Genomic DNA, 61,854 nt, shown 5'->3' with positions numbered 1-61,854 from the left:
ATTAAGTCGTTCCTTTAATTCGGATTATTTGGCTAAGGTGAGCAATTTCAAACTATGCCATTCACCACATCTCGTATTGTTCAGTTTAATTGTCAGAAGACTCATCGGAAAAATTTTAGAGTGCTCCAACATAAACCCTGTGGTGTCCTGTATCAGAAAACGTAAAGGAGCATGGCAGTAAGTCAGAAAACCCCGATAATTGTCTAAACAAATGCGTAGTGCGTTTTCATCGACACGATGTGAATGAGCGGATTCTGGAATTCGACGGACACCGACATTTGGTCACATTTTTCATATCTTTGGAGGTGGGAAACATTACAAATCTCTTTTTTGCTGTTTTCCGGATAATAAATCTAAACAATGCAGAGCTACGAATGGAACCACCAGCCCGTTTGCGGTATTTCTCTTCCGCTTGCCTGTAGAGCAAAACGTCCGTTGCTCCTCTTCTGAAGATTACATGGTTGCGATATAACACCGGTCAGATATTTCATGCCTTTAAATCCATTTGATCAACATCAAAACGGTTATTGAACCGAACCGTGACATTCTGTCCACCTAATAAGACAACGGTTGATAGCAATTCAGTGGACACGTATATCAAGGTTATAAACTATAGGACAACTTGCCAAAAGTGAACCACCTGCATGAAAAAACGCGTCCCGAAGATAACAGTGCGGAAAATTTTCAACCCTGTGCACTCTTCCCACACCGCTTTGTTCCACTCTTTTGACAGTTAAATCACGTCGTATTTTTAATTACACCGATACCTCCCCCGTTAAGCTAACATATACACTTCTGAAAGTGGTTAACCTCTAGGACAAATACTTCTAGAAATAAGAACAGTGAGCTTGGCTAGCAAAGTTCTGTTACTCACAACGCTCAAAAGAGTGGATTTGCCTGGAGCCGACCTGTTTGTTCGATTTGGTTCTTGAAAACATATGCAGTCATGGCTTAGACGCTGGCAATTTCAAGCGTTGTTATTTTATTCAAAATGTGTGGAGTGGTCCCAATTTGAGTGAAATGTTTGCCTACTTCCGTGCCTCCAGAAACAATCTATGATGTTAACTCAGATGAGATCTATGCGGGCAGAGAAACGAACAGTAAAGTTACTGTTGTCTCTTGATTAGTCCGTGTACCATTTAAAAACGGTCAACTGACCCGCTCCCCCGAGGTTAACTATACATCATCACCACCGAAACTCCACTTCACTTGTGCTTTCATTGCTTTTGCATTGTCACCTTCATCAATTTTGCCGGTTTTGTCAGAATACTCATCGAAAACACTTTTGCGCAAACCAAATCTTACATTTCGTTTGTTTTTCTCTATTTACTCTTGGTAAGCTCATTTAATTTCACCTTACCTGAGTACAACGATCAACGTCTTTGCACGTTTCGAACAGTTTTCCTCCCTTGTTGATCTGCATGCATGAAACTACTTCATAGTTCATTAGTGTTCGTCGAAGCCCGATCCACTCCCAACCGTATCTTCGTGATTAGCGTCCAGTTTGAAATTTTCTGAGATAGGTCTGATGGTTGTTTCCGTTTCAGATGTCTGGTTCCTGATGCGCGCCTTCTGTTCGGCGACAGCCAGACAGCTGTCGAAACAGACGGAGATAATGGATTCCGTTAGCCTGGGGGCTAACTAACATTTGCGATTCCCGAGAGAGTTGTCCTCTGCCGGCAGCAGACAACTTAAATCAGAAGTCAGCAGACTCGTTTCCACTATCGCAAACATTGAAGTGGATATTTGAGTGTTGGCTTCGTCGTGCAGCAACCCTTTGCTGAATGCAGTTCACAGCTACTAATGAATGCGTATTATGCAAATGTCTGATCCAGTTACCGTGCCCATGAGACCAAATTTTAAAATTTAAACGGGGAAAACCGACAACTCACACTACTACGTAAGAATGAACAGTATGTGTTCGTCATTTTATTTTACTCGGTGAGGAACACAAGGAATAGCCTGCTTTACCGAAAGCAAAAGAGGAGATAACGTCAGGCATGCAAATCTGGCTATATTTGCTCCATGAGGTTCACTTACTAACACTTGCTATCAAGGGAATCTTTGGGATTTCGTTCAGGCCATTATGGTTGATAAGGTTATAACTTATGACTGGTTGGTTTCTAAAACCGTTATTTACTTTGTACGGCATTTTTTCAACTATCCGCTCGCGTTCCAGCTCTGATTTAAATCGCGCATTAAAGTTTTCCACACGACTTCTCCAACTGGATGGCTTCTTCACAGATTCGGAACATAGAAGAGTTTCACAAACTTTGTTTCACCCTTTAGATTTGATTCTGTCCTTTCACTTTTGATGGCCGTCACTTCAGAATGTTGGCGGTGACCAAGGAACCTAGCTAGCTGGAGAGATTTTGCAGTTACTGCGTCGCAATCAGTGCGTTGTTACTGGAGAACGTCAGTGCTTTTGGCTATTCTCGTGCACGCAAATTATGTCAAACCATGCTTCGGTCGAAGCACCAGCGCAAATATATCAGCAACTTATTAACATTCATAGGGAAAATACAGTCAACATCACGACAGGTACTGGTGAAACTGTACAGAACCTTGCCGACCGATGGATGGCTATATCGTCTAAGTTAATTTTATATCTAACGCACAGACTATTCCTTGCGGCAACAACAAGAACGAGATCACTGCAAGCAGACATCATAACCATGGAAAAGCTAGGTAGGAAAGTGCCTGTCCTAGATAGATCATGACCACAGATGAGGACAAAAATGTCCCACAGTATTCGATAAAAATTAACCGCTTTCGCTAGGGAATTCCTTTAACCATTCACACGAGAAAAAGCTCCCACACAAATTTACTCGCCCATGTGCTGTTTACGCTTACTGTTTTCACAAAAAGAAAAACCCTGCAACCGAATAAACAGAAATCTATACGGTTTGTTGACGAGATCAACCCAGAAAATCCATCTTGGATGGGTAATTGTTTAGACGAAATTCCTATTAGCTTGAATATTTGGCAGTACTCAAGTTTGAACTGGGTATGTAATAACCGGCTAGCCCCTTGCTATAAATTAGAGTATTTTCCCTAAAGAAGTTCATCTTTTCCTTTTTTATCTAGCCGGTAAATAGATACAAACATTCAAAAAGCCCTCTCAACTCTGGATCATTTCTTTTCAACTACTCAAAGTTTATCCTTTATTATTATTGATAAGGCACACCAAAGCTGTGCCGTTTTCAGTAATTCTACAATGAGTTGAGAAAATATTTGTTTACGTTATTCTCTCTCAACAGACAGGTTCTCGTTCCCAAGGCATGTTTTACTGCTATAAAAAGCTCTATTTTCCCGGTAGCACTTGCTAAATTTTGAAGAATAATCAGAGGTAACCAACGGCCCTCAAATTGGCGCTTTTCTCCTACAATTTTTGTCCATATTTCCGTATTCGGAAATTTTCGGGTCGGTCCAAAGAAAACATCGGAAATTCTTGGTTTAATTTTGAAAACTTACCAACCAGAAGTGGCGAATTTATCTTTAACCACAAACTCCATACAGATGCAGAATGTCTTACACAAGCATCCCCAAGTAAGATCACTGTCTATAAACGTACCATTTTTCAAGCTCATATTATAGTCTCACACCGGTTGCGTGCTTATATGGTCCTCCGAATGCAAGTTTTGATCACAAGAGAGAAGAAAAATCACTTTGTACTCCCTGCTGTGACTGTCAGTCATGACAAAATGCATGTTTGCTCCGGTGCTCTTGTGTTGAAGTGCCTCTCCAAAAACGTGCATCCATAACGTCTACCTACTAAACATATGTGTTCCACATTCCGTACGGTTTCAAAATGCCAAGCAGTGTGTACGGGATAGGGACCATGTGCTTCTGTCCCTCTTTAGAATTTATGGTAGAAAGGTTTGCTTTTTATGTTGGCTGGATTCCAACGGTAGGACTGTTAAATTTTTAAGAAATTTACGTACTTCATGTTCAGAATTACAAAAATTATTCATTTTTAGTCTCATGCAATTAAAAAAGCAGTAAGCTGTCGAATTCGAACCAGTTTATTTGGAATGCAGTGATTTGTATTTAGAAATGTGAAACTAGCTAAGGCAGATCGCAATCTACAGAATGGCAGAAAGTCGTTCTGGTTGTTGGAAAAATTTTGCTAGTTTGCACACACACCTATATCAGTTTATCTTTCCATCCACGCCTGAATAGCATTTCTCTTCAAGCATGTTTCGAATAGTGAAGGTGATCCATAATTTGTTCGCCCACCAGAGCACAACACAACTAAAAAACCACACACGATTTCCTCAAAACAGCGTTCCCCATCAATAGGAAGTGATTGAATTGTAACAACCAGGTGACCTGTTTCACAGAAAATCAAAAATAATGTTTTGAAAAATAATAACACAAATAATCAGTCGAATATGCTATAAAAAAGAGGATAACGTGCACTTGGTGTTACTGACACGTCGAACGAGGTGTCAATACCGTTTTTGGTCATTGTACATTAAAACCTTACTTATTGCGCCACCTGTTTGCGTTTTCGAGGCGTCATTAACTTCATTTTTGAATCACAGACTTTTCCTAACTTCATAGACTGAAAATGTCAGTATACTCCATGAATTATCAATCTGAAGGAAATCAGAACTAAGGGTTGACCACTCATTTGCAAACTGATTTGGTGCAGCACATTCAGTTGCTTTAGAACATCACCAACGAGAGATTCAGCTGGGTTCCGGATGAGTCTCCCGAAAAAAAAAATTAGTTTGCAAATGAGTGTGTATTCGCTAATTTCGTGCAATTTAGTTTCTAGTAAAACGTAGGGTTGACGAAAATCCGGGGACTGCGCCTACCTGATGAGCCCCAAAAAGGGCGAAACCGGTCGTGGGCTGTCGACGGCTTTTCAGCAACCTTATGAGCGGTACATTAAAAAGATATGAAGGTCAACCAGTTCAATACCACGAAACGGTACAGAAATGGGCTTCTGATAACTCAAGAGGGGTGAAGTATTGCACCTTATTTCACAATTACCTTAGCTTCCTACCTACTAATGGCAGTGGGTTAAATTAACCAGTCGACACTAGTTTTTTACCCATATCTTATGCCAAACTCTTGACTCACTTAAATCGTTTTTCACCCATAACAATCTCATGCGTTGTTTGAATATTTAGGAGTCTGACGGGTCATTATTTCTATACAGAGATTTGTAGTTGACTCTACGTGCGACTGAGTACTCAATACAAAAGACTTACTTTCACCAGCATGTCAGACATCCTACCACTCCACGCGGCGCACACAATAGACCCTTCCCGACATTTAACCGTGTCCCGCTCAAGTTTGAGCTCTTGTACTTCGATTCAAAGTCTACTCAGCTACGGAAATAGCCGAGACGGAATGACAAGTATGCTAGGATGCTGCTACGCATATCCCGAAAACAATACACGGATTATTGTCCTTAACTGTCTGGAGTAAATGGCAGGACAGGAAAAAGAAAGCGCAGAGTTTTGAGAAAATCAGATAGTATGTTGCTGGCTTCTGGCTTGCTTTATGAAGGCATGATAATGGTTAAAACATACTGCTTATTTCACCAGACTGGAACCTCATGAAGTAAGCTGATATCGCAATCACACCGATGGAAAAACGCCGATAAATGAAAAGTGAGTTCCTGATCGATCGGAAATGCAGATGAAAAAGCGGAAGTCACAATTTTGTCCACCAGTTTTTTCCATGTGAGCCTCGTGCCTGAGGCTGAAAATGTCCTTTAAACCTCAGTTGAAAGGACAGTACCATTGGCATGGTAACCACTTTTCATGTCCTTTGTTTAAAAACAAGTTAGCAAACGTTTGTTTTATCAGCTATTGACGACAGTCCATTTAATTCCATCCAGTTAGAAGAGTCTTGCATGCAAAGTCTTGACGTTTTGTCACGCAATCTAGTTTCGTAACCTAGGAGTACGGGTGTTTGAATTAATGAAGGGGCATTCGCTGGTGACAGATACACTACTACATGACCGCATTTCACTCATTAAGTTCTCGCCTTACAGTGTCAACGTGACAACCTTTTTGCATGCTTTGCATGCATTCGGAAAAAATGATGGTTCTCGATATACATGATCCTGAAGTTTTGTAGGGACATTATTGGAAAAAATGATGGTTCTCGAACAAACTATTCATAGGTGTGCAAGAGAGCGTTCGCTTTGATGTGACCCTATTTGATTCTTTACATTAAACTTTATTTTAAACGCTTTATGATTTGTATAAGGGTTTACCTATTTCACCAACAACCACTTCCTTAATTTGTTCCAGGTTTCCTAGTATGGCCCCATTTTCATTACTCTCAGATTATCCATGGAGAACGAAGACATCTGGGTTGAGATTAGGTACATTGCGCTCACTACCAACTTCAGACTCTATCGGTCCGACTACAAAGAGAAATTTGAGAGAAATTTGAGTATCCACAACGAGTCGGAAGTGATTTTTCTTATGTGGAGGCAAACCGATCCAATTGGACATCATATATCCTCAAGAAATAATTGGAGGCATGCCACTTAAGACAAATAGCTAGAAGCGTCAGTATCTACTTACCAGTAATAGGAGGGAATTTTCCATTGCATGTCTAAAAATCCAGATCACTCAATCAGAGGTGTCCCGTAGGAACTGTGCAGGCCCATCTGACCATAGTATAGCATGTCACTATTTTTTATTCTTAGCTTAAGTCACAGTGATTCAAGAGTCGTTGCGAATAACGGGTTCCATACTTACTTTATCGTGCTGCAGGCTATAGTGGGGCCACACGTGTGGCTGTTCTATGAATTTATTTGATCAAAAAGTTGGGGCTAACAGCTTTTTAAAATACTGCATAAATAAAACAATAGTATGCTAATTTACATTCACCAATGATAAGCCTCTCGTTGTTAGACCTTTTGGTCACACCACTAAAGACCTCAGACAACATGACACAGGTGTCTCCGACTGATAACTGTGGTCCACATTTACTTTGATAATTCCAAATGTAAGTGACATTCAACCACATTCGGTATGACAAACATCAACCATATCAAATTTCTACATCGACTACTCAGTGAGATGTGTCCACATATCCATAATAAGTAACCAGGTAAACAACGTAAGAAAACCCGCCTCTCAAAACAGAAAATGTATGTAAGTAAACTGCAATTTTGTGGGTGATTCCAGTGCCCCGAAAAACCCAAACTTGTACCGCGGAATTCAACTCACAAGCAAGCAAATGGTGAAATCTCCTGTGTAGAGTGGATAATTTTCTTTCTAAAAGAAAGTCGACGGGACTTGACAGTTTAACTAACGCTTGTCAGACTTTAGAAACCTGTCAACACTCACTTCGAGGAAGACTGGGGTCGGAATTGTTGGCCACAGCCGGTGTTGTGTGAAAAATTTCGTATGAATTTGACAATTGATGAATGCATCAACGCATGTTGTAAACTCGCGTAAACCCCTTATTTCTGTGATTTTAAAAAGTAGTTCTTTTTCACCTAAGAAGTAAAACAGAATTCTTCTACGAATACCACAGCTATCTGGGTTGAATGTTTGTCCTAAGATATAGGCAACTAGTCCTCAAAAAACATGAACTAGACGGCGAAAAACCAGGTCACCAAAACACCGAACGTGCTACATAAATTTGAATCCAAAATGACGTCTGTTAACTTCGCTCCTTTTTAAGGGGATGAAAACATAGCTGGTGACAATTTTACCGCATGTGGTACATGTAAAATAGCATCGAAAACAATCAATAAATTCCACAGAATGACCCTGACTGCACTGACGAAAAGCTGAAACCACACAGATGTACTTGCTTGAAAAAGGTATTTTGCACTTTGGACAGGGTAATTTCATGCAATTAAGAATGAAATACAACTGAAACCTTAAACCGAAGCAAATCCATTTGTAAATTAGACTATAGTGCGCAGCGAAACTTGTTTGGCACAGCAAGAAGCGGGAAACTCACCTGGGTTGGTATGCTTATTCGAAGAGTCTTAGTTTCACCGCAGTAGTAACTTTCGGGACAACTAATGGTTCAGCCAAGCAGTAGCTTTTAATCATTGGATCGTCTGTTTATCAATGCTGAACGAGAAATTTCCACATACAGAGGGCTGCAAGTGGCAGCATACTTGATCCATAAGTTGTGTGCTGAGTCCCAAATCCTGTAGTCCATGCGTTTCTATGTATTGTAGATGCCAAAACGGAATATAATGTCAACTACTTCGGGCACCCAAGCTATTGACTCCACCATGGCAGCGAATGTAAATTGGACTGGCACTACTCACAGTAGATGTTCTCAATGAAGCGCGAAAATTTAAGTGAAAATCTTTTTCAGTAGCAAGTTGAAGACAGAGCCCCAAAATGGAATCACTAAAACATACAACGGCAAATCTAGCTCACAAATAATATTTATTCTCATGAAGAGGGCTAAAATGTTTTAAGAGATTTCAGCTATCATAAAATGAATTCGTCAGGTTGTTTAACTGTGAATTCGTACGAAGCGTTCCGACATTACATTCAAGCCAACTCCCCATGACCATGTAGAATTCGATATGCAACGTTTCTGTAATATAGAGCTGGTAACTAAAATTACTGTGTTGACTGAATGAACTTTTAAGTGTATCTGAAATTTTTACATAGTCGATATGTTTATATGAGAAAGACTAGTCAGCCGTGGGCCCGAGTTATTCATTTGTGTGAGTTTAGCAAACAGACAGCTGAGAATGCTCGGTTGTCTGGGAAGCTGGTGGTAACGGAAGGAAGTATTCTTACCGAACTCCGATCGGTAAACTGAATCCGCATTGATAACAGCGATAAAGTGAATCATCCGATAAAAATACCAAAGACGGAAAGTACTTTCGAATCACCTGCAACTCTGAGAACGCTAGGAAACGCAAATCCATCTTATTTTGTTCACTCTTTGTAAATTGGTGGATTGCAACATAAATACAGGCAAACAACTCAATTTCGATGAGCTCAATCGATTTTCTCAAAAAATCTCGATTGACGGTGATTCAAGTTAATTGACTTAACCACTTGTTTCCCATGATTTATTGATCTCTCCATCTGTGACATCCCATTTTCGAATACTACAGGAAATCAGTCAACTCTCCGACCGGTGCTTTGTAATTCGGAACAATTTTCTAAGCATCAAATTTTGCTTGTACGTGGCCTTTTGAACGGAATACCTGTGTTGCGACCAGCAATTCAAGTGGTCGCACATCGGGGCTTGGGCTCGGACGGACAGGCTTTCCACGAAATCACTTTATCAGGTGAGCAGTATTTGTTGGTGTACAAATATCTATTGGACAAATCAAACCTATTATAGCTGTTTCATATGGAGTAGATGGGTTATTCCCCGCGTCAGATTTTCTAGAGTCAGCTTTTCTGCATGACTCTTACACCTCTTAATATAAAGATATAGTTGCGAATAAGTTTTGAGTAATAAATAGCTATGTAGTTAATTCACAAGCACTCTGAATCAATAAGTCCAAACTATTTAGACACAGGTTGTTAGCAGTGTCATAAGCGGCGCAATATTTCTGAACCAGCCGGCAAGTTACTAAGCGGTGTCGAGAGCCTGGTCTTCTATCAAACGTTGGCATACAAGAGGTGTTTTTGTTATCAAAATAGTTTGCTGACACAAAGTTACCCAACAACAGTTCGTTTTGTGACTCGCTTAACTGACAACCACAGATTGCGTTAGTATCCGGGCCTAATATTTCGTGGATTACAGTGACCTCTACCAGTTTGACTGCAGCCTCCATCATTTGAAACAGTTGACAGAGCACACTTAATTCTACTTGTTATATTGGTAGTTTTCAATCATCCTTACCTGTCCATCAGTTCATTCTGCCCAAACTGGATGCAGAATACAGAAACAGATCTCGACTAAGCCATTTACAGTCCCCAGTTCTTCAGCCATCTTTGGCAAGCTGTCTTGAGAAAATCTGGAATTTCAATCAAATTTGTTCGCAAGAAATGATTGCTATCGATTGAGGTAATCGATGCTGAGGTATGATGAGCAGTCGATCAGTAGGACAACTGAGCGCTTATAGTTTCTCTTTTAAAACGAATGCTTCCTCAGCTCAGGAGAATAAGTTGTAAGCTTGGTTAATTTTTAGGGCAGGCGCACAACCAATCGGGTTGATCTTCAACAAACAGATTTTAACAATGTTAGATGCTAGTCCGTAGTTTTCGTTCTTTGAGGGAAGGAATTATCACCAATTTATATCGACTTTTGGCCTTGCTCTTCCTGTCAGAATCCATTCGGCTAAATTGTCCCTTTGAGTGTTTTCACAAATTTACTTGATGATGATGATGACGTTGATGACTGTTAGGGGTTTAACTGTGTAAGCGCATTTTTCTCAGTGATTGGGGAGAGTAAGTAGATTCTAGTTGGCTTACACTTTGTCTTCCTAAATCTAGAGCAGTGGTCCCTAACAGGAGCCACTTTAAGCAAAGCAATGTCACCCATATAAGGTCTATGGAGGACACAGGCACGCAGCGCTCTAGTAATGAAAATTGAAGCCCAGGGTGGCATTAATGACACATTATTCAACTGGTGCTTCTCTGTCACATCTCAACCGTAGACGCAATTTGAGCAACTGCGGCTGCTACATGCAAGTGGCTGCTTTGTTGGCTAGATCAAAAAACTCAAAGTGATGGTCGCTGTTAGCGTTGGTGCGCAAAACCTTGTGACACACCTATGCATAATTGGAATAGCTAACGGACGAAAACTCTGGGAACCACTGGTCGCCTGTGAACTTGGAGCAGTTAGGTAGTCTATCCAAAAAGCGCTTATCTAAAAAGTGGTGTAATTTATTTGACCTAGATTTGGGTCCAGCCCCAAGTGTTGATGCCCTTGCATCATCGTGTTCATCTTCACAGTATATAACACTCATGTAATTTTCAGCCACTCCAGACAATCGAGGGGCATACAGTCGGGCTATTAACTCTATGCACTGTCCGTTTCTGTGATCTGCCTTGCTCCTCTTTTCACCCTATTCCATCTCTATTTACTTATCCCTTTTGGTTGGTATCTTTCACTGAAAACACATGCCCTAGTAATAGAATCTCATTGTGAAAATTTCTCATGTGAAGGGCTTTCAAATAAAGCCAAAGAATTCAATCACTTTGTTAATTTTTGCATTGCAAGGTGTGTAAGAAGGCAAGTCAGTCGAACCTTCTGAAATTATTTTCAAAAACATAGCGTCACCTACAGAAATCGTCGCAAAATTGTGTAGAACGTCAACTTAATGCTCCTCTATATGATTGTTTACCCCGATAACGGAAGCAGAGAAGCGCCTGGCACGAGAGCTTTTGTTGGAATGCATAAACATCCAGCCCGAAGTCTGATGGCGCTGTTCTTGGCTGAGTTCTCCATTCCATGCTGGAGTGAGCTTAGCATAAAACTTATATCTGAAAAGTGAACTGAGAATCCTTTCGGTAGCTAAATGGGTTGATCTTGCGGTTAGGGTTTAGCAGTAAATGACCGGTTATTTGCTCAATAGTTAATCAATAGTTAATTAGTTAATGTAGAATGGACGTCTGAAGCAGTAAACATGTAGGCGAATTCCGATACATAAAGTTGTCCTGTGCGTAAAAAGTGCAGCTCTTCTGAGGGTTGCCGCCGTTACAACTTAACTCCTCAGTTTAGCAAAAAGTTAGATGTTTTCCTTTCAATTCATAGCTTACGGAACTCATTCTGCCACGATAATGGCTTTGGTGTTGTCCCTTCATGCGTTCCGGGTGTGGCATGATTTAATCAGTGAGATTGCTTTTATCGTTATCTGCCGTACTCCGCCAGGGAGGTTGGAGCCGGTCTAACACAATAAAAAGACAAAGGATTTTCTCGGTTTGTCGTAGTGAGTGATTTGATGGAGGATTCTTCATCGCAACATTTTAAAGGAAAATATTTATGGATTTAGAAAGGATTCTTACCAGGATTGCTGGTATCCATGGTCATCAGAGTGTGATTTCGTCCTGAAAATAATGCCTGTCTATGCTCCCTAGCTGAAGACCACACCTCAATTAATTGGTCTCATTACCGTCATGGTCAAATGCGCTAGTGTTCAGCTAATAAACGGAGAAAGAAGGATTCAACTTTCCATGGAGATTTCCAAGATAAGTATTATTGATTATTCCCAGTTGGCAGTCCTGAACAGAAGGCTGAATCACTGACCAAAGCTGTACAACATAGAAGCAAGGAAGAAGTCAACCTCTGGCCATTATTAAGGCATCTTGAGCATGGCAACAGTTGTCCAATACTTGATATTACCGAACTAATCAATGACAAAAGTTTATCAAACCGAAGAGTCTCTTTCGTGGTTGCGCGAGGCCATGTATTAGAGTGTTATGCTTGCCAAATGTACAAGTGTCCAGTGTCGCTTCGCTTTTCGGAACAGATGTGTTCCAGTGATGGCAGAAAGTTTCAGTTTGAAAATTGAAACTCGAAATCTGTTCGCGTACGACGTCGGAGATCGAACGAAAAACAGGAGTCATGAACGACGTTAACTATCGACGGCTTCAGTAGTGCGCACAAACATAACTGCAGTTTCAGGTTGCGTTGGCGACAAATCTACTGTGGGTCTGGACAATATACCAGGTTTTGTAATTTGAATAGGTCAGATGAAATCCAGGCATCATTTGACTTCGAAGCGAGACAGCATCAAAACTGTTACCTAGATCTATTTATGAGTTCCTGGTGATTGTAGTGTTTAGTGTAGAAGTGACATTGCTAGTTAATCAATATGGGCTCCTATTAAACTAGAATGCAAAAAAACTGTACTTTCAAGCCAAATCAACTGGATGACTTTCACTATATGTTCTGAACGTCGGCAGCGTCGTATGTTTATCCGATTTTGCTGGATTCCCATCGAAAGCAAAAGTTATTCATCCCTTCACTCCAACTAAACTCTTCCAGTAGCGTATGCCAAAGTTGTCTGTAAATACGGTCTCGTTGTTTCATTCGGTACTTCCAAACAGCATTTATCATTTATGGCTGAGCGCTGTCTGACATTGACAAACGACGATACTCGACAAAACAACTTTATGACTAGCCAGGGGAGATGTTACCCGAACAACTCTGCTACAGGGTACCAGTCGTGGCGACAAAATCCGTGTCAGCGAGAAGGGCGCGTGGTCACTTGTCACAACCCGAATGCGACCAGCACCATCGGCTGTAAGATAAATGCCCTGAGAATAGAATTCTTCCGTTGATTCACAATGTTCATAAAATAGCAAAAAAACATTGACTCTAATCTCAAGACAACCATTCCTACTTTACTAATCTACGGGTTAGCCTAATCTATTCACTTTCTAAAGTTACTTAGAATCTCCATAAAGGTTCTTGCAGTGTTCAACAAGGATGTAACCGGCACATGTTGCTCTCAGGCATAGTTTGAGTTGTCTGAATCTCCTTTAAACTTCAGAAATAGTCTGCCTGTGTTAACCTCATCCAGAACATTGAACACTGTCCATTTTTTGGCATCTTTCCGGCCTAAAACTCTCGTCTAATACTTGGATCTCCGCCTACACTCAATCAAACAGCAGGTTATAGCAAACTTAAATTATATATGCAGCCCACTGCCCAAAATTCTTGGCCTGATACCTTGAACACAAACAAGCTCTGGTCTTGACTTCACTTCTGCACCAAAACAACCGAAAATAATGCTGTAATTCATTGAAGATTGGCACCGTTAGAAATGATTTGTAAAAATCAAACAGCACTTCTCTGAAAAGCCGAATTTGTCGGGTTGAAGTAATACGCATTTATTTAGGGTAGTTCATTTAATAACGACTACGTAACGGCGATTTGTCAACATTAACTTCGGCCAAACCTTCCTTTCGGGATAAAAATAAACGTGGAAGATCTAAACCACGAACTCGATTTAGATGCTTTTTTAATTTTTCTTACAGATTCAGTAATTAGCTTGATGGTTATTTATCAGTTGATTAACTCTATTTATCTCGTGTAATTAGGTTTCTCGTGTTTATTATAGGCGCACACGCTCCACACTTCATCAGATACACTTCTTCAATACGTACACACGGGTGTCACGACCTTTTTCTACAGAATGCGTACTGTGACATAGCTTGAAAAAACGTGTGTACACAGTAGTTGGTTCTTGCTCTGCGGTGGCCGGGATGGTGGGCAAGTGACATCTTAGCATCGAGTACAAAAGTGGCTAACCGAGATAGCTGAGAAAAGTATTTTAAAGTCTTACAGTCTTATTAGGGCACAAACTCAACCTGCGAAGCAGCTCATTTTTAGGTCTAAACAAGCGCCAAGCAGCCGCACACCCGGGTCTTGATTTTTCGGTGCTGCAGAAGGCCAATCAACAAGAAGCCGTACCGAAAAGGCATGCTACTGGTACTATAAATAATTCAGACAAACCGAAATTCATTCAGCTTATCCACTGACCGCAAGAATTTTTCTAAATTTCTGTAGCATACTGGATTGTGTTCTGACATTATGTTAATTAAAATTTCAAAGGTTTGTTTCTATATTCTGGCAAGTAAGCAAGAGCCATGAGCGCGCGATTTCGAAAGCTAAAGGCGGAAAAAAATTCAAAGATCTAGATCCCCCGTGCAAAGAGGCCTTCCGGTTGAAATGATCCAGCTTTGATGAATATTCCATCATGAGCCCAAGGAAATTGACCTTACAAGTGCTGGTGAAAAACAAAGAGGTCAGTTTCATCCACAGAGTTTCGTAGCTACAATACTCCAAAGAAATGGTCAGCTAGCTACCCGGTTGAATTGAATGGAAGTACACTTAGAAGCTGCTCAGAAAAATTGACGTCTTTACTACCTATGTAGCCCACGCACCCGATTCATCAACTGTGGCCAGTTGGTTTAGAGCGTGGGTGTACTATGGAAAGTTAAGAAAATTTACAACACTTATGGAACTTCATAGTGGAAACCATTAGTTTTAGGTGTGTGGAGAATGTTATAATATGTAACTAAGTACTATAATAATTCGTTTGAGAAAGTCCACTTTCTAGAAGCTAGGTACGAGGTCCAGTTTCTGAAAACAGCAAGAATTTCTAGGTCCAAGAAGAGACGAATTGGAAATTTCCCCTGGCAACAACGGTTATCACATTCTTCATTTCATTACCTTGTAGTGCATGTCCCGAGGCTACCTTTTCTGCGCGAAAACATTGTTCTGTGGGATCTATTTGAGTACAGTAGTCACACAACTGTTTTATAGATGAGTGCTCAGCAATCACTTACACTCCACTCGCACTATTTTTCATGAGTAATTTTAAAAACCCACAGCCTAGAACTTGAATGAGAACACAGTACTGCTGTCCTGGAATTTCGGAACATTCTTGGGCTGACAGACAATGAGTCGATGTGGACATCCTACACTGTAAACAGAAACAGAAAAAAGCAAAAGTGGGAAACCCTAGACCCGCAATCTTAAATCCCGCTGAATCCACGAAACCACCTTCAGCTCACAACAGTCGGCCTAACAGAACGCTAGATTCGTCGGCTCCGATTGTTATTTATGCAGTTGACATGCTCGATCATCGAGTTAGCCATCAATTCTGTAACTGCTCACTAGAACTGACTGATGAATATATGCCGATGCTGATGACAACCAGATTGTATGTTCTCTCATCTAACAAAATGAGGCTCTCGACTGGACTGGACTTTCATCCAAAAAGAAGCTGTGAATTCATTTTGACGATTGCATCATCGACCTGGGAACTCGCACCACCTAAAAACCGGTGTTGCAATTAGGAACGGAAGAATAGCAAACGACCCTTCTGTAGCAACTTGGTCGACTGACAGTTTCAGCAATTTATTCCTAATCATCAGGGCTTAAACTACTGAACCAGTACACTGGGTGGGAAAGAACACTCAGCTCACAATTTTATCAAGTGTGGAGGTAGACCTCAACTAAACTAGACTGTCAATGTTTTGTTTCTCAGACAAAAAACTTGACCTATCCTGATGTGTTGCTCACTGCATGCATACGTTACCATGGCAACAGCCATGGCTGTCCAAAACTTTACAGAGAATGTTGTGCGGAATTCAAAAGACGGCCCAGTGCTGGCGAACAAGTGTTTCTCTGGTATACTCAGAAGTGGCATGTCCCTCCAAATCCAGTCTATATGCCCAAATGGTGATTCACCCTACCGATAATTAAACTTGTGAAGAAGAAAACCGAACGGCTGGTATACTGGTAGCTTGGATGCATTAATTGGTAATTGACTCGCCGAACTTGACAGTTGATTTGCAAACGTTTCGTCAACATTTAAGGAGACATCTTCAGTGCTATATTGGATGGGATCAACGGACTTCAGTAGTAGGGCAACCACAAAGCATTGCTACACTTTTGACCGTATGTTTTGACTTATTCCAATTTTTGGACAACAAGCGGCAAGCTCTACTCCGAAGAAACCTCACAGTCCTACACGAGTGACCAGCGGGTCACCAGATATTGGACGGGGAAGCGGTTCTCTTTTATGTGAAAGACACCACTGTGGCAATGCAACGCGCTTGAATGGTTTGAAGATTTTTACCGTTTCCCACGTAAACAGTTACAACCGTCAAGTGCATAGATCTCAGGGAAAGCAGTGCATGTTGATCAAGAGCATCCATACCTGAATTGTATTGCTGTCGGGAATTCCCATAACCCACAAAACTCCGAACCGATACCGCAAGCGAAACTCAGCGATGCAAAGCTGACAAAGCTGAGCTAACTGGTCATTGTGTGCGAAATCACTGATTAAGAATATCAGTCTACCCTTCCGTGCACCAAACTCGGATTACCTCAACCTTCCTCAGATTATCTTTGTGATTTTGGAACATTTCGTCATGTAATAAACTCGTAAATGTGTGCTTTATTCGGGCCATTAGTGACTGTGGAAGAAATGTTTACAACCAGTCTATCGTGTCTTCCTAAATCGCCTCACTTGTTGTTATACCATCGTACGCAGCTCTGAGGCGGTTTCAAAATGCCAGGATTCTCTGTTGGTTAGACCAGTGGTGCAGTCATATGTATGCAATCAATATGAGTGTTACCACCCAATCCAAGATCAACTTTCTTACCTAGCAGTTTCTGAGGTAGTTTAAACCCGTGTTGTTCATGTGCGAATGACCTCATCTATCCCTCATGTATTAGCTTCAGGTTTTATTCTGTAAATTCATAACACCATATATTATATATATATATGCATATATACGTAAACATTGGATATTGGATATATTCTATAGTCTAAAGTTATACCACTAATCGAACTTCACCACTTTCAAGACTCTTTGTAATTCAACCCACCTCGAAAGATTGACTGAACTCAAAATAACTTCAATTTTTTTGTGCAAATGTGTTCCTCATTCTTTGAACATACCCATAGAAACACTCGTCCGCTAGGACCACCACCAGTTTGGTGGTCAGACCCACGCATAGGAAGTAAAAACAGACGTTCTGGTTATCCGTCGACACAGAACCAAACTATCCTCATCCGGTGTATGAAGCAGATTGGCCTTTTGTGTGAGATACTGTATTCATCTAACCACGTTGAATAACAAGATATCAAGAGTTAAATCGCATATTACTAAAGTCCTGACTCGAATACAACGGACGGAACACAGCGAACATAGACCACTCGGAATTCTCCAAGATACCTAGCCCTATCCTATATCAGTTTTACTGGAAACTACGGTACTTGAAGCACCTGTACATCTAATGCATCTGTATAGGTTAACCTCTCTTAAGTAAGGCTTTCAACAAAACTATCCAAATTGTGCAGGATTCTTTTTGGAAGCCAGCTCGTTTTTCCCAAATACAGTGGGATATTTAGGGTCGCTTAAGACACTTCAGCAGTCTTCTGGTAAACTTTTTCATAACGCGTAAGTCTGAAGCGCTCAAAATTTAATGAAGGAGCGTCTACTCCACTTCGCCAGAATTGTCAAACTCAAGTAATCCTGTTGTGAACTTACAGAAGTTTGAATTCGCAAAACTAATTCAATGTGATGAGTCGCATGATATCAATTGATACCGCAAGGGTGAAATTCCGGTAAAGCTGATAAAACTGTATTTTAAACGTTTCTTTTTCCAAACGATGCTATGCTGCTACGCATAAGAACCGACACTTTCTGGATCTGTTTTCGTCACACTCCGTGAATGAAAGCGCTGACTACTGTTCAATACCAATTGCTCTGCTAAAGCAACTTCAGTAGATTGGCAAAGCTACTGTTGTTATCACAAGTCTGGTAGTCGAATTCTTGTAAACGCTCATGGTCTCAACTTACTCTTCTAAGAAACTCTATGGGCAAGTTGCATGCGTTATTCACAAACTACTTCGCTAATGATTCCAACTGTCTAGCTTTTATGAGACCTATTTATCTCATAATTTATCCACCTCGATGTTAGCTAGTGGCTAAAATAGTGAAAATACGTAGGGATCGGTTTTACTGAAACAACCTTCCAAAGTTATCGACTACAGATCAGTCGTAAAATCCCCAGACTCCATAGATAGAAAATCTCGAGTGTGTAGGTTGCCATGGCGAGGTATATTCTGACGCTCCACCCCACAATTCGCAACAAGCACGCAAAGGGTCTGAAAGAACGAACGTTTTGTAGGCACGAGGAAGTGTTATCAATACTTAGTATCACCCAGATTTGATCACAAGTTTGGTAAGTACTTGTCGACACTGAAATTCGTTTTACGACGTACTTCCCCTACATCCCCATTCTCAGGTCACGTGACTGGCACTCCAGCCTATCTGAACGCTCGAATTTTCCGCCAAACGGACAAAAACTGTCTGGTGTACCATGATTATTTGGTGCTAGCATCGAATGCGACCAAATCGCGTTTGAAATCTCAGGCACAATTTGAACAGTTCAAAGTTGTCTACCGAATTCAAACAACACCTACGGATGAAGTGGAACAAGAAACATGGCTTGAACCATCTTTCCGTCTGATATTAGAAGACTGCCATCACAGTCGATTGCTTCTGATTGAGCATACAAGCTTCACCTCTCAACACAAACCCATCGTTCCCAAATTCCCCACCATGTCTCACGAGGAATATCTCTTAGATGAGCCTCGGCGAGCGCTATACATGCCCCTGTTTATTGCCTCTTCATGTGTCGGCATTCTTTATTTTCTGTTATTTGTCATCCACACTGTACTACGTTCGTTTTCGGCAACCAATCGAAAGTTTCTGCTAGATGTGCGCAGCGCGGAACATTATAATCATCCCACCGCAATAACTCGTCAGATAATTCTGACCCAGCAGTCTCTGGACTTCGGGAGACGAGGTTGCATCTACCTGGGGCAAACCCTTGGTGATACTCGTATCTTCCGTGAGGAGCAGTCGCTGTACTATAATCCAGTTATTCAACCGGCTTACACACGACGTTATTACACCTTAAGAACTTCCCGACCGACTATTTATACAACAGCTGGACGATCGATGAACAAACATCGCCGCGTTATTCTGTTTGCTTATTTAGCTTTTAGGGTTTTTTACACTTTTCTATTCACTTTTAGCGTTGCAGTCTCTTTGATATTCAGCTTACAACCGACCCCAAAATCCCCTTCAACACCGTTTGAAGTTCGAAAGCCACCTGTAGTAGCATTTTCCGATAATGCTGTTTCTCAGCGAGACAGTATCCCAATCTCCCAAGAAAAACCTACTACACGCACAATGCAGCGTGTGCGTCTCTCAAAGCGTCGGCTGGTTGGTCCAATTTTGCAACTGAAGGCAGAAGCTAGATTGTTAGAATCGTACGCTGAACAAGAACTCCGCCGACAGCTAGACTATGTCAGTCGCATGAAAGATGCTTGTCAACATGCAGTTGGAGTAGAAATCACAGACGCGGCTCGGGAAATGAAGCAACTCGTGAGTGAACGATTGTCCATCATGCGCGATACGAAGCCGACACATCAGAAATATGACGAACCGGGAAAACGTCAAATAGATGTTCTGTCAATCAGTGCTCTATTAACAAAACTGACGTTTTCGGAACAGCGCCTAAAACTGGATCGATACCGGGAGCGAATGGAGCAACAAATGGACTTCCGGAACACTGAAATTTACCGAAAATTCCATGAGTTTCTTGAACGTGTACATCAGTCAGGATGGTTGCGTTACGCACAACGAATGGTTAACACTTCGGATCAAGTGGACTATGAGACAGCCAGAATATTTAACCGGCATTCTCAAACTCCCGTGGTAAATTTATCTTTCGATCAAACTCGATGGATCAGTAGCCTACAAAGCCACTATACGAGCGCACAACGAAGTTCCGGTTTGGATGAGAAGCAGGTCAAACTGATGACTTTCATGGGGTTTCATCAGGCCGAATCGGTCCACTTGATCCCGATGCAACTGTTAAATGAGTAAGTCAAACAAGTTGCTTGATCTTCCACACAATATTTTAAGCCCTCCTGCAACCGTATTTTTTCATGAGTATTTGAGAGTTTGATAACTGAATTGGTAGACTGTTGTAGGAATGCTTGAAAAGAAAAGGCAGTGCCACATTTCCCCCTTTAAAAATACTAACCGAATTTGCAAGTGGGGAAAATTATTTGGACGTTTGGATACGGTATTTAATGTTCACCAACCGACCAGAGGAACCGCTCCCAGTATTTATCGATCGGTAAGCACGTGTTTCCAGTGGGTTATGGTAAAACGAGTGGCATGAGTGTAGCGTTAATCCTAGCTAGACAGTTAGGTCAATACATTTAGAATGTTGCCTCTTTTCCGTAATTTATCAGTATTACAGGTGGCCTTCCGGGGAAATGTCACCACTCAACGAGTCACTACAAGTAACGTCACGCGTTCAAATCTGCCCAGACGTTTGTGATATGCACGGTGCCAATGGGTTCCAGCCGGGACATGACAGCTTTACAGTGTTGTTAGGCAGTTTCGCAGGAGTGTCCTTTATTTGAAAGATGACACTCCGATGAAGAGCTTCAAATCTCCCTAGCCGTTGTCTTGATTTATGAATTTGGGTTGGCTCGGTATTCCGTTTGCGGATGGCTTGTTCAGCCCATTACGTCAAAAACAACTTTGAACAACTTTGATGCCCTGCAACACCCTCGCGGTCATAAAGTTTATTCGATATTCACATTCTTTTAGTGTCTTCAATGCAGCTTCCACCAATGTAAGGCCCACAGTCATACAAAACATTCAAGATATTGATTCCTTGTTGACGGGTAGTGTTGGAAGGCTTATCAGAATGCACGAACAGAATCGCTTGAACAGCATCCAACTGTTGCCTTCCAGCAGCTTCTGGATGTCCCTCTCATGAAGTTTGAAATTCGGAACATAGTATATCTCACGAGTTGTATCCACATTCAGGTTTAGAAAGGATACATAGATGAACCTGGTTCATTGGGTGTGAGCTATCAATTGTCCTACGGGTCTAGAAAACATAGATTGGAAACAGAATTTACTTCAATAGGGATGTTCACACATGCATTTGAGTTCCAAGCTCAAAGAAATTCAGGGGCATATATGTGACTTGATAATGGAACACTGAATTAAATCACGAAGTCTCACGAAATTTGCGAACATTACGGCTGTATTGCCTTATCCGACTTCATCACAGCTGTTTCGAACTTGAGATTTTCGAACGACAACTTTTGATGCAATTTTGTGGTTTTGCGGGATAGGTATTTTTGTGCATATCCAAAGGCCGTGCCGGGATTTGAACCCCGGACACCTGACATGCGAGGCGAGCGTGCAACCACTACTCCACCCACGCACGCTGGACGCATCTGAATTATCGCGCCTGAACAGGCGAATGTGGTCAGGAAAAATCCTGAAGGAAGAAGCTGAAGAATATAGCACTCGGTCACGTATCAGCAGTGTGACTGACTTGTACGGAATACAGTCGACACACGATCTTCTGTCTTCCACCCTATCAAATTATTATTAATGGAACTAAGGTCATGGCGTCCTGTGGAGTTGTTACGAATGTATCACACCTTTGCTTGGTGATCTCGATTGATCCATCACTCTTGTCTTGGGTTTCCAGTCGACACATATATAGGACGTCAATTACGTCTTGACAGTTCTACTGACCACCTCTTGTCTGCCGCCCTGTTATCCTTATGAGTTTGTGCGAATCCTTGATTAACGCCCTGAAACCGAGGATAATGGGCGCTGGGTCCCACCTTTTTACACAAATTTTCATATCGCTTCATGATTACGTCCCATTTATGCTGCTGAGGGTACATTAGGAGAATTGAATTTTGGGTTGACGTTACTTCCGACCCATTCTTCGCCAGAACAAATGTCTGGGAAACCGGTGCCATAATCTTCGTCGTCACCATTAACATTCTTGTGGGTAATGATGCATTAGTAGTTGATATTGGTGCCAGAATGCTGTAGAACCATGAAGGATGGTTTTATCCAAGAGTATGAAGGAGCCAGTTGTTGAAGTTATTTCAACAACCGGTGTTCCCCTGACAAAATTAGGTGAGTGTAAAATGACTGAGATTATTATATATTAGTGTCGATTTACTAAAAAAAGTCAGTTGTGTGATTACTCATTATCGTTCGCGAACCACGTAAAAGATAAGCCAGGTTGATTTCCTGGTAAAAAAATGCAGTCTTTGAATGGATCCTGAGCACCAGTGGACTAGCTAGTATATCATAGCTTACTGCGTACGGACCATTTGCGAAGGCTTCTACTGGTTTCGGAGAGAGGATAGCCGATCAAAAATGCAGGAATGAATCCTGAGCACCAGTGGACTAGCTAGCATATCATAGCTTACTGCGTACGGACCATTTGCGAAGGCTTCTACTGGACTGGTAGAGAGGATAGCCGATTTTCTCTTGCACCGCCACGTCAAATCCTGCTCATCGCAGGCTTATCACCAACGGGGATTTGGTGTAGATGCTCGTGGTCAACCATCTTAATCTGATATACTTTGACGGCTAATGAAGCGACCGACTGTGGATACGTTTAGGCAAACTTGTATCTGCTTCCTTACAAGGTGAAAAGTAATGAAACATGTGAAATACTTGAAGCCTTCAAATCGATGGAGCTACGTTCCACTACATCACGTTTAACCGTGATCACACTCGTATCCGGGTTATGTCCTGTCGATTTTAGTGATTTTTGTGATGTTAAAGATAACGCAAGATATTATTCGTGGGTTTATGAACCCCGCGTTGTCATTAAGCGTCTCAGGACAGCCTAATAGCCAATGCTTGAGAGCTCACGCAACCCAACTGACTGTCTTTTTGTCCTCACTCCTGACAACCTCCTGGAAGCTGCTGTAGATAAAAGGACCCAAAAGGAAGTCTTCTCAATAAACAGCCTCTCGATGGACCACACACAAAAATGGAAACGCACATCCGGAAGTTGGTGGGTAGTTTTAGTATCAATGAAATTCATGTGTGTTTTGTTAGAAAACCACTAAACCACCGAGCAAGAGCTCATTCTTGTGAATGATAATGAGTCAGCAGCAAAAGAATTGTTTGATCAAGCAAGGGCTCAGGCTGATTGCAGTGAGCAGCTTAACACCTGTTCATTCAAAGGATATTCATTCTGTAACAAAGGTTTGCCGGTGAAAACATCATCACATGTTGGCAGCTAAACAACTTTAGCAAACTGCGATTTTGACGGCAGTTGCGGACAAAATTCCTCGCAATTCTGTTGATCATTTTGACCAGAACACGCTTGAAAATCGGACATTTCAGTTTAAAAAGCATGACGCGAAACTCATTGCATTCTCTCTCACTGAAATTCGTCTCCTTCTCTTGGCCATAGATTGTCTAATTATTGCCTACAGATTCTACCACACTTACCTGATTCTGCGTCAGATTTGGTTTGGACAAAAAATGTTCATCGATGCCTCGGGTGTCGTTAGTTTTCCATCAACCTCATTCGTTGTGCCCAAAAATGTACATCCATTCCACGAATTTAGAACACCGAATTTAGAATTCCGATCAAACAGAATGTCACTCGGTGAAAATGAAGCGGATAAGAAACGCAGGAAGTTCGCTTTAAGAAATTGTACACCAATCTCGGATAGGAAGGAAGTTCTTTCGACCGCTGCGCTTCTGGACGAGTTTTCAGTCGGAGAAAATCGATACGAATGTCTGCACGAACATACGGAAAATGAAGTAAGCTTTGCTTTATTTAGCTTCATTATAAGGTGAACTGTAACGTTAAGTTTTTCCCTGCTATGCTCTACCTTAGTGGTTTTCTAAGTCATATAGTATCCTCATAAAAGACTGGAAAAACATGTAGTGGACGCTGTTAACCTCAAACACGATATAGAATTTACAAGCACCTTGTTGTGAACTGAAGGATGCAAGAACAACTGTCTGTGACCAAAGTAGATGAACAAAATTAGCAGGTATATCCCTTACATACACAAATATAAAGGATGCTCCAACTATTTGACCTCAAATCGTATTGACTTCTACTAATGCTTATTACAATACTGTCGAAATTGGCGGACAAACAAGATAAAAACAGGGTCACGTAGAAATGGGACAATTTTTTTTAAAACTAGTCGATTCATGTGATTGTTTAAGAATAACTGGAGATTATCCAGAGGGTCAAAGATTAACAAATGCTGTGCAAGCAAGTATTGATATTTGTTTCTCGAAATACACCTTTCTTGGTTTCTTCACCAGCCACATGTTGTGGTCTTTTTTAAAACACGGAAATGAGACAAACATCTGTCGTTGCCTTTGGTGTCGCAAACAGATACAAGACATCTGATCAGTCCAGATCTGCACATGCAACCCGGGGATACATCTGTTTATCGTAAATAAAGCTCACTCAACAAGTACAGTAAGGAGCTAATCACTGAAACATGAGTTTTCGTGATTAGACGAGATGGATTATGGCGGACATCGTAGATGCGATATTGCTTCTTGTTCGTCAACGTAATCCTTAGAGTTTTCTTGCTGTTTTACACTCTAATCATCTTTACAGTCCACCATAATTACGTTCTAAGAAGCCAGTTCATACATTTGTTTATTTTAAAGTTGGAATGGAGTCGAAAATTTCTCAAATAAATGGAAAGAACATGCTTAGAAGTTCCGAGCCAAACTCGGTTCGGCTCTCGTCAAACCAAATATGTACCTTGTGGTGTATGATATGGAACGCTCAAATTCAAACCACAATGTAGTGAAACTAGCTATTATGATTCAACTTTTCGGTTGGCTTACGTAGGTTTTTTTCAAGGATTTATTCAATCAATTGAATATGAGTCAACTGCAGCGTCATTTGGGCACGGTATCGTGTCTTCTGATTGGTATGTCCCTGAGATTAGTTGTTAGTTAACCAAATGATTGTAAAAATCCTTGAAAAATGTTGCCTATCAACCTATCAATAAAAGATTGTATTACGCTTTGATCAGATCTTTCATTAGCTTGATCAGACTGCCCTCTTCACAACAAAATTCACGATCGTGTCTTTCTCTCTGTAGGAGAAGAGGTCTCACTTTTCGGTTCATCAAATTGCATACTCTCAGTTTACATATTGGCTATGTTGTTCAATCTCCGCCTTTAGAAAGGCATACCATATGGACGGAGACAAAACTGTTTTTGCATAGAGGGTAACAAGAGCAAAATCGGGTTGCAAATGAGGAAAACACTCCGCAAAAGCTGACACTTGCGTATTAGTGAGGCATTGTGAATAAGGATAGATCCATTATTGTAACCTGTTTTACAGAGGTCAGTGTCAAGTTTGCTTATCACGGTGTTGATTTTGCTTTGATCTAATACAAATCTGTGTTTACAATGAGGTTTAGGAATATGTCTCACTAGTTTACGTGGTATCTGATACCGCATCAAGTAGATGGGATAAGCGTTCCATAGTTACGGTAAAAAAACGACTGAAGTGATAATTTTCAGTTTACAGACAGATTTTTTGTGTTTTCGAAAGCTTCCGACATCAGTGAGCCCAGCTTCAAAATGCATCAACCCAAAGATCTCCTCATCGTCTACTTTTTCATGGTAACGAAGTAATGGTTGAGCCTCGTTTTGTACGATACTGAGCAGCAAACTCAAACATCAAAAACATTCGTTCTATAAAACACAGAAGGTTGCAACAAACGGTCAGTCAAGAAAAAGGAGTTTTTGAGCTAAATGGTGTTCAAAATCCTGTCAAAACTGACCATAAACATCACGATTAGCCCGTTTTTTCTATTAGGTCTGGTTGTCAACTCGGCAGGTTTGACTGAATTTACACACAATATCAGGCGTCAACTGAAAAATGGGCATTAAACAACCGCAGGGCAACTTTCATCGCACTTTTAGTGCGGTTTGTGGAGTTCGGGAGAACAAATTTCAACTCTTGGTCCTTTTTATTTCATTGACGTTTTGAAACACGCTATATTCGACCTATTCGAAATTCAATCAATCAACAAATCACCGTAATATTTCCCGCCTTCTTCCAAAAGATTTCACATTACTAGAAAGTGCTCCCAAATGCATTGTCGCATGGTACGATGGTACATTGCAGAAGACAGCTATCAGGGACAACAAAATCTAACGAGAAGCTTAAAGCAGTAGAGATAGAGATCAACGACATTTTTTATCCAATCGGTCCTAAAATACTGTGGGCATATTCCACTCGGTGACGGACTATCTACTGTTTAACACACTGTGATATAGAAATATTCAGAAGCTCGGTGGAATTCCGAAAAGCAGTGAATGCCGACTAAGACGATTTCTAGTGAAAAAGTTTTTATTTACTGGTCTTTCGCACACATGAGTGACGGACAAACTTTTCAAAACAACTGCCAAAAACACTTTTTACTTGGTCACCGTTGGACCCTAAGCGGAGACAGCCTGCCTATCCGAATTGTGATTTGATTAAAAAGTGGGAGCCAGTTTAACCGCATGTTGTGGGTTTTTCGGAATTTGGGTTGACTGGGAAAATTTCACCCAGTTCGCCTAAGAAAACGAAACAAGTAGAATTCACATCAATAAAATGCTACATTTATATTATGCGATATATATATATATATTTGACTGGGACGGAATTCTTAATCTGGGTGTTTGGTAGACGGTCCAGTAAATGAAAACCACAGGAAGTCATTGAAAATTCGTTTGAGGCGTTGAATAAGCTGACCACTGCGCTCAAGCATGAACGCTTTCACCTATTGAGCGTGATACATCAGAGGGTCACATTGTGCGTTAGTCTAGTTCATATTTCCCTGGCTTCACCTTCAATAGGGTCACAGTTATGCAGTGCTAATGAGCTCTAAAACGTAAGATACTCTACTCCAATCCTTCTATTTAATACGGACTAAAACGAATAATTTAGTCAGGAGGGGATGAGGACCACACAAAAACACTGATGTGGATAAGCATTCTACAGTTCCCAAGGCCACCTTCAAGTAATAAAACACATCTTAATTTCGGAATGCATGTAGTAACCAAAAAGTGCCCCGGTGGTTTATGACGCCTTTTTGATTAAAAATCTTTTCATCCGCATAATGATGTTTTTACGGCGAACGTGGGGAATTCTTTATAATCTGGTCCCTTGCGCGTATTACATATCTAGACTTTTGATATCGAAATTGGTTTAAAGGTCTGTAAGATACAATAACACTTATAAATTATAATAAACCTGGTTAAGCGATGTCAGTTTTTATATCTGAGAAAATCTGGCTTTTAGATGATCCTTCACCGTTATTTTCTGAAGGCAAGTACGTTACAGAATGATTAAGAATAAAGTAACGCATTATTTGATTATTCGTTCCTCCAACGGCTAGACGTTGGAAAAATGGACTTGTTTTTTGAGCATCGTTGGACAGATGAGCTCTTTCGTGTGATTTTGGAAAATGCTATCCCGTTTAGTCGTCGTAACAAAACGTCTGGTCGAACCCATTCAAAAATAGCTTGAGGCCAAATGCTTGAACTCAAACGCCGGGATTTACGCACGCACGGCCGAACAAGTACGTGCTGAATTTCAGTCGAATACCCACAGTTACACGATTATTCTGTCGCGGATAAATGGTTGACTGAGATCGTGTGGAATTCGACAGAACCTTGGAAACATATTCAACTTGTTGACCTGCATCTTGTTCGTATTCTTGTCTAGAACTGCGTCTATCTCCTCTTCCCTTCATTCTCCCCTTCCTGTTTCCGTGTGTGCCTAGGGTAATAGCTGTTTTGGCCATAAAACCTTCACTAATCTGGTTGTAATACAATGAACTTCCTGCGCTCAAAAAAAGGATCCGAGTTTAGATGCTTTGCAAATGTACCGGTGAATGAGTTTTTCTTCAGTAGTAGTAGAAAATACTATCTGGTTCTTGGGCTTAAAAAGCGATACTACATATAAGCGTACGCTAGATCAGCTGTCATTGTTTTACACAGATATTTCGTGAATTGAGCCCACAAACATTGAGTCCTATATTCTTATTGAGGCTGCCTGTGGGATGTTTTTCCAGACCAGATACTAGATATGTGGTTCATCGCGTCCTCTCTATTCTCTGGTGATCAGTCACATCACAAATAACAGTTGGGCTCCGCAAAATGGTTAGTTGTTCTTTGGCATTCTAACTTGCCTAAGTTTATTCCCTTCCAAATTTATTATGTCGCCCCCTTTTGGTGCTAAGCAAACCAATTCAACTGGACAACCTGCTGATATGCTTACCCAATACATTTGAAAAATGTATATAGCAGACGAAACAGTATTGAACCTCAGAAGTCTACTTCAAGACATTACTCAGATTGATCTTAAAATTTGCTAAAATCGGGATTGATGATGGATAGCCCCGCAAATGTGTAATCACGGCTTCAGATTCTCAACACTGTAACGAGATTGTACGTCATCGATGCGGCCAGCCAAGTCAACAATATGGAAGCACAAGTTATTCACTCTTTGAATTTGATCGTACGCTTTATGTTGTTGAGCCGCCTTTTCTATAAATCTTTGCGTGAAAATATACTTCGCAGTAATAAAATACATGATATTTTGAATACTTCGGTAAGGCTTGTTGACTGTCACACAAAGCCAGACGGAAAGTTGTGGTTGCCTATTGACTGTCTTGTGATGACTCTAATCTGAGAATTCGTCACTGGATTGGCCAGTCGAAATGTAATCACACGATGCGGATTCCGTGATCGAAGAATATGTGATGATATATCCTGTCTGAATGTGGGCTAAGCACAGTGCTGCTGGGCCACTTTGGATCGAACGTATGAGTATTCCAACTCCTAGCCGTTCCCAGTAAGGATGCAACAATCATACTATGCTTGTCGGAAAAGTTCATCAGAATAGATCAGTTTTACCTGGACGAAAACGCTGCAGTCTAAAATTTTCAAATCTCACACTGTCATCAGTTGCTTGATGTTTGTTTAATTGACTCTAAGAGGTCAGATCATTATCTATGCTTGCACACTCAGATGCTGCATTCACGTATTGTTATACTGCTCAGAGGATAACTCGACGATTGGTGTCCCTTTGTTCCATCCACAAAAATTTCCCGCGCACCGTTTGAATGGTTTGCAAAATATGGGTGTCGCAGATGAGACTGACTATCCTGGGGTAATTGAGAAGATTATCTATCACAAAACCCGCCCGAGTTTGGTTGATCTGCCTACTGAATCCCACAAGCTCTGAGCTGGGTATGCTTTCTTATCAACTGGAATTCCTTGCACAAAATCTAACAATCAGAGCAGGTCACATAACGCTCAGTGATCGGGCCAACAGATAATGACAGACAGTGAAATTCCGGTTATCTATGGAGTACACGGTCCTATCAATCAGATCGGCTGATATGCAAGGTGAATAGGCAGAGCAAGGATTTAAACTCTACAGAAGTCGGCTTACTTCTTGCGTTGCATGCAGTGCGCAACTTTTTGACACGACGAAGATGGGTTGATGCGAATGCTGCTGGTTTCCGTTCTCGCAGGCCCCCAGATCAGAAGTATGTGTAGTGGCGTATGTAGGAGGTAGGTTGTACACAGGGCCTGTGACCACAATTATGTAAAGCCATCCTCCGTTTCTGTTCCGCGGACCTGTGGCAGCCGCATTTATTGCGACCACTTTCAACACGCTTCGTCATCATGACCGCTATGCCTAGCTCTTAACAGCATATGAGGCAGAGAGTTTCCTGCGTAATATTTACTGGGCGACAACATATTAAGGTTTTCCACTGAAGAGGCAACTCCCGGCAGGCTTCCCAAACGAAACAGATTTGGGTCCGATGGCAGAACCTTCGGCTGAAGAGCCAGCATTCTGATTTACCCTATGCGTACTCTCAGGCCCTGTGGCAGCTGCCGATGAGCAGTTGCCATCGGATAAATGGTCGGCTTTCGTAGCACTGGTTTTGACTAAACCCTGTGTTTCTCGAATCGATTTCCTCTCCTGTTTTGAACACCTATCCAACTGTCTTAAGCTTTGTTCCGCGAAGCTCTTTCTGATTGGAACCATATGCGTCTGAGTCAGCGAACTTCTCTCACCCAATCTGCAAACGCTCCGAGCATCAAATGTACCAGTACCGCAAATACATCAAACCCTATCCTATCTGAGAAAACAAGAAACCAACCATCTTAGCTCTTCTATACTCAACCGATGATTGGGAAGTGAATTTTTTAAGAGATTTTTAATGCATCAGCGCATTCACTTGGCAGGTGATTATTGGGCAACTATAAACTGGGTAAGAACAACAATGATTAGCAACATCCACTCATTTGCATACCTATTTGGTTTTGACGAAAGACTTAACTCAGACCCAGCTGAGTCTCTGGTTTATGGTGTTTTTAAGCGTGATTATTGCCATTAGGTTATAGACAGCCCTGTCAACGGCTGATTCTGATCTTCTTAGTTCAGACTCTTTTTAACATGATCTTTCGGAATTTTACAGCTCGCCCTGTCCAGTGCATCAAAATTTACTGATATATCCCTCAGACTATGACCAACATAAGTTATGGGGCTCTGTGCCACACAGGTTAGTCTCTCTGCTTTATCAGGCTATGCTTCCTCAATGCCTAATCTGCTAAACCTTCGGGTGTCACATGTTTCATTCGTGTATTTGAATAAGGCACGTCCGGTCTCCATTCCTTTGAGCTAGAAGATATCACTAACATCTCTGAGCCTGGAAATCCCGAGTTTTCTTGAGGTCTCACTATATCATTCTGAATAATTGCACCCCACCACATTTTCGCCTTTTGCCTGCAGTGATAAAACTGTCATATTCATTCTATAATACACCCTGAACGTTTCCCCCGATTCGTAGGCTCTCCAGGGACAGCTAGGTGAACGTCATCGTTCGCAAGCTTTTGGTTGAGGATGCTAGATTGTGTAAGAGCGTATTATCCAACGTCCGTCACTTTCTGCAAGGTCACAGTTTCTAACTGTTGTTTTGTTAATCTCACCTCATTCTCCTCACTATCAATAGACCGCGCGCTAGTCGAAAATTTCTCATGAAGAACCGATTTCTCGTTAGCCGTGCGCCACAAATGGCCCTCATTTCACACTTGATTCGAGCACATTACTGCATAAATAAAAGACTGAGGAAATTTGTTTTGGAAGCCTCCTCAGAAAGGACACATAGTTATCTCTTAGTGGCTGCGGATTTTGTATTTACATTGGCTTGAAGGATACTTGCTGTGGTTACCCCGGTGGGTCTACCTTCCAGTAGGAAAAAACGAACTCGAATTCGACTCGTATTAGACTACATGAGTGATATTCATTCCTGGAATTCGTGTTTTGAATACTTGATGTCTGACATCACTGTTTAACCACTGTTTAACCATTGGAACACTTACATATTATCGGCTGTGAATACTGTGTGTCGTCGGCCTGAGGCCCAATTTTTTACCCACTATTCGTTCCGGTTATGTCCATCGATTGACCCGTTTTACATTATTATCTGGACAGTGCTTTTCATCACAAGACATGAGCTAGGCTGTTCGAACGAATAACAGGATAGAAGCACCACGAATGATCTCCTCGAATCTGTGTAAAATGGTATCCGATATCAATAAATCACTCTTGGTAGACCATAAACCTTCTCAGTTTAAATGAAAGTCCAATAACTTGCGCATTATTGCACTTCATTACCTGTCCGTCAAATATCGATTGATGGAAAGTGAGCAACCAAAAAACACGGTACTTATGGCCGCCAAGTCTTTAGAACTTAGTTCCAACCTTTTCGTAGCTGCCGTTGATCAAAAAACCATCATAGCATGCACCGTACGAACAAACCGTACGCGGAAATTCTTTGTTCCAAAATAGGTGTCAATACCAGTGGAATATCATGCACACAAAACGTGCACCCTTTAAATTTTAAGTTTGAAGTGATTTTCACCAGTTTATTCCCTTTTCGTTTTCGATTGTTCCCAGACACGAACCAGACGCATTCCTCAACGTATCGAGGAGCAATAAAATGTTGCTTTTATTCTCCTTTTCCAAGCCGCTGAACAAAGTTCGTGAAAGCAAAACAGGAACACTTAATGTTATTTCACACTGAGTGGTTTGGAGATTCCCACATAGACGATTGGTAGTATAGTTTCTTTCAAAGGAAAATTCACTCACAAAGCTGTCGATCCTCTGTATCCTATATACTACTCAGAGTGAAAACATGTTGCAAAGATTGTCTCAAATACTTGTTAGATGGCTGATTGAAGACGCTATGTTAGACTCAAATACAGCTCTCCTTTTGATTTACATCATATTTTTCATAAAATATCCTCAGTTCCATCAAACACAACGTTGGGTTTCTTTTAGTTTTTCCGGTGCAGAAAAACCAACGAGCTCAAAGATATTTCCCAAGTGTTGTTTTAACTTCAGGGTTGCATGCATGCACACGCAGCTAACTTATCCACTACTATTGAGTACTTTCTCGTAAAAAACGGGGTCCTTCTCAAAAACCCGCTGCGTTTTTATCTCGGAAACAACCACTTCATGCGGTCCTCATGAAAGTTACACGATAAGAGATGGACGTGATACGCAGGAGTGTGCGTTTGACTTGCTAATGTGTATGTGTTCATTCGATGCTGAATTTGAAACAAAACCGACGCCGCGTTGTCAACCCGCTAATGGAGACTGCCTGTCATCCCATGGCACGCAGTGGCATTGGCTGCCAATATCACATGTTACAAGTAAATGAACCAGTCATGTATTAAGAAATATTGTATACTCAAGGTTGCTCTTTGTGTGAGGGAAGTTCTTTTCAGTTTCAAACATTGCGTTCTAATGTAAATTCTACCTTGTCAAAGTTGAAGACTACAACCTCATGAAGCGCTGGGGACTGTTTTCTCGCATTAAGACTCCTCAGAGAAAGTGCCCATGCTATATATGAAAGGAGAATACTTGCGAATTGTACGAGTTGATGGAAACAATCCAGACACAGCTCTGAAGCATATCTTGTCGGCTATTTAACTACCCAAGGTCAATGTATATTGTACTCAGCTACCATATAGTGGTTCAGACCAAACTAGAAAACTTAGAGATGTCCATATGTGATTTATTGGCACTTTCGCCTCACTCTTAAAGGGAAACCTTGTCCGATACTTCATTTTCTCGTTGCCTTTCACAAACACGCTGTTTGGGCTGCAATCCGACACAGAAATCCCAGAGATCTTCAGGATGATTGAGTTATCCTCGTTATGTGATTGGCACACTAAATGGGGGGTAATTATGGGCAAGACAGCACACCGGTAGGTCAAATCACCCACAAGAGCCATCCCAGTATTATCCGTGCAACTCTTAGCTTACCGAGAAAGTCTCAATAGTTCGTTGTTTCTGGTCTCCTTAGAAAAAATGCATGAAAAAGAGAGCAAACAGCTATGTTATCATTGTCTGCTACCTCTTAGGGCAAGTCAGAATTCTTCGAAACAAGGCTTGATTGACAGTATTTGAATTTACCTTTCTTAGAACCTGAGGTTTAAAACGACATCCAAAGGAACCCCTATACCAGAAGACGTTGCTCATGTAGATGAATAACGTCAGTCTGTGTCTAGGCAAACCTTGGTTTTTATTATGGGTGGTGTGTGAACAAGTAACCTCCATTTGTGTTCGTCTTTTAGAGGGACAAGTCGCCCGACCCAACCTCAGAAACAAGAAAACGAACGGGATCCTCACAACACAATCCTAATACATCGCTGTCAGTGTCCGATATGGGGTCGAACGAAGGGCGCTGTTCCTCACCTTTGGCAAATTTAGTCCCCAATTCTAGAGAATTTTCATCTGAACCAGGGCTGGTTTTTCCCCCACCACCTGCATTTGGATCTCACCAAAATCTGGGGTGTCTTTTGGGAATTCGCGCCACATGCTGCCGGCATGCTCATTATTTATCGGCTGTTGTCGGTGTGACGGTAATTCTGGCCTTGTTTGGACTCTTGGTGATCCAAGAACAACGAGGTTTCAATCAGCCAACAACACTTCGAACACATCATGGTCCGTCCAGAGTCTCAAGAGTAGTTCATCCACTCTATCGGGCACAGAAACACTACGATGCCATGATTGTTCGTCAGTCGGAGCGATTGAATTCAGAGTGGATGTCTTGGACACAGAGTAAAGAACTGCTGATGCGAAAACGCCTGCTGACATATGCGGCCAGATTCCGTCACGATTTTGTAAGTTCGGCTGAATTCAATAAGGGTTCTATTTCGATATGATGATATCGATGTGATATGTTTTTCCTTTTTTGTGTTTTTGTACTACTTAAATTCCGCTTGTGGTCTGTTCAATATCACGCGTGTTTCACATATAGTTACACTCTGTTGATTCACCAAATAAGCAAGCGATGAAACGCGTATGAGGTTCAACTACGTATTTCGATATCAAGGCGAATCACGTGAATCAGTCCTTCTCCTGCTACTCAACGGACCATTTTTCCTGGTATACCCTTATTGAATTGAACCTTTACATGCAATTCTAATGAAGACACTCAAGAGTTTGTTCAATTCCTTCAAAACATAGTGAATAGCCAGTGTGAGTTGACGCACTTTACGTGAGAGGAATGAACCTTCCCCAAAATTTGTAGCACCACGTCAATAAAGAGCAACTCCGTCTGAAGTAAACCCTCAGAAGCTGTCCAGATGATGAAGTTTCGATGTGAAGCTTTTGTGTACACCACAAACGAATAAAATTTCAGCACACCTTCAAACGACGTGGATCCCGCTGGGTGCAGACCGTTTCATCAGAATCTCAGGTATCGTGTACAAGGTGCTAACTCTTTCAAGCAGTTTATTCAACTCACTTCACACTCGTCGGTTCTTCACTAAATGTACAACGACGCAGACTTCGTCCTCAATACTGCTGTTGGCAGTGCCATCCCATAGGATGTGCAGAACTTTGAAAAGGACCAAGCATTTTCTTCACAACTACATAGATTTAAATGTAGTATGTCATTCGTTTGTTTCTCTGCTCTAGCAATTGAACAGGCTGGTTTCAAGATCAACCGTTTGAATGCGCACCCTCCTGGTAAAGATATCAACTGAATGTTTTGCGTCCGTGCTTCCACGTGCCTACTGAGCCATACCAATTATGGGTTCGACTTACTTCAAATAGAGGTATCTCAAATATATACTTTCCCCTAACGAGAAACTTCTTCGGGTCCCTTCAGCTATTGGAATAGGTGAAAACTTATAAAAAGACCACTTTTATGGAGGGACCACCCAACCATGAGGAACACAGGCGTCCCCAAATAACTTGGCAGTAGCAGGAACCTTTGTCCGCTATAAAAGTAACCGTTCTGCACAAGTCAGTTGTTCTTATCCGTGTTTTCTCAACTCCGGGTTATTAATTAGTCACCTCTACAGTATGAAGATGGAGCAACTTCCCGTCTCCTTTCCTCATTCGTGGTGTGCTAACGCCGATAGGTAATAGTGGTTGATCATGAGCGACTTGCAATAGCCACCATTTCTAGCAGCTACAAACAGCTTACACTTATCTGTCTGGCACATTGTTGATTGGCAAACTTGCGAAATATAGGCGGCTTGCTTGTGTTTCTTTATTATCTGTCTGTTTACCGAGCTTGGTGGATGGATTGCAAATGTTCCGCCATCAATCTGTGTGCCATCGCCAGTACCGGGTTGAATGAGAATGTCACCTCAATTTATGATGAAAAGCCTGCATATCCAATGCTCAGTTGGACGAACAGACCAACCACACAGTGTGGTTCTCTCCTCACATGACATATACATTGTCACCCTCTGCGTCGTGCAAGTACAAGTGGATCGGTTGAATAACTAAGGAGACGATGATGATGAAAGCTTATAGTGGAGTTGTCAACTAGTCGGATTCTCAATGCAGGAGCTGTTGACTGAACTAGGAAAGCCAAGATGCAATTTTAGGACATGGCACTGTTAGAGTGCAACTTCTATTTACAGCAGGCACACTTGCAATCCGCATTCCTGATAGCCACGCCGTATGGCCGTTTAGGCGGATCCAGAGGGCGGTGAGCTTGTCTTGCCATTTGGTACCATCCATCTTCTTTAGAAATAGGCCGGCTATCTCCTACTGCCTATGGTGATGTGAAAGTTGAGTTACTTCGTTACCGCACAGTGATATTGTAACCTGAAGCGATATCGCGGATCAAATAGATTAGGGTGCATACACTTCTACCGTTTTGGCATGGTATTCATCTATTCTCACCCGGACGATCGACCGCCTCGCGAGGTAGTACGCAGGTGCTTGCAAGTGAGAAGTGCAGCTATCCTAGAACTCACAAATATAGCAGATTTCTATTTCACTGCAGAAAGTGAGAGAAACGTGAGTGCCAGACGCCATTAAGTGACTCTATGGTTATAAGATGGCTAGTCGCTTCTTCATCTTAGTGTTACCTCTCCAAAGTGTAATTATAGGCAGTGCGTTAGTCCAAAACACTCATATTTGGAGCATCATAGTTCAGTAAAGCTGTGATTTGCTCGAAGACCTTGTCCGGGATAACTGGAATCAAATGACATGTGTGTGTAAACACGCGGTGTTCTTAGATCTTGGGAGATAAATCACAGGCGACACGCAACCACACATTTTTCACTTTTCACGAAAATTTGTTTCACCCATATGATTACCACCTCCCGGCAGAGAAGCTCCAGTCCTCTCTAAGGTTTCTCTTCCTAGTGAGACAAAAAAGTACATTATGTCAAGCCAAAGGCATGGATGGTTGCTGACTTTCATACAGCGGAGACAAGAAATATTCGAAGATGAATCACTGTAGGGCACCACTTCTATTATTGTACCTATTAGATTGGTTAAATTCAGGTGTGCATATTTACCAGGTATCTTCTCATTTAAAGAACTCAAGTCATGGTTAACACAGTTATTGCTTGTTAGAACCGTGGATCCTTTTTATTTTTACAGCACCGTTCTTGGTCTATACTCAAATATGTAAGCAGGGGTATCTGGTTGCATTATTTTTCTCTAATCGAGCAAAGTATCTACCTGCACGGTAGTCGCTCATCTGTTACCAAATTTTCCTTCATTGCCACAACACCAACAGCGACTCTGAGTTTTCCAAAATCTTTCAATCTACCCTTATTTTAATTTTGACAAAACCAGTTTTCGAGCGCAAATCAGATAGCAGCAATCCTCATGGGACGATGTGATTTTCCGGCGTGAGTGCGCATATGTATATGCGTGTGTGTGCTTCATTTTTTGCGTCCACTGTCCAAAAGTTGTTTATCCCACTTGTCAAGCAGCCGATGTGTGACCAGTATTATCGATCAGGAAAGTTCGTACACAAAACCGCTGTCCACTTATAAAGTGACCGAAAGCTAGGAAGCCGAGCAAGCGCCATGCTTTTTCGAAATGGAAGAACAGCCCAAAACGGACGTGAGACACTAATCGAATGAAAAGTGGACAGCGAACTGGTTTAGCGAGCCAGCTGGTTGCACGTAACCGGGAGGAATACGTTTGCATTTCATGAGTAAATTCTCTGAGCTTCTAAAGTGGTTTTTCTTAAATGATATTTCCTCTGCTGCTGAATTCAGCTGATGGGTGATTGTTTTTTTTATTGTTACGATGTCTAATAGTGGACGTTGGCATTGTAACATAGGCGTAACATAGGAGTGGCAGTTCATGTATGAGGTTCTTGAAGAAAACGGTCTATTATTATTCTGAGCTTCAGTAAATACGGCGTGAAAGTTTCAGTTTTCAGTACCCTGTTAGATTCCCTACAGGTAGACCCGTCGTATGTGATTTACCTTCTCAAACACAGTTTTACTTATCAGAATTCGGTGATTATCTAGATTTGTTGGTCAACACTATGAGTGGCCTGCATCCGTTCTTCAGTCACGGAATTCTCCCCACGTGGTCAAGTGCCGATAGATCGATTGTTCGGCTGATGACTTTTTAAGTTGATTTGCCGATCAACGAAACTTCCAATTGAAGAGCTAGTCAGTCAACACACGACCGTGTGATGTGGGTTCCATGATTGAAGAATGAGCGGTTCTAGTTTCATCCTCACTTGTCCGAAGGTTTAGGTGGTTCAAACTATCAATCGGGAGGTCGTGTGTCCAAAACTCCCCGGAGTTGAGCTGAGGAATCCCAATAACGGCGAACCACATGCACATTGTTTATAAATCTTCAGCATAGGCTGGCTTCAATTACACGACAAGTACCTTATCAGAATTTCTGAGTATCCACCACAACCAGGAAGCATTGGTCTTCGCAGTCACCACCAACTTTACATGATCTACATATTTGCCTACGAGAACTCACTTCACGCCCGTAAGCAGGCACTTTAATTGGCTACGCTCAGCATTGAAGCACCTTAAATGCAAAAACCACTGTCTCGTTAGATTTATTCAAGCAAACTTGGGAACGCTTGCCCATAACTATACGTATTTCCTTTGTAACAGCACAACGGTTTTGTATAGATGGAGTGTACGAGTAATTCAGAGGACAAGGAAGTCAGGATAAACCGCCGATCATATCTGGGATAACCCGATAAGACAGTGAATCGGTGCAAAAACTTACAGTCGAATTGAGCAGTATGTTGACTTACCTCAGTGACGAATTCTGAATAACCCGATGATAATTACAGTAAAAGTCAGCTGAGCTGCACCTGATGTCGTGTAAACTCCTCCAGTTGGGTATCCGTTTAACTTTGCGTAAAAATTGAATAAGAAAAGTTAGTATTAATTTCATTGTAGCAGATATGAGAAAATAAGCACAAGGTCTGTCAATCTATGCGCAGAAACGACCACAGGCGTGCGTGCTTTTCAGTATCGATACGACAGCTTGAAACTTTGACAACGCAATTCAAAAATTCCGCTACCAAAGAAAGTTTTCCGTAACCACCAATCAGCCTAAATTTAATGTGACGCTATAATTTTTCAAAAGCACTGCATATTCATTTACAGCCGTGTAACTGGTCATTTGATATACATAGATTACAGTATATTTGTTCGATCCGCCAGATCTTAACATCCGTTTTGAGCATGCGGTGATTTCCGGTGCGACAATCAGGTCGCTATTTTTCCGGGATGCAGTGCCAACTGGCAAATCGACATAGGTTTTGGTCACTTATTCACATACATTTGGAGAATTGCCAACTTTCAATGCTTTGCTCCACTGTGAATTTAGGCTGTCATAGATATGACAGTTTGTAAGTCGCTGTGCTTTTCGAATTTGTGCCTCTTTATGCCACTGTTCGGAGTTAGCTAATAGCGATGAGGATGTTTGACATACGAATCACTTTTTTCCACCTGTTGCTACACTTTCACTCTCTCACTTGCTCATTTCGCGGTTTTATATGACAAATTTGTTGGATACAATCAGTGAATATAGTCCATATACATATTCCGAAATTACACTTGGATTAGGGATTTCCTAGCTTCAGTTTAACCCTAATATTTTTGCCGAAAATAACTGCTCCCCAGTGATATCGTTTGTCTAATTTCGCACGCATCCTATTATTTTCCAAACGGTGCGTGGTTTCCCCGAACTGACGTGCCCATTTTCGAGCGCGTTTATACCAGTATTCACTTACCAACAATATAACCACTTCTACGAGGAGTGGCGGTAATGTAGAATTAATCTTGCAATCAATTGGTAAATTTGTTTGTTCCGGTTTTCGACCTGAATGACACTTCGATCCCTGGGTGGTTGAATCAATTTGCGCCTGACTTTAGTACGGTACAAACCCAGGAGTTGGTTGGTGCCTTGGCAGCACTCTAGGATCTTGTTTCCACTTTAGATTTGGCCATCACTTCTCCTTCTCTGCACTAAATCTGACCACATTTACAGGTGGCAAATCACCCTGAATTACAAACACGCTTTGTAGCTACTTTACTCTCAAGGACGTTTTCATTTAATCGGCCTTAGAAGCGATCTTTCGAATAGGCTATTCCACAGTATGGTCGCCTAAATTGTATAATACGTATGCTGATGTCAGTACTGCTCGATACTTTCATTCAACAGCACATTCATCCGCCTTAGAACTGTTGTCTATATACATTCTTCGGCGTCGATTTGAGCTCACACTGCCCGACATCTTATAGATTTTTGGGGAGATAAAATTCAATGCTAAACTGCTTCCCACAGTCGGTTAACGCATACGTGCATTCTCCAACATCAGAATACAGTAGTTTCCCGCACTTTTATTCAAATAATGCTTTTTTGCTTTCACATCCATGAACACATCCACGAATCCTGTCTTTGTTCCATTTGTAAAATCAAAGCTCCCTTCCAGCTGTACGTAGACCTTGCTTTTATTCCTCATTTTTTGGTAATGAGTTCAGTCCCACAAGCGAATGGCAGACAGGAGTGAATTCACTGATCGCTCGCGCACAGGAGGTCAGCCTGAATTTGGTGCCGAATCAAACCCGGGGGAATGGGACTTTTTGGCTAAGGTGTAGATGCTTATAGCTAGCGATCAACCATCCCGAACATAACGGCATAACAGTGAGCAGCGGAACATGTTGCCTATTTATTATTTATTAAACTGCGCGGTGTGCGGCGATTCCTTTACATCACCGTATCTCCTTTAGTGTAAAACCAGGCTAGTGTTATCGGGAGTCAATTAATAGCAAGTCATTAGAGTGGTAATAAACAAGTTAGCGGTATTCCACTTGCCCTAATGATGTGGTCGCTTTCGCATCGGAGGAACTAACTCACCTAAGTTGCCGAATGAAATGTTCATCAGAGAGTTTGATGATTATGCTGAAAAGTCCCAAGCCCGATACTGCCAGGGTCATGCTGAAATTCAAACATCTGAGAACTAAGCTGTAGTCTTTTTATGTGGACAATATGGATTGGTGCGTCACCTCGTTGAAATACCTCTTTCTGCTTACCTTTCACATGAGAATGGTGATGGATGGCGCAGAAAATGGAAATGGTCCTTAAGTTTTGGCTAAAAAGATGATGCATGTGTATGACAGAGGAATTGGAAATAATAACAGATTCTGCACTTATTGGATATCATGAGTCCCATTTTCTTTGTGAAACCATCTGGATCATACAGAGCACAAGATTTATCATACCTGTGAAAACCGTAAAAACCGAATTGATTTTCAGATGAGTGTACCTGTCGAAAACGTTTTAATTTAGGTTCACGTAGAACATGAGGTTGACGGAAACCCGGGGACTGCGCCTACCCCATGAGCCCCGAGAACGGTAGAACCGCTCGTGGGCTGTCGAACAGTTTTCAACAGCCTTTTGAGTAGTTTCCTTTATGAAATATTATTGCGATATGTCGAATATCGTGCCAACTGAAACATGAGGCGATCTTTATGCAGCCCATTCAGTTGGAGAATATCACAAACGATTCGGTCGAGTCCCCCGTGAAAACCAAGTTGATTTACAAATGATTATATCTTTTATATAAACTTTTTATATAAACTTTATATATAAATTTGTATAAACTTTTTTTACTCACGTGAACTAATTTTGCATGTACTTTCCGTTTAACCAACGGACCCTCTTTATTTTCATATTCCTCAAATGTGAAGGAACTTGAGGCATCTGATGGAGGACCTTGCCCCTCAAATACAAGTTGAGGGCCATATCCAAAGCCTTTTTATTTGCTGTTCTTAACAACTCTCACCTTGTATCGCCGTGTGGATTTCGCGGTGCCCCACCTGACCAATATACTGTCCACTAAGGTTTCCAATGTGAAATGATTTCACACTACGGGTTTAGGCCTTGTTCGTGGTCTCATCAGGTTGTCTTTGCCAAGTTGAAACCGAAACCGGGGCATTTCCTGCTAAACACAAGTCCAGTTTGAAATGTTGTATAACAAAGCGGCAGATAGTTTCTTGAACGGATCTGGTGTACTATAGCAAACTGTTGTGTCCGACCTACGTGTATGTGTCGCGACTGTCGGTTCTGTACAGGATGATCCGTTATTCACATGAGTAGATATGGTGCTGTTCCATCGAATTTTAAGCTTCCATGTGTTCGCCCATACAATCACACATGAACTGATAAGAGTATATTGGACAAGCTACCCTTTACAAGCGGCCGCGTCCCTATCTTTCTGATTCCTCGATTACAAACCAAGGGTGACGTTATCGTTTCCTCATTTTATGTGCACAAATTTGTGGAACGGTAAGCAGAAAAGCCAGAGATGGCTGTTAAATTCACGTCATTGTTCCCAGCTATTTCATTCACTAAACATGGCATCAAGGATTTTGGGCGTAGAGCTATCGCGTAGCTCGAGGTATGTATCTAGTGAAAATACGCATGACCGCTACGTGAAAATGGAAATTCTCGTTTAACAACCAGCTGATCGTAAGGCTTTAAAAGTGAGTGGTTGGATGGGCTATTTCTGGATCACGGCGAAGTGTGCCGGAAGCGCTAATCGGTCGGTTTATAGAAAACGAGCTTTTTCGGTAAAATTCTTCACTGACGTTATGACATGGAGGAGTTACTGGAGATGGTTGCATATGAAGTACGACCTTAGAAAGCCAATTGTTTCTAGTGTCAAACTTTCGGTAAAGGCAGCTTTGGAATATCAGTGCCACACTTACATACTATGGCTTACAAATTCCGGTTGTAAACCACCTCGTGAAAACTACCTGTAAACAACCTCGCAGACTAAATCAGCACACTAAATTGGCACCAACCATATGAGAACAGATTCTGTACTTGAATTTTTTTCGAAAAGTGCCATCGTTTTCCTCCCCGAATTCCTTTCATATTCTCCAGAAAGTTACTGAAAAATCGTGATGACTCAGACTAGTTGTTCTGATTCGCTTGAAAACAGCCTCCTAGAAAAGTTTATAAAATTTAGAAGTTCCCTCTTACTTGGAACCGGTAACATTTTGTGAGTAATTCGCGTTCGTAAACCAAACGCTCTGGTGACCTTTTGGCAAAGGCGACTGCGCTGAATAATGCTTGGTTCAGACCATTCGGTACCCATCAGTCATGCCCGCCATTCGGCGCATCAGTTCTACCATCCTGGACGTTCACCTGTTTATTATCGGAAAAAAACACCCGTGTATGTTTACCTCCGCGGGCTTGCCTTTGCGTGAAACGATCGATCGTGAGCCAAGTAAAGTTTTGGTCGAAACGTGACAATCATTCGTGATTCCATGTCAGAGGACCATAGATAAATAAAATATTTTTTCCAGGGTTCTAAATACCGCAGTTTTTCCTTTTCTTTTGGCGATACATGTGAGGTCCCTGAATCGTGACCACTGGTTATTTATCTTAGGTGGAATTACAGTGATACAAACGTGACCTTCACTTACTCAGAAATATGGTAATTAACATAAGTGTTACAAAATAATGGACATTCTAAACTATGCATGACACTGTTATATATCTGCTGATTCGCTAATCTGTGGTATCTGCTGCTGACCCACCCCAGTGCCTGAAAAAAGACCCAGAGAAGGGAACACAACAGCTATATTCCGAACCAGCGAGTGTGAGTGCGTGCGTGCGAGTGCGAGAGCAAAAGTTACAACGGCCCCACACTATTTAAAGGGGACTTTCTGACATTGATCCAGGCTGTCTGATAGGCGTTGGTGAACACCCGTCAACATCGATCGTGCCTCTATGAAATGCCTGAACGCTGATCACATTCGGTCATGCTTCTGTGGCGTGCATGAGGACACATTGGCTTTTGCTGAATTGATTAAATGATTGACTGTCCTGGATGCTTGCCGGCTTTCCTGTTGAGATTTTGGTGGAGCAGTAGGTTCCGGGCGTTCTGAGGTTACTTCCAGGAACCTGATCTTCCTGATGGGCATTAAATGAATGTCTATCTCAAGTCAACATGAACAGAAAAGCTATCATCAAATTCGGCCACCCAGATAAGATTTACTCGTTTTTAACGATTTTGTTAGGTCCGGATGAGATGGTAACTCTGGTTGTAGATTGAATTTCCGCCTTGTCCTGAGGATGACTGGTTGGTATGGAATTAAAATCCCGCGTTACGAAAATTCCGATGATTAAGACCGATGCATTCCCCACGCATGCTCTACGGAGAACTATTCGAGTTCCACTAAATCTGCAGGTTGGCAGCATACCTTGTGTCTCTGGTTTGCGGTTGCGGGTGCACCACAACAGGTAACTATTTGATAGAAGGGCTATGAACTACCGTTCAGTTTAACCTAGCCCCACTATTCCCTAGGGAAGAAATAATGATGCGCCGTAAAATTCTGGTCCATTTTTTTTAACCAACAGGTGCGCAAACTCGTCAACATATGTTGTGGGACTGCACGCTGTGAACTAGTTGGACTGTCTATATATGCAGTGCGATTCATTATCGCAAGATAACCTCTGGCACATACGTCATTTGTCGTAGACAGGAGCATTTGGAAGTCTCTATTTGGAGTTGGTCATTAGTGCGAAACTTGCTGCGAAGAGCAAATTTAGGCGATTGTTAGTTTATTCACTGTGAAGTCTTGGTTTGTACGCCATGAATGCTTCTGATCTGCAGGTTGTCTGTCAGTCGATCCCTTCCTACTATTATTAAATTGCTTCAAATTCACACAACCTCCAACAACTTCAGTGTTTTCATCCTCCCATTCCCAACCCTGTCTTCGACCATGTTTTCGCCCTCTCCTGTTGGATTCGCACAAGAACATCATGTCGATTTAGATACTGTGGCGATGTTGAAGGCTATCATAGAAGAAGAGCGAGTTTTTACTGTTTTCTGACTTAGATAATCTGGCTTTCACTCCGTCAGATTTGCTTTAAACCATGGTGAATTTGGTCTTTTGCAAAGGGGGTTTCAAAGCACTATAGAGGGATTTGAAGGCGGAATCAGCGTGGCTGCAAAAGTGGACCATACATAATCGTGATGAAACCATTGTGCACAAAATAAGGAAGTACAAAACTGATGGTTGTGTGAGGACATTTGGTAATATTTAACTGATATTTCATTCTGTAGATGCAAACATCCTATGCTGAGAATCTGGGAGAATTGGCACAGTTGTTTTATTATTGTTGGAAATCCAATGCACATCTCAGAAATTTTCGAAACCTGTCTATTTAAGGACTGCTGTGCACGAAACGTCTGGATTCTTTAAGGTGGGTGTTGGGTCGATTTCCCCTGTCGCAAGAATTCTGAAATCTGCTCTGGTCACCTGGATTTCAATGCCTTTAAATGGAATTTTAGTCTAACCTTGCTGCGCTGTCACATTTTCTCAGCCCTATTTTTCTCCCAGCTGTCATCTTACACTCAATATCTCAAGTGCACTAAATGTGTATGATTAAATCTCGTCGGTTGCCATGCTCTTCACAAAATGAAGGCACGTCTCTTTGTCTTCCGAATTATCGCACTGAGATTTCGAATGTGTCCATAATGAACATCAGAAAAGCCATCTATCGCAGAGTTTCTGTATCCATTCGTTAAACTCATACACAATGTGAACCACTTGTTTAAAATTGGGCTGTCAAAACTACTCTTTCAATCTTCTCAACTCTGTCTTACTCTGGGGAAAACAGTCATAGTCAATTTCGTAAGATTTCATCTGTAGATTTCATCTGTATCATGTTGACATGAAATGAAACAAGACTGACCAGTTATGCCGGAAGTATTCAGCTTGTGAATAAATGTACAAGAAGTCTTTTGATAATTCAGGAGGTGCCGTTTCTCAAATGACCTTTGTAACCAAACAAATGTTGTATGATTCGAGATACGGCGTTCCGCTGACGGCTGCGTTTTACTGCCAATTTCCAAAGCAAACTTGCGGCGTCCGAGCGAAAGCATTCGCGTCTATAGCATTAGATTGAGTATAAGGAATTCGGAGCCCTTTGTATTCTATCGACCTCGTCCAATAGAGCTAAAACCAGGGGAGAAAATAATAGTGTACTTGCTATCCCTGTTTGTTTGAAAACCCAATCCTGTACCGACCAGCGTGAATATATGCGCGAATCAGAGGAAGACGAATATAGTGATAGACAGGAAACAGAGAAAAACAGACCTTTACATGTTTGCAATTAGTAAACTAGATCTGGGATTAGCGAATGCTATAACTGTTTCAAAATATATTTCCAAAAGGTGAAGGAAGGCAACCGCATCTTCGGGTCACTAAAGTGGTTTTCTCGGCTGTATTCGAACGTCCCTTCAGGCAATGAGCGGGTCGCGTAAGCCGTAAAGCGTCTGTATTGGTTTCTGTTTTGTTCTCTGGGCTGTACAGTTTGTAAGCATTTCACTACCAGTCGAGGCAAAATCATCAGTGCTTTGAATGGAAACGCAAGCGACGTGGCAACCCATATGCTCAGCTCAGCGAACAAAGTGACGGCCTGAGCTACTAGTGTTCTGTTCAACTGCAAACATCTGCATTACGAGAGGGTCTTTCATTGGTACCAACCACTTACAGCGGGCAATTTTATATACCATATGAACATCATCAACGCGCAAGAAGAAGACTATAATTGCCATAAAAACGGGGCTACTGGTACCAGAAGTCAGTTGCCGTGTGCAAAACTTTCTATTTACTTGCTTAGAAGGAGCATCCATTGAAGTTGGGCACAACGGGGTCTGGTATTTTACCCTAGACGAGAAGCCACATCAGCAAAATAAATCCAAAGTTTTATCAGTGATTAGGTGTCATTGTGAACATGTAACTTGTGCTTTACTGACGGGTGCAGTTTAAACATGTTTGAATAAACCTGAATTGTTTCCAGACCCCTGTGCAAAAACAGAATAATGTACGCTTGCCCACCAGTAGCAAATTTTTAGCCGGCTCGGTTTCACTTTAACGGTTCCCGTAGCATGTGGAAATGTTTAAATTTTTGCAGCACTTAGGTGTTGCCTTGTCTTCTGTGCAGTCATCGGTATCTCTCATACTCTCGTCAATTTTCACATCTCCACGGTTTGTTTTGTAATGTCCACAGTGAAGAACTTGCCATGGGACAAACATAAGCATAGATGCACCCGATGGCTGGCAGTTAGTGCAAAACAGAACATATCGCTCTGTTTTCAACTGAATTGTGTGGTAGAATATCCTAATGACATTATTTCATCTCGATAGTGAAATCACCTGTCATTTTTAAGTAACACATTCGTACGTCTAGGTTGTGTCCCAAACCGAAAGATGCGTAACAATATTCCCTCTTTCATTAGGGCTTCTTTGAGAAACAGCTGAAAGCGGAAACTGACGTCATGGTGGATGCGATCCGAAGGTTGAATACTTCCAATTCGTCTAACGCCGAATTATGGAAACAACCGATCAAGCAAACTGCTCTACCAGCCAAACTCAATTCTGAAATGTTACTCCGGCAGCAGATATGTCACTTCTTACCCGTTGTACCAGTTCGCCTAGAAAACTCCTTTAAAGCAATTCTCGGTGAGTCCGCTCTTGTAAACCAGTCCGAGGGTTTTTTTGTAATTTTGTATTTCAGAAAATACTATGTTCGTATTTCCTGATCAACAATCTAACTCCATCTCCAGAAGATGTGGGTCCAAGAAGATGAGGAAACCTCGAGACCACTTACACTTACATTATATCACTTACATTAGGAGAGACAACTCTCCCCCCAAGATTGGTATTTCCAGGATAACATGGCTCACCATCACTGACAGAAAATTAGTTTCTGTAACAACTGATGTTTCAAAAAATTCTGATGAGGTCTTAAATAGGAAATAAAATCACAGATGAAATACGGCTACAATAATTGGATAACAGCAGATTACGCAATTGGTGATCTGGTGAAAAAAGATGCTTTCTAAGTCTCCAGGGATGTTTACACAAGTATTTTATTAACCACGGCAAAATCAACGCATTCGTGCAAACTTTCATCATGATGTCTGTTTTCTATCACTAGAATTACTTTTTATTAAAAAAGACTTTGGTTTTAAAACCTGGGGAACTGGAGATATAATAGGCCTCTTGTTGTGGCAGTTACTCTATCCTTGGATACTTCTAGGGCTCTACGTCTGACAAGTTGAATAAGCGCCATGAGATGATAGTCACTGATCAGCACCAAGTGCGTGTTTGTTTGTCCGGCTAACACAAGTTTACTTTGTGATGTATCGTATGGACAAAACCATTCCCTAAGTTCAAACGAGGAAGATGACGGTAGTCCGCGTCGAGGCCGTTGTTCAGCCGATTTCAGCTGACTTTCGCGAGCTTGCACAACATGACCGAATAGTGCTTGATTCCGTGCAACCAGGGGGTTGTCAATGTTTCGAAGGACTTCCGTAGTAACTCTTCCGTAGAGAAATCTGTTCCAATAACGACGCACAGATCTTGGAACAAGAGACTAGCGTCAGTAGAACTTGCGTACGCTTCATCAGTAACACATTGAAACTCCATAGAATCCAGTACAGTCGTAGACTAGAGCAAAGGCATGAACCGCCTCCACAACCAGTATTCTGTCCAGTGATATCTCACGCCGATTACACTGGGCATTTCTGTCTGTGTGTTCAACGAATGTCCCTGGTGTAACAAATCTCTCCGACCCAAGAATTGCCAAATTCCCGCAGTTAAACGATCAATGTCAAAATACTATATCACATTTTGCATTTCTGCACTGTAAATAATATTACGTTCTGTTTTGTGTAGTTCGCTGTAGCAGAACAGGTCTGCACAACGTTAACAACTCAATATTTGACTGCAGACTGAGCACTTTTTTGGCGTGGCGCCAAATGATTATGAAAGAAAAAAATCCGTAAGACTGACAGGGTCGCAACAGATCCATAAATAAGCGGCCTTCACGTCATGCATGGTACGTGAATTTCGTGGTCATATTCGTGAAATACCCATTTTTAGAACCTGATGAATCTACAAAAATGTTTGGCGACAGGGTGCAAGAATACACACAGTATATCCTCCCTCTCACGGAGGGTTTTTTCGAGCTTTTCAATTATCTTCTATTCAGAGTAACCTGTGTTCGGCCCCGCACAAACTCAAGCAGTTGCCCACCAGATTAATGTTGCACAAAATGTATCCTTTCCAACATTCTCCGTATCGGAACTGACTCCACGCATTCAATCACAATCGCGTAAGAATTCGTCGACTAAAGTTGGAGAAAGGGGAATTTTGAGAAGCTGTGTCAAGGCAGTCATACGGTTAGGCCACAGATTGTTGCATCGCAGCTACTCCAGCTATTTATCAGAGGCACACGACGGTATACACGAAGCCACATGATGAAATACGTTATTATTTTCGATTTCTACCACTGCGTTGTAGGCTTGTTTATTTGTAATTAATGATGCGTGCTGTGGTTGAAGAAATTGTTCGAAATAGTTCCCTTACCCCATCATTGTTTGACATTCAGATTCAAATAACTTACTAGGGGAACAATATCCTTTGTGGACGTTATTCACAACTATTTTGAGCTACTTAAAAATCAGCGCACTAAATGTGAAGCCCAAGTAATTTTGGCAGCGAAGTATCAGTGCTAAACACTGACGTCATACTTTCCATGATGATGCTGATGCAAATTTGACAAAATTTCATTTGCGTGCCGATTCCTACTACTGATTCTAACCGGTAGATTTGGATCACTCATTCTACACGAACCCGTGACCATGACAGATGTGAGCATTCCATACAGATGTAGAGTGCAGTGGAATGTAATCCAGTCGTGGGCTTCCGAAAAACTTTCAGCAGCCTCTTAATTAGTGTGTTACTTCTACCTGACCTATTCCGATGTTCTCCTATTTGCATGACTTATCCCTAACATGGCCACCATCAATAAATTCATCACAATTGCGAAACCAAAACTATAGCTTTGCTGTCACGCACAACAGTAGGTTGCTTTGGGGGAGGCTTGCAGGATAACAGGAAGAAAACCGAAGAGATAGATGATCTGGCCAGAATTGCCAAATTCCCGCAGTTAGACGATCAGTGTCAAAATATTGTATCACATTTTGCATTTCTCCACTTTAGATAATATTACATTCTGTTTTGTGTAGTTCACTGTAGAATTATTTTTATTTTATCAGTACCCATTGGGTTTGTAAGGGCGGAATGTGTCAGTTTCAAATCTTTCACCTGCTGCTCAGGAGAGTGAGCTTTCAAAAGGGAAGAAAGTCGGACCGGCTCTGAGCCATTCAAAAGTTTGTAGTACAGCCTGTACTTTGAAAAATGATGAAATGGATTATGTTTTTGAAGTGCCCTTGTACTCTCCCACTTGATGGCGCACAAAATAGGTTCCAGCGGACGAGTGCACCTTTCATTTGCTGACAGGATGACTTAATCCGGCTAACCTTTCACTTGATCTATGTCACGACAGCTGAATACACCCTGGGATATAGAGACCACCGTATAAAATGAATGAAATCTCTCTGTTACCGCTTGGGAAAAAAGGGTAGCTCCGCGCCCAACTAAGAGTTTCAATCAACCACCAGGCCGAAATCATAACCGGCTGTTCCCTACTCTTAATTTTATCCTAACCGAATCCACAGGCGGTCAACATAATGCAGTGGCGAACCTCTCCGAAAGACATGTCGTTTCGTATTCCAAACCCAGCTGATCTTCTCCCCAGTTCTCTGATTTTTGCTGGCGGTTTTATCTCTGTATGGTAGTCTCCAAATCAATTGCGATTGACGAATACTTCTTCACTAACGAAAGCGCTCCGGATTCTCAGTTGGCGGTGTTACGACAATCCTTCTCAAGTTCTGAGGCGTTTTTGTTGTTGAAGTATCTCATACGAGAAAATCTTTGTCATCTAAAATGATTTCTCCCAGGGTGGAATTAGATGCACTAGGAGGCGAGTACCGCATTGACAGTAGAGTTCGCTGGTTTTGGGAAGTTTGAATTAGCACTTCGTAAGTTGAACCAAGTCTTACGTCACGAACCACGTGCAGCATAGTCAGACGTATTTCAATGACAGTGTCGAAATGCTAGTTGCTTGGGTACCCACTTAACTGTGAACTGACTGCATCTCTTAGCACAGTGAACAAACGTGTCTATAGAGACGAACAGATTAGGTACCACCAGATCAGAAAACTGTCGGGAAGCTTCCAGACTCGAAAAGTACATTCGCAGGCAAGTACGCGTCCCCAAGGTCACCATCGGTACCATACGTTCATAGCAGGTGCGTTGGTGGAGCTTACCGAACACGGCTTAGCAGCATACGACCAGCGGAGTGGGTATAAAGTTATTCAAGGCAGGAAAGTTGCCATTGGCTGAAGGGAACGAACAAGTGAATGACCATATTTGACCATTTAACCCTATTTACGCAGAAGCTCTGTATGTTTGTTCTGTTTTTCCTGTTCCTTGTCTTCTTCCTATCGCGTCGTCTGACAGGCTCAGTTCCCGTGCATCCAATAGACAGCCGTCCACAGTTCAACACAGATGGTGTATTCTGTTTGGCTGAACTGCGATGGCAAGCTTGCTGTGAACTGTCAGGGTGATTGGTAAGCAGCAAAGGAGGCCGGTTCCCGCACCGTAACGTCCAAAAGGGACTACACCTAAAAAAGAGCAGTCGCCACTATGATTCGCTTTTAGGAAATTATTGGTGCGTTATTACGATTCTGTACCTGAGTTACCGCAACTTTAGTAAGACGGCCTCTGTGCAATTTCGCCTCTATACCTGTCCACTCCATTTGGATCATCGGTATGCATGTCTCTGAGACTGTGTAATTCCTATCTACAGTCCTGTGTCCTCGACCACAGCAGAGGTAACCAAGACCCAGTATACCATCCCCGATCTTTTAAGCTGATTATTTCATTGAATACTTAACTGGATATGCAAGGGAAATTATGGGAGGATTATGATACGAGGGGATGAAGCTATGGTGTGATGATTATTATACTACTCATAAGTAGCGTAGAAATAATGTTCAAGCATATCCTGTAGAGTGTATAAAATTCCGTCCATTCCTGTCACCTTCTGGTGGACGGTTCTTTTGACTCAAATAATGTACTCATTCTTCCCAACTTGCATATGAGTTTAGCTAAACGTGTTTGTCTCGAATAGTGACTGATTTTGAAGAAGGATTTGTTAGTAACCAAGACCTGGCAGGAGTTGATCAGGGTGTAATTCACTAGCTTACATTAGTGTCTTGTAGTCTAACGTTGGCAGGCCTCGGTAAATGTAAATTTCATATAGTGAGGTTTGAGTGTTTCTTGTGAAGATACAAACCGAACTGGAATGTATTGTAGTTGCAATTAAATAACAAACATGGTTGTTGTTGGTATATAAACTTCATGAAGATCGAGTATCAGGCTATCAAAATGTCATCGAATACAGCCAGAAAGTTAATTCAAACAGATTGTTGCCAAAGTCACCTAAAAACTGACTTTTACCCCAAGTTTTCCATATTTTGTCCAGCAATATCTCACACCAACCTAAAACTCTATGTCGCTCTTATCGCCACATTATCCAATCGCGAATCTGTGCTTCCCTCTGTTCCCAGGTACAAATAGTTTCAAATTCTATCAACATTATAACAGTATCAGTATTCGAAATCTGCTGTGGACGGCCTTGGTCAGTCGAGCAATAGATGCGGATTGGAATACCTTGGAACAAGCACGCCGACTTACTATAACCGCCTTGCTTGTTGGAATAGTAATGATGGGATGTATTGGAATGGTAGATATATGTGGATGGATTTTTCAGGGACGTTACTTTCCCCGGTGTGGATCTGCCAGGTACCACCCTCCCATTCCCATGCAGCAGCGTCAACGGCAAACTTGCGCAATTCCCGTCAACACATCACACTCTTCAGCACACCATATGGAAGGGGATATGGAATCAGAACAAATTGTGCTTGTTTCTCCCCAGCCTCCACCGGTTATTCAATGGCCAAGACCAGTTCACCGGTCATACTTGAAACGAACCCCAATAAAAATACTTCCCGGTGAAAACCAGAATGTCACTCACGCCTGCGAGACTCATCTGATACCTCATTCATGTGCCAAACACTTTACTTCTGCATCACCAGTTCCCTTGACTGCATTCTACTTGAATTCAGGTCTGGTTTTCCCGCCAAACGCCACATTTCAACATATTCCACTAGGTCCCACACAAAATTCCGTTCCCGTTCTCCTCACACCACACGGTCCCACACCTACACTTTTGCTGAAGTCTGACAGCCAGCAGACCATGTCCGCTATCACCTGAATGACGCAATCAAGGCAGAGAACATTCCAAAGCGTTCAATACACATTCTGAAGAAACACTAAACCAAATTGAATTTTCAGTATCGTTATGATTATTGTCTACCCTTTATGATAACAGATGGTGGTTACTTGGTATTGCTTCTTGCATAAAATTCGAATAAAACCTCCAGTCCATACTAAAACGTTAAAGAACTAAATGAGCTGAAATTTTTTCGATAAAATTGTGAAAGACTATCCAATACACTGAAAGCAAACTATGTTGTGAAACTATGTGCAACTAGACGAATTAATAAAGCATCTTAGGCGGGATTTTCAAAAGCTAAATATTTTCAGCTACTACTCCTTCAAAGTAAGAGTATATATATTGTAGGTGCTATTGTCTTTTTACTCGAAGTAATATCAGAAGGTGAAATAGCACTAACAATAAACAGTTCCACGTAAACGTGCACGAACATGAATGACGAGATAGCTCAAAGAGGCCTAATATGGCATTTTTAAGCACCAGCAACAATAGCTTGTTTGGCATTCAGGCACACGGGGCATCCCTCAAGTCCTTTGGGCTTCACTCCGAGACTGCCACCCTCCTCTAATGGCGCCACATAAATTTCCTCGTGGCCCGTCTATTAAAACGTCTTCAATTTGGGTTCAAGTAAAACATGAGGTTGACGGAAATTCGGGGACTGTGCCTACCTGAGGGCCCCTAAGAAGGGCGAAACTGGTCGTGGGTTGTCGAAGAGTTGTCAGCAACTTGTGGGAATGCATCTTCCGTACTCAGGAGATCAAATAATCATGATCAGGTTACAGAAAACTCACTATTACAACACATTCGCTGTCCCGACGATGAAAGACAGGCTGAACTGTGGAGAACAGTCTCACCCACTTTACCGTGATTCATTTAACTTACGCTTTTTTCTTTGCAGTGATCTTAGAGCTTGCAGTAGGATAGACAATGTAGACTTACCCCCACATTCAAGACAGGTTGGAGAAACATAATTCAAGAATATAACCGGATTGTTCGATCTATTAGACTGCCTTGGAAATAATCATGGAAATATTGAAGAAAGCAACCTGTAAAAAGTCTCTAGGACAGACCGACCGCAAACTGTAGGGTACGTTCTTTAAGCGGGATGTTCACCCTCGAAGATAGACTCATTCTAAGACCGAAATACGAGGTTTGCGTTTGATAGTGCGGAACCACTGCAAAAGACCGAAAGCTTTTAGTAGTGCTGGAACTGTGCGCACCCGGACGCGAACATTCACGTTTGCAACAATACATACTGCAACATTTTGGTAACCTGCCACCACTTACCAAACTTAACGCTTCGAACAATTACTTCACGTTCGCTGTTTTGTGCGTACTTTTCATCAGACTGTAGATGTACTGCATTTGTCAGTTTCCCGGTGAGTCAGAGGGAGTGTTAATAAAATTGTATAGGTAACTTGTTCCTCTTTGACCACTCGTTGTCGAAGGGCATATGGCGGCCACAATAGGTGCATTTACTAGTCTTTGTAAACTGGGGATCCCACTGAAAACATTTTACTCGTAGTTCATCGAGTTTATCACTTACTTGTTAGTTGTTCGTTGTTAGTTACGCTAACAGAGCCCATATGCTTGTAAAATTAAAACTACTTGATTGGTTCACCTTCATCATACAGCTGTCTTGTCCGTTGGGTGACGGGTAAACATGGTGTGACAGATTTAGAGCATTATCCACTTGCGTGAATTATGTTCTTGAACCAAATGCGATTCTTTGAATCTGCCATAGCACGCTTTACATTTTAATGGTTCCATCGACCAGCTATCAAGCGCAAATTTGACGCGTATTAATGCGTCTGAAGAATACTTTTTGCGATGTGGGAAATGTGAATTCACAGACCTTTGTCAACTTAGCATGGTATTGTAACATCTAGGTGGACCTGTACGGGATCTGTTCCATATTATGGAATGCTTTCACTTGCGCGTGCTCTGTTGAACTTGAAATTGTTCTTGCACTGGGTGGCTATTTTCGGATATTCTCACTTAGTGGCTGTTAAGATTCCTTCCCGCTGTTCGATATTATGGAATGTTTTCACTTGCTCGTGCTCTGTTGAACTTGAAATTGACCTTGCACTGGGTGGCTATTTTCAGATATTCTCACTTAGTGGCTGTTAAGATTCCCTCGACGGAACTGTAATTCAAGCCCGGGTTCCACGACTCCAAATATCAAAAGAAAGAATTCGGTTCGAAAGTCTACGGTTCTACTTACACAAATTGAACGATTGATGCAATAAAGTTCAATTGTCTACGTTCGTGGCGTCAGCGGGTGCACAAGTCTGTCACTGATTGGCACAGTGCAGCGCCAAGGTCAAGGTCTGCAAACCAGAAAAATGCGAGTGCATTGTCGGCCCGGTATTGTGGGTTGCGTCATACGTTCCAAGACCAGTCTTACGATTTTGATTGGCGTTGCAATGACATCGAAATCACGACAGGAGAGATCAGGGCAGGCTCAAAAGAAGGGGCACGAAGAGGCATGGGTAAGTAGGTCAACTGCTCCCATTCATACACGTACACATATGCACACACACGTACATGCACACGTACACCAGTGTTGAAAGGGCAGCCTTTCGACAAAGTAAATGGCTATTGCGGATGAGCAAATGAATCGGGGAATTATCATGAGATTCAACACTAATTTCTTCGCAACAGCTCGTTGGTTGGGTTGCCCATTGTGGACTTTAAGCTGATATTCTGCCACCTCTTGGGAAGTTTTCAATTGTAGTTCAACGGCTTTGCACTGATCACACTTAGCATTAGCATGCCTGCATTACCGCAGTTTTTTTATAATCATGGTCTTTTCTAACACTATGATTCGCGCGTCCTTCAAAGGGAGCCTCTTGAGTAGTGGTCGCATTCGGAAGCATTTACACTACAAAATTATCCTCAGATTCGCATTGACAGTCGACAGAGCGGAAAACCATGCCAGATCGCATTCAAAACAGCAAACTTCAATGCATATGGTAACTTACACACATTCTGACCACACACCACCTTTCAATAAGTTGAACCCAAACAGCCCTATATCGATCGTTTGTTTGCCAAGTGCCTCAAGTAGTTCTGTTGAGTGAGCTTTGAGCAAAAATGTGTGAAAGAAGAACTGGCTAGATACACAACTCTCTGAAGTGCAGCTAAAGAGAAAATGGTTGGTGGAGGTACGCGAACCACTACCTCCTTCTGTTCGATTCAGCTCTAACGGGGATATTTGGTGCTCAGCCTCGGATTCCGTCAGATGGGGAGTTTTCCTATCCGTCTCTGGACAGACTAGATGGTTTCTTGAGCGGGGAATAAGAATTCTGACAGTTTTATGAAGACGCGAGGGAGCCCACTGCTTTGTAAAGTTCATATGACTAATTCATGCCAAGTCTTCATGTGCTGAGTACTTCAAATGCCTTCTCGAAATTATGTTCATCCAAAGGAAGACCGCATTTAGATTCTGAACATTTCAGCTGCAAGTTGTTATCTGGTTAAGGCTTTTGTGGTTCAACCTAAGTGTCTACTGACAGCTGGAATGCATGACTATGGCATTAATACCATTTTCACCTCCAGCGCTTATGCTCAGTTTTCTAGGTTTTAGGACGGGCGTTGATGGATTGTGTGCGGCAGTTGAGGCATCTGCCTTGTGTGGCAATTCTATGTAGAAAGGAGTCACATCTGAAACTTGGGAAACCACCATGAAATCTGTGCTTAACTAACCACCTTGACGTGTGCGATTACCCCTGCGCTCCTGAAAGCGTATTAATCTAGTTGGAATTCTCTTATTCTCATTCGTCATTGCAAAGTCCCACATACAAACTCGTTGGCCGAAAACTTTTTCTTGGCTATAGTTACTCGTTTTTCACCCGAGTTTGACATCAACTTATTGATGATAACAATTTTGACTGTGTGTTGACCCAAGGCTTGTTGAACAGGCAGAAACCATGCACCACACAGTATAAAAGACTTGAAGCCTTCGTTTATTTGATCTATCCTTCGAACGCACTTATAAATGTAAAATTTGCACTCAAAAACTAGTGCGTGCATCTCAGTAGACGTGACCCTCCGGATAAATAGGCACTTCGCCGTGTCTAGTTTAGTACCATATTTTATATACATGGAAGGTACCTTCCATCATCACATCACGTGATGTGACTCGGACGCCGCTGTTGCCAACAGCGCTGCTTTTCAAAAGTCGGTATGTTTTTTCATGTGAAACAATCAAGTTCAGCAACAAATGATTTAACATTAGCAGCACATTTATCAGTAAGTTCAACGTGGAAATTGGATGTTCAGGCGGATGACTGTGGCCGTCCTTTTTCTCTACCGGCAACATGCGATCAATCTCTTTTTGATTAAGACACACTAATCAGAGATATTAGAACGCAGTCGGTATATACACTTCCTTTAAGCAACTCATCGATTTCTACTGCGCCTTGAGTCATGAGGCCATTTTCATGAGGGGTTGTAGCGTGGGACGTCAGGAAGTCAGCGGTATTCGACGTTCGAGAGGATGTAGCGACGGCAAACGTCGGTTCTGAAATGTGCAGATGTACGGACTGGTATTAATGAATCCACACGGTATACACAGCACACATGCGCACAGGTCGGGTGGAACATGGAAGAAGACCGGAGTATGGCAACAACGCACGTGTATTGAACCGAAACCGAAACCGGAAGACGGGGATACAAAGTCCGGTCAAGGTCAATCAGTGGGGGTGAATAAGAGGGTTACTCTTTCCTGCCCGGTGCTCGTTGTGGCTCGTCCGTGATACCTGCAATAGGGGGAGAGAGAGAGGCACACATAAGGTCATATGATAGGCGTGCAAGCAGATACAGTCGAGTTTCAAATGCGTTACAGGGTTATGTAATTCGAATACCCGCAGCAGCAGCTGACCGACTCCCATGAGTTGACCTTGACGGAATCGACACTTCAGACTTAACAACTTCAGATTACCCGGTCCCTGTGTATAGAAATCTTGTAGTTCGTCTGGCCATTAATGGCTATTCTTTGCACATGCTCTGGTAGATCGGTGACTTTTCTTGAGTGAGATCAACACAACTTTGTGCAGCGTCCCAGATAGAGGAACACGGTGGTACGATATAAAGAAACCACAACCCAGGTGGTTGTGTGATATAAAAAAAGTCGCGTTGTAGACATCATCTACACGCTGCGCCGTCACCTTTTACTGTTTTACTGCACTAACCCGTTTCCAATTCTTTCCATGATTGCTGGTGGCGCACACCCACCAAGTGTTCAATCAAACACTGCAAAGTCCCGGTTTAACAGTTCGACTAATTCGGCGTGCAACCTCCTACATAGACCGTCGTTAAACATTCTCTGGGTCGATAAAGCGGCTGGATATACAGCTCGAAACCCACGAAGTATGAATAACTTGGTCTGTAAGCAAGCCCACTGACAATTGACGCATAACAAGCCCATAAGCACAGTGTTTTTGGATCTCTGTGTGTCTAGCAAGTGGGAGTGTTGGACGGCAGCTTAGGGAAACGGCTAAAATCCAAGAGCGGGTAGTAGGACACATACGACAGAATATACCGTAACATAAGCCGCTTGATCCTGCCCAACATGGCAGGTGAAACAGTGAAATATTTAAATCGTATACGTGGACTTTGAAAATGTTTTTGACCTCAGTATGCTATCTGACACCATTTTCTGAGTGGTGGGCCCATGTCACTGCAAGTGGTTCATTTGAATAGGTCCTGGAGTCTCTTAAAAACAAGTTATTTACACTGACGCTGCGTGGCAACCCTTCCATAGCCCGAAAACCACCAGTACACCCTACTTTTAGTCAAATTGCATTGTTTTGCAGGAGGCATGTGGAGGGGGTCTTCCATCACTGGTTGGCCCTCTGGAAGCAGAGATTTTGACATGCTTTTCTAACAATTCAAGGGACCCGTGGTAAAAGATGTTCTAGCCTTTTAAGTCATTTAATGAACGGTGTAGACCGTGTGCAAAATTCAACATGCACGTTTTTGATTGTTACTTGAACTTGTACTTAGCAAACGAGTCCCACAATATCTGGTGGAGGCTGTACTTTGGATAGATTGTTTTCATAGTGAAGACAAACCTATTCCGATACATGAGTAAGTGACTTTGTAAAAACAGTAACGGCTGCGAACACAACCGCGCGTTATGCATGGATGTGGGCTTCAAGCTCCTCAAATGAAAACAAGTGTGTCCATATGTCATTCGGGGGAGACCCGACGAGCGCCCGCATTGACTTCCAAATACTCTGTGGAGCCTACGTCAGACCGCTTCCTGAATAGGCCAAACAGGTTTTCTACTAAGGACGCATTGAGCGCGTTCAAATAGCTGTTACGAAAATTGTTGCCAACTTTAAATCCGTAGACTATGAAACGCGCCTCGTGATGCTTGACCTCTTTCCCCGGGAATATCATCGCCTCCGAGTAGAATTAACATTTAGTTACGCCCTGTTTCAGCAGGTTTTACACCGTTGACCCGGCAAACATACAGCGAAGACATAATAAAAAGATTTCAAGTTTTGGGTGCACATTTTCATCGGGCGGAATTTTCCTACTTCGTGTAGTTGCTCTGTGGGCCAACCATCCTTCCACGGTTGTCCATGTTCCTTGTAGAACCCACTCCAAATCACTTTTACACATTTTTATACGAGTCCTCGAGCTGGCGAGCTTACTGACCTGCGCCGAGGTCTTAAAGAGCAGTGCTTCACCTTTTTTCTCTTGCGCCTTTTAGATGTACGACAGTCGCTGAACTACAGGAACAAAACCTACCCGGACAATTAGGCGAAGGCCTCGATCCGGTATATCAAACCGTGAATCCGGTACACCCTTCTCTTAGCTGTAATTTCTGCAGCCTGAATGATGTTGGTGGTTTCGGATGTGTTATAGCCAGAGTTCTTGGGCGCATCCCTGTCCTTCTTCCCTAAGGTTTCTGCATTCCATGATTCTGTCTCCCTGGTTGCACCAACATTCAAGGATACGGTCTGACGGTGGGGCTGTTGTTGACGATTACGATCTTTGGAGTCCCACCTCCAGCCTCTGAGCTTGACGGTCAGTCAACCAGGTGATTTTCTTTTGCCAACACTTGCCGGATTGTAAAATCGTACTCTTGTAACTGGGGTGCATAAGGCGCAAGCTCTCCGCGAGAATTTTCGGTGGTCCTGGTCCATACAAGAGGTTCGTAATCTGTCTCTGCTTCAGGACTGCACTAATACTCTGGTAACTAGCATTCACCGCAGCGGCGGTTAGATGGTCAGTCGCTGATCAAGCATCCACTTTTTGACACGTTCGAATGTCTCATAAATTTTTTCTTGTCTTCCGATTCTGACGCAATAAGACGTGCAGTGGAGTATCAATCATGTCAAAATTCTTGACAAATGAACTGTAGTATGCTGCTCATGCGGGAACAGCTCATGCTAGAAAGTGGCACAAAGGCCGCACTGAATTAAGGACTGCACAGTCCTGGATCTTTGCCCAAGTTTTACACCGAGCTAACCTCTTCTGAACCAGTGTTACGCCCAGGCAATTTCACCGTATTTTGAGCGAGTCGCGACTTAACTTCACTTATCCACGAGCCTGCCTTTCGAAGATGCTTCAACATGGCCTTCAGGTGAGTTTCGCATTCCGACAACGAATCGCTTCAGAAAACCCTGTCATCGCATACAAAGCAATATCCTGTAGTTGGTCGTTAAACAGAGCATTAAGTTCTGGAAAATGTAGGACCTCAAAAAACTGGGCGGCATCCGTTCAAACTGATATACAGTGCCCCCAGCCGTGAACGTCGTTCTACTCCGTCCAGTGATTTTATAACTAGTTTATAATATCCGAAAACTAACTCAAACACCGTAAAATACCGGGAGTGCTGGAGCGCATCGAAGATTTCCTCAACCGAATGAACAGTCTGTTTATTCAACCACTGAAAGTCTACGAAAAATCGGTATTTTCCATTTATCTTCTTTCCAGGCACAACCGGGAAGTATTGCACACCGATGGCTTCCTCGATATTTTCTAGCATGTGTTGAACATATTCATAGATCTCCGCTTTTAGATAGAGCGGAAGCTGGCGGGGGCCGTAAGGTAGAAGGCTTTCAGACGAGATAGGCTTTTTGCGTTCGATCCACGGGCAAAATCAAAACAAATCGTAATAGTCGGACCACCTCCCGATCACAGGTTGTACCGACAAAAAACGCAGTTCGCTCACAGAAGTGCCTGGTTAATCTTGAAGATTGACCGAGCCATACTTTGTCATCAGTTTCCCCCGCTTCAGGTTAACCACGTATTCTCAACCACATAGTACACCGTTACACCCATGGTTTGTCTTCTACAGAAAAGTTAGGACCATTTGGGGAAACTCAGATGCTTTACTAAGATGATAGTCCCGGAATCTGTCAACTTCTTTTCTGATATCATCACATTTGATGCCAGTTACATTATAAGAAATGTGTTTCGTTAGTCGGGCCTCTCGGCGGCACCGAAATCGCGTGA

At 42.1% G+C, this 61,854-nt stretch overlaps 2 protein-coding genes across 2 annotated transcripts; one reads left to right on the top strand and one right to left on the bottom strand.

Moving 5' to 3' along the window:
- Positions 1-1,446: 1,446 nt before the first annotated feature.
- T265_04987 (hypothetical protein) lies at positions 1,447-3,758 on the bottom strand (the record flags this gene model as incomplete). The annotated part of the gene is made up of 2 exons (XM_009169877.1): positions 1,447-1,594; positions 3,604-3,758. The coding sequence occupies 2 exons, from the start codon at positions 3,756-3,758 to the stop codon at positions 1,447-1,449; spliced, it is 303 nt and encodes a 100-aa protein (XP_009168141.1).
- A 19,875-nt stretch (positions 3,759-23,633) lies between these two features.
- Positions 23,634-53,521, top strand: T265_13654 (hypothetical protein; the record flags this gene model as incomplete). The annotated part of the gene is made up of 4 exons (XM_009169911.1): positions 23,634-24,086; positions 33,966-34,514; positions 47,408-47,630; positions 52,652-53,521. Coding segments are annotated over 4 exons (1,932 nt in total), but the record flags the coding sequence as incomplete, so codon positions are not given.
- Positions 53,522-61,854: the final 8,333 nt, after the last annotated feature.

The sequence above is a fragment of the Opisthorchis viverrini genome (assembly GCF_000715545.1).
Source record: "Opisthorchis viverrini unplaced genomic scaffold opera_v5_88, whole genome shotgun sequence".
In the NCBI taxonomy this organism is placed as follows: Eukaryota; Metazoa; Platyhelminthes; class Trematoda; order Opisthorchiida; family Opisthorchiidae; genus Opisthorchis; species Opisthorchis viverrini.
This window is presented reverse-complemented; position numbering and strand designations above follow the sequence as displayed.